Raw genomic sequence first — 72,089 nt, 5'->3', positions numbered from 1 at the left:
TCTGATGTTGCAGCCCTTTTGAAAGACAATAGGGGAAATTCAAATGAGATGTCAGAAGTGGTTAAGAAATTCCAGTGTTTTTTATGCTTTTTGTTTTGGGAAAAAAGTGGTCACACACGTGATTCTTGACACGGGTGTTCTATGTTTGGGCCGTAGAAGACTATCGCTGAGTGAATACCATGCCTGTTTGAGTGAGCGTTCTATCAAGCCCCTTGGGTATCCCCTATCTTGAAGATTCTTAGAGAGTACTTCAGATTCTCTAAAGAAATCCTACTTGAATTTACAGTTAAGTTGAATGCGTAAAAATTAGCCATAGGGGAGGCCATCTCTTAAGGCTCTAGGACGGGAGCTAGAGTATTGAAGTAAAGTGCTTCACTCTGTGGGTTTTCAGAACAGTGTTGTGTATAGCTTACCATCCATAGTTTTGACCGTAACGTACAGATAGTCAATTTGAGAATTACTGAAATGGTGCGTAAACTTCAAGTGCAGTCGGCAGTTATTAAGCCAGTTGGAAACTGTAGAGAGTTCAATAGTATCTCCTGACCAAATCATGAAGATATCATCAATGTATCTTTCCAGAGACAGATTTTGTCATAAAAAGGGTGTCTGTCATTTAAGATATGTGTGGATTCTATGTCATCGACAAACAATTTGGAAAAATTTGTATCAAAATTGCCCCCATTGAAGTGCCTTTGCATTGTCTGTAGAACATGTCCTCAAATAAGAAGTAGTTCTTAGTAAGTCCTAGGTGTAGAAGTGAAATGATTAAGTCTGTGGGGACTTGGTGGAGGGTGAGTCTTGAGTTGAGGTGTTTCCTTAATACTTCAATCCCTTTTCCTGTTCTTGGCTCAGCCCCTGCCTCTTACTCTATATGTCTGTTGGCCTCTTTCTAAACAATTCTCTGCATGTGTTGATGTACTGATAGATCTACTGGAATTATGTCTGCTCTTAGGTATTCTGTCAGCACACGTGCATGTAGTTCTGTGTAAACATGTTTCTTTTTTAGCTTGTCAACATGGCAATTTTATCTTATGGGGAATTGCTAGGGATCCCAACAGGGGTAGGTGTATGGAACAGGGATGAGCCGCTAATGATTTATTCAGTGTAGGTTGGGATGTCAGTGTTGGACATATTATAAGAATTAAATACACAGGACAATATACAGAACACAATAAATTAAAGAAATAAACAATATTTAGTGGTAACCCTAGCAGTTCAGCAACTGCTCATGATATGTTTTACATGACAAGGGGAACTCCAATTTTGTGAACCTGGGGTAGTAAGTAGTTAAAAAAAAACAATGGTTCACTGAGTTCAGTAGACCTCAAACGCTCACACACCTGTCCAGATGATGATCTCAAGTACATGAGAACGAAATGCCATCGACCATAGAACAAGCCAACTCCTTATTTTATTATGTAAATTGCCCAAAAGGAGTCAGTTCTTGTTGTTTAAATCAATGCATGTTTTAATGTCTTCCTACTCACCACAGAACGTTTTTACAGTTGTCTGTGAGCACTAGATCAGAAACTTTTTAATAAAATGAAATAATACTTTGCAATGAATAAATCAATTGCTTGACAATGTCAAAATGTGTCCTGCCCTATACTTGCCTATGATACACTGTATAATGTATAATGCTGGGTCCTAAAATATATAGGACTTACTGTGATTTTCTAAAAAAACGTATTTGAGATCTATTGGCCCCAGTGAACTATTGTTTTTTTAAAGAACTTATAATAAGGTCCTTAGACTCTGAAAAGGAAGTAAAAAATCCTCAACGGGGCAAAGCAGCAGATTGTGGCTGAGATGGGCTTGACGAGGGAGGACAGCTATTGGATGAGGTCCCAGTGAAGCTATTGACTTTTGGCAGGAAGGTCCAAGTGGGAGAAATTCAAAATTCCCACCTATGGGAGATCCCTCACCAGCCAGATACTTTTGGCCCTATCACGGGTGCAGATTTCTATGTTTGGACATTTTTGGTAGCTTGTATTCCTCCTGGAGGGTAACACTGCACTCTGTCGCTAAACTGGGCTTCAAGAGGCCAGAAACTCTCTCTCTGTGACATCCTGCTAAAATGGACGTGCTGCCGATAAAAGTTCAGAGAGTGAGCAACCTGAATCTTTGGCCCAATAGGAATGCACCTTCGTCGAAATGACTTGGAAGGTTAGACCCATTTCTCTGGAGGTCTTGGGTGCCAAAGCGTTTTTAGGTTCAAGATTTTTCATTATATGAGGAGGAGGAGTGAACTTTGACACAACTACATGTCCCAGGAATCCAAGAACAGTACTTGTGGGTCAAGACCTACTCCAGCAGGAACCACAAGCAGGATTTCATGCATTTTCAATTGGAACTGGTCAGCCAGGTTTTTCAATAAAAAAGTTTTTTTGTATCTTTGTAGCCTAACAGAGGGTCAGCCAACTGACCCTTGGAGTCCTCCACTTTGTCCTGGGTAGAAGTGGAAGCAGGTCCTGTCTTTTAGGTCTCCTTGCAGATCTAAACAGTAGGTGGAATGCTTCTTCTGCCTTCCACAAGACCAGTAGTGTCCTGCAGAGTATGTCCAGGGGTGTCACATGCTTGTTTGACACTAGCGTTTGGGTGGGGTTAAAACTTGGCCCCTCCCTACAACTGGGAAAAAGGTTTTCAGAGGTTACCCTATACACATTTGCAGCAGCTCCTGTGTGCCGTACTGCATACAATCTCACTGTGCCCTTTCAAATTCAAGATGTTGAAGCTGTTCTCTCCTTGTGCAGAGAGTATGCCCAACTCAGAGGTGTGGCCAGGGAAGTGAGGAACCCCACCTCTGTGTTCACCTCAAGCACGTTCTTCCACTGGGGTCGGTGCCTGCCTGACTAGGTGGACAAAAGAGGCCCATGCCCAGATGTAATCTAACATTTACGTGTGACAAGTTAGGCCTCTTTGAAGTTAATCACGTTCTTAGGCACAGTCCAGATGGTTTTCCTGCCAAGCAACAGAACACTTCCTCACATCCAAAGCCTTTGTTTCAAATCTGAGAGCAAAGTCAAACATCATCAGGGGGTTGTTTCGCTGCCAGTGACAGTTGAAGCAGATGCAAATCGTTAGGCCTGGGCGGTAAATTCCGTTCCGCTCGCGGAATTTGCGGAATTTGGGTAATTTCCCAAATTACCCAAAATTCTGCATTCCGCGACTTCGTGAATTTTTTTGCTTGTTTGCGTTCTCAAAATGCGTGTTCGCGAGATATTTCTCCCCGAGCACGCAAACAGCAATTGTGAACAGGAAAAAGCATCGCGAACAAGCAATTCCGCTTGCTCGCGAAATTTCTGCGTGTTCGCGGAGATTTTTTACCGTTTCGTGGAGATTTGCGTAACGCGATTATGCAAATTCCGCCCACCCCTACAAATCGTCTTTTAGAGGCTTTAGGCAGAGAAAAGGTAACTTTCTAAATGTACCTCTTCCAAAATATGTATAACAAATGTGACTTCACCAGTGAATTGGGTTTGTAATAAATATTCAAAAAAGTCCAAGAATAACATTTGTAGATGTTTCATAGCTGGAGATAACAAAACTAAATGTCATATTTTATCCCAATTATTTTTTATGGAACAGCTAACCCTTTTACAGTGGAACTAGCTTTTGGGGCCTTTCCACTGGAATTACATATTTAGCGATAAGCTTTTACATGTCCTACTTTTTAATCACAAGCACCTGCCTTAAAAGGAGTAAGGCCTACCTAGATGTGACTTATTCATTATCAAAAAGATTGTTTATGCCTTTTAAAAAGGGGCAATTTTGACAGGTCGAATTTGCAGTTTTAAAACTGCAAAAGCAGGCTACAGTGGTAAGCTACTATATTGGGTGGCACAATGGGTACTGCAGTCCACTAGTGACATATAACCTATAGGCCTTAAGTACACTTTGTACGATATCCTAAAATGACAATTAGGATTATTGAGAATTTATTTACAAGTTTTAGGGATTAGGGCACATGCACTAGCCCTAGTTAGTGGAGCCCCAGTGTATAGAGTCAAATAATTAACAGCATCAGGCACTAAAGTTGAGTTGATCATGCAAAAAGAGGCATTTTCCTGCAGTTAATATGCATTACATGTATTTAAAAGCTGTATTTAGTTAAGTTAAGTTATATTTACATTTTCAATAAAAGTTTAAAAATCCAATTTATTTTTTAAACATCAACTATGATTTTTAAACTAACATTATAATTATTAATGTTGCATAGATTCTAAGATTTAAAATCCAAAGACATTATTTTAACAGTACTTCCTATTGGATGTTATGTTGATTCCTTGACTATAGATGATATGTAAATACAATTTGAAACACATGAACTGTTGTAATGGAACACGTGAAGGACAAATGTAAGAGGGAATTGAGCTTTGATCTGGTGAAGTTGATTGTTTACTGAAAATGAGTAGTAGCATGTTTATACGTAACCATGGAATTATTATGTACCAATTGAAGCATGCCTTTTGTTATTGCATGTAAAATCAGACATCAAATAAATGTAAATCAAAGAATAAAAAAAAATTCAATCCCTGACAGTGTTGCAGCACTAGTGAGTGGCCTTGTGTACATTCACTATAGTTTCATCACTGTAAGGGCAGTAGTAACCTGACAAGTATTAATTATAAATAACAATGTTCTTTCTTTTTTGTGGGTGGATGTTTGTTTTAGAATACCCCTCTTTAAATGCCTTCTTGCCCCTCTCAATGTTTAATTTTTTTAAAATGTTTATAAATGTTTTATTTACAGATTGTGTAATTATTTTGTCTTAGCATAAACACCTTAAGCAGACAAAACATTCTGAAAATTGAAAGCAGTGAAAAAAACACAATGTTTTGCTGTAAGAGGATAACTGCTAAAAGTATCATAAATGCTTCCAGCCAGCAACTACTATCCTGAAAATGGATCATGGCTTACAATGAGTTTTAGAGAATGTATTACAACTTATTTGATGATGCTGAAGTCCAGATTAACTAATTCTTGGCACAACATAGTGCAGCCTCCAAATTATCTATGTTGTGTTGCATACGCGCAAAACACTTCACAGTTCCATATCTTCACAGACTGGCCTGCAGCTGCTGTCATTCCCTGTGCTGATGCACAAACAGGAGGCCTTAGGCTATGTACAGATCTCACCATGATACAAATAAGAGTGTACACCATCAAGCATAGTGTTAGACCTAGCACCTTTGGCATGGTTTTCTCCCTAACTTTTTGCCTTCAGCACTCCTGTTTTGCTGACTTTGTTTCTGCTGGCTTTAGGACCCTCTGCACTTTACTACTGCTAACCAGTGTGAAAGTGTTTGTGATCTCCCCTTAAAACATGATTAGATTGGCTTATACACAACTGGCACATTAATTTACTTATAAGGTGGCACTACCTCTGTCAATGCCTGTAAATTAAATGCTACTACTGGGCCTCAGCACTAATTGTGTCACACTCTTAAGTAGCACTTTAAACATGTCTCAGGCATGCCAGTGCAGCCTGTGTGTCTGCAATTTTAAACTACCATTTTGACCAGGCAAAATTAACCTTTTGCCAGGCCCAAACCTTCCTTATTAATACATATACATTGACTCCTGTGGTAGGCTTTGGACAGCCCAGAGGGAAGTGTGCAATGTATTTAAAAAGTAGGACATGCACTTTTAAGGTTTACATGCTCTGGTAGTAAAAATCTCTGACAGTGATGTTTTACTACTGCAAGGCCCACCTCTCCCATGGGATAGCATTGGAGTAATCCTATTGCATTTAAGAAGCTAAAATACCGAAAGGGGAGCAGGTAACCAGATCATGTTTGATGTCTTTGGACTTGTAATGAAAACTTATGGAGAAGTTAGATTTTAAATTATAAGTTTGAAAATGCCACTTTTTAGAAAGTTGGCATTTTCTTGCCTTAGCCATTTGGTGCATACAGCCTGTCTCTGGGTCACATGGCTGGGTGTAGATGACAGTTGAGCCTTTGTATGCCTCCTAGACAGCTTCACACAATTGGGAGCTGAGGCATGCCTGTATGGCTATCACTGGAAGGATGGGAGGGAGTTGCTGGACCCAGCCCCACTTACCTATGAATAAGCTGTGTCCTGCCTCCACACAATGGGCTGCATAACCCTGTAGTTAGTCTGGAGTCAAGGGCAGGAATCCAGGGCACCTGTGCACTTCCAAGGCCTGCCATAGAAGCGTCTCCCCACTTCAAAGTCACAACTGGGCATAAGTACTGGACCTCGGACACCTTCTTTTCAGTAAACCTCTGGAGCAGTAGAAGCTTTGTAAGTAGGAATAATTACTGTGTTGTTAAAAGGACTACCACTCTGCTGAATTACTGCTCTGAAGGACTGCTGACCTGTTGTGCTGACCTGCTGTCAATGGCGGCTCCTTCGCTAAGGCGGAGAAATGTTGCCCCACTGCTTTCAGCAGTAAAATTAAAGAAAAAAGAAAACTCATTGTTGTTACCATTTATTTATTGCTGCTGCGTCTTTGTGGGGCAGGGTGGGCAGTCTGTAAATGCACATGACTGTATCGCCAGCCCTCTTGGGCCAGCCAAACAGTCATGCGCACTTTACATGTTCTCCAACCAGGCTCCATTACAGCCTGGTTGGAGAACATGCCCAGGCTCCCAGTTCCTGGCTGAGTTCCAAACCATGGTGCTCAGACCAAGCACAACACTGCATTACAGCTTTGTGATTGGTCAGGGGAGCCTAGGGGCTTCCTGTTCTGGTTGAGCGGAGGGACGACACGGAGAGACGACGGAGGAGAGATGCAGCGAGGAGGAAAGTTTTATTTTTTTCTTTACCCTCCCTGCCCTCCACCCCCAATCCGTGCCAGCCACCACTGCCTGCTGCCCTTTTGCCTGGGTGAGAAGGATTGGACCTGCATCTGATCTGTTGAACCCAGGACCCCAGAGTGACTCCAAGGGCTAGTTGGCTGACCTCCTGATTTGAGCCTCAGTGACAGAAGGTTCCAACAACCTTGCCTCCAGCATCTAGCCTCTGCCATCTGTGAATCTACCCTGCCAAGCAATGCCACCCCAGTCCCGGATCCTTGGAAGTGGGCTTAAGGTGTTCTGCCTTCCTCTTTGGATTCGGTGGAACTGACACATCTCTTCTGCTGCATGGTGCAACCCTGAGTAGGACTGATACATCACTGCTGTTGCATGGATTGGACCCATCGCAAAAGCCCCACATCGCCTCTGCAGCATCTTCTGAACCACTGCTGCATTACTCATCCTCAGCGCAGGCCCTTGCATTCCTCACTGATAGCAGCCTCAATGATGATGCTGGAATCCGCATCACAGCTCCGCAGAACCGATGCATTGCCTTGATTGCATGACGCATCTTTGAAGCCGGACTTCTCTTTGCAAACCTATAATGTATAATCCCTTGCCGATCGGATCCTGGACGATGCTGCAGGACCGCGCATCGCAGCTTTGCCGCACCTCAGAATGATGCATCACTCCAGCTGCGCAATGTATCTTTGATGTGGATCCTCGCAACACTCTGCCAACCAGGATTTAAGGTACTTTGTTCAGCAGACCTAACTGAGACCTTGTAGCTGCCCTGCGCTCCATCAATAGTCGGCCTGAATTTGTGACTTTGTCCTGGTCCGATGCTACTACACAATCACAGATGGTGCTTACTGCTTTTTGGCGCTATTTTCATCAAAATATTTAGAAAATGCATATCTTTGGTTCTACTAATTGGATTTTTGGCATTTTGGCCTTAATTTATATATTAAAGAAAGCTCTATTTTTCTAAGCTTTGGTGGGATCCATTTTACATGGTGTTTTCACTTTAATACTGTTTGACGTGTCGCACAAATGCTTTACACTTTGCCTCGGAATTAAGCCTGACTGCTCTATGCTAAACTACTAGGGGCTTGAGCAAAGGTTCATTTAGATTTGGGTTCTGCCTCACCCTTACAAGTATTATGGTTGCTGCTTGACCAGTGCTCACACCCCAGTTAACCAACAACCCAATTTCTTACACATGGAATTGGAACTGGCGGCATAGCTTTCGAGTAAAAAATCCTATGAATAGGTAAACTATGACACACATGCAATGAGCCATGTATTAAAAAAACACAGGTCCCATCTTTGCACCTGATAGGGATTGGTTTTTGGTGCAAAACCTGGATTATCTATCTCAGTTTATTAGTCTTTATATCACAACCTATAGACTGATTAGCCACAAGTAATGCCGCCTTGATTCAAAGCATTTTTACGCTGTGAAAAATTCACCTTTCCAGATCAATATACCTTTGTGCTGGATAGTAAATGCCATGTGCAGCTTTACATTGTTTTGTGTTACTCTACCTCCGGTGCAAAGCCTTAATAAATCTCTGGATGAGTGCCTAATTAACAGTAAAGAAATATGCAGCTTGCTCTAGAAAGAAGCAACTCATAGATTAATTGAGAAAAAGATCTGCATGGGCACGAAGGAGGGAAATAGACTCAATTTATCCATACTTATGTTTTTGAGGAAAATAAAATGCAACACATTAGCTTGGATTTAAAGGAGATTTGCTTAGAAACTGCAGTAAAGTCATGTTACAGGCATACAAAAGACAGAATATCTCAAGAATGGATTCTCAAAAGAATTTCCTAGTTCCAAAAATTACTTGTAAAATGGAATTTGTCATCCATATCATGAAATGTTCATGTGTAATCAAGACTCTGGCAGCACCAAATGCTAATTTGAGAAGCTAATTCTTGAAACTTTTAAAGAAGTGAAGAACAATAGTCAAAAGGTTAACACTTGGCAAGACATTTTTAGGATGATGAATAAGGCAATACTGAAATCTTAAGCTACTTTGGGATTGATTGTGTCATACCATAGTTAAGGGGAATCATGGGAAACCTCTAAGTCGCTGTAGGATAACATAATAAAGATGTAAAATGATTATACTGTAACAACTGTACTATCATTTTATTGCATGCCTGTCAAGAAATGTAACTTTTGTTATTTTTTCTTTTGTTATCTCAAATGGCCACTTTGAGCTTACTCATTACAGGTAGGATAATTGTTAATATGAGATTCTTAAATATATGTATTAAACACAAACGTAGATATGGTCATACATACTTAATACCTCTCATAATTATTTTGTCAGTGCTCTCTGACTATATGCTAAATTGTATTGACTGCAATTTAAATAATCAAAAGACTCACATCAATGTTGAAAAAGTGGGGTTGGGATTTAGAGGGAGTAACTTTATCATGTCACAACATGGTGTTGTGTTTGCAAAGCTCGCAGGACTTCCTGATGAGCACTCTCTAGTTCTCAACAGCCACATTGCATGAGTAACCATTGGATATTCTTAGCAACCATCTTTACAAAGCACATCGACCTACTAAAATCTAGTCAATTGCAGTTATTTGCCAACTATGTTGACTCTCCTCATTCTCCTCACAGACCTAAACATTCATTTTGGATATTAAAATACCAATCTTAAGTAAGCCTTACTTCCCATCGATCATGCAGGATTTGTATGGTGCTGCTTATCACCCGTGAGGGTATCTAGGTGCTGTTGTGGATGCTGGGGGCCATTCGTTGAATGACCACGTTTTTAGGCCTTTCCTGAAATCCTGTAGAGTGGGGGCTGTTTAATGGTGGAGGCATTTCCAGGATTTTGCGGACATGCAGGAGAAGGCTCGACCGTCACTTCTGCTTCGATGGATGCTAGGAGTGTAGGATAGGAAGGCAGGGTGCTTGGTATTTGAAAGTAGAACATGTAAAAACGTAATGTTAAACATGACCTTACAGTGGAAAATCTCCAAAGCTAGTTTCATTGTAGAAGGGTTAGTTGTTCCATTGAAAAGCCCTGGGATACAACATTAAATTAAATGTTATCTCTGGCTAGGACAAATCTACAATTGTAACTCGTGGACTTTTTGAAATATTTATTACAAGCCCAAATCACTGGTAGAGTTGCATCTGTAATACATATTTGGGAAAAGATACATCTAGAAAGTTGTCTTTTCCCTGCCTAAACCCTGCATGTGCTTCAACTGCCCCCTGATAGCTGAATAGCCCCCTTGATGAGGTGTGGCCTTGCTCCCAGAGCTGAGGAAAAGGTGATGGGTGTGAAGAGATTTTTTGTTCCTATAGCAAAGTGACCATTTGGCCTGTGCCCAGGGAACTTGAGTACCTTCAACGAGGCCTACACCGTTTCTTGCAAATGTTAGCTGTCGCATGGGCAAGGTTCTCTTTTTTCACCCACTCAGGTACACTTCATACCAGTAAGAAAGTAGCTGCTCACCGAACTGGTTTGAGGGGAGGAGGGGTTTCTCATTTCCCTGGCCACACCTCTAGTATGGGCACCCACGTCCTGTTCAAGGGGAGAAGGCTTCACCATCTTAGAATTGGGCAGAAAGGAGCTGTATGGGACTATTTGCGGTAGGGCACACAATAATTCCTTAAGAAAAGGGTTGGGTGACCCCTGGGAATTTTTCCCTATTTGGTAGCAGGGGACAAGGAGTCACCTTCACCCAATTGCTAGTGCCAGGCATAAATGTGGCACCCCTGCACACCCTTTTCAGAGCTCTGCTGGTCCTGTGGAAGACAGAAAAAAGACGTCACCTCCTTTTGAGAACTGTGAAGAGACCTGAAATGCTGGATGTGATTCCACTTGTACACAGGACAAAGTAGTGGATTCCAAGGGTCAGTGGGCTGTCCTCCTGTTAAGCTACAGAGACATAACTAGCTGCTAGAAGCCCTTTTTTCCTGAAGACTCCAGTTGACCAGTTCCAACTAGTCCTGCTCTGAGCCTGTTGGTGGCTTCTGCTGGTGTTAGTGCTCTTCCTGGGGGTATCTTACGTGCGGTTAAAAAGGATGTCTTTGGTAACAGTTTGCCATTCATCTAAAGTATTGTGGCCTAGGCTGATAGCTGGGCATCTCATAATCCATCTTGATTCACATCTATTGAGTATGTACTCTATATCTCCTCCCTATGGAGGGTATTTGCATTATCGATGACTTGCCATTTGAGCTCTGTTTCTGAATGAGACAATCTCATGTAGATCCCTAACAAAGGTGCATTTCCAATTAGTCTTCGGATGTGACTTTTATGTTAGATTATGTGGTCTTTTAAGTTATGCATGGTTGTCCCTGTACTGTTTATGTGACACAGGCACTAGATCACACATACAACATTGGTTGCATTGCAGTTGATGAATTCTGTTTGTGTATGTTGAATATTTAAATTTTGACAGATTTTGATATCCATTGTTTGTGAGCAAGCCGAACAGTTCTGGCATTTGAAATGCACTATGATGGGTGGGAAGTCTAATAATGATGGTCCAGTGTTTTTGGCAATCTTTGTCACTTTGTTAAAGACAGAGCTGAAAGTGGTCACACATACAATGCAGTTAGAATCAGCTTGTGATTTAGGGTTGAGAAGGGTCTTCCTGGTCAGTACCAATCCCTTCATAGGACTTGGGTAACCAATTGTTTGGGGGTTTCCTCTGTCTTATAATTTCATGGAGAGGGTGGCTACTAATCTGAAATAGTATGCTTTACATTTACAGTTTTTGTAGATCTGCAGAAACTGGCCAATAGGGAAGAGTGTCTGAAAGCCCACTTGGATGATGGCTTGTATAAGACAGGAGAGTTTTGCACACTGCAGGCTTCCTGTAGATGTCACTACCAAATGTACCTTCATGAACTTTAATCCTGAGACCAAGAAAGGTTAATGATGAGTCATTGTAGTTATCCGTGAATTTCAAATGGCCATAATTTCAAATGGTCATGGCTATTAGTTTACTAATAAATGCAGTCTGTGAGCACAGAGATATTGCCTCTCCCCATCATATAGACATCATCCATGTAGCGTTTCCATAGACAAATCTTCCTAAACAAAACAGGCTTATGTCAAGAAGTACAATCCATTGGAAATTGCCAACATAGAGAAGTCCGAAATCAGGAGCAAAACATGTTCTCACTGAGACTTCCTTACGTTGCGTATAGAAAATATCTTGAAATTAAAAAAAAAAAATTAGGAAGCTATTTTGAGTACGGTCAAGAAAAAAGACGTAGGTACTTGATGTGGAGTCTACAAGGAAGTTAAAAGAGAATGATAATGTATTGTTAGGAAAAGGAAATTCATTGTGGCTGATAAAACCGGACAGATTTAGTAAGTTTTAAAGTACTTTTGAAACACTTTGCAGGACCTTTCCTCATTGGTACATAAGGATGAGTATTGACCAGTAGGCACAAAATCTCATTCTGATAGTCACAATGATCCATAAAAACAATCCCAATACCTCTGTTTTTCCAGTTTGATAATTATATTAGCATTAGACTTTATAATGTTGAGGGCTATTTATTCTGCCTTGGAAATGTTGTAAGGAATGTATTGAAATGTGGTTTTGAATTTTGAAGTCTCGCGCAAGACAAGACTTTAGAATGCAAGTACTTCACTAGGCATAGGTGTACAGGGTGGAGTAAAACCAAACATTAGGCTTAGTCCTGTTGCATCTTTGTAGAATTACATTTGTCGCTGTATCGAACAAGTACAGGGGAGAAGATGGCGGCTGACTGAGGAGCTCGGTCGGGAGCTCCCTGCCCTGAAAACCTCATCAAATGAATTGTGATATGGCCATCGACATAGAAATGTAAAGTGGGTCTAAAAGATCGAAATTATATGGATATGGATTGGGAGTAGATCTGAAAAAAAAATGGAGAGGAAGAAAAACGTACTGGCGAAAACAACGAAAACATCGAGACCGGTTGTGACCTGCCGGCGTCCGCATCGGTGTCAGCGTCTTGCCCTCACCACAGCGTCAATCTCAGCAGTAGCGTACTGTTGCCGCCTGTCACCATGAGGGCCACCGGTAGAGTCTCCTTCCAGGGGAGATCTGTCATAGCGACTGAGGCAGTACACGGGAGGAGAAGAACGCAGTGCTGCTCCACCAAGGTAAACTACAGTAGCACGGGCAGCCCACTCTCTGGGAGAATAATCTGCACAACCAACACTGACCAGAAATTCAAAAGACAGCGCATATATGAGCCGGTAAGTGTGCTAGGCTCTGGCTCTGGCTCTGAATTAAAATTTGATAAAGTGCCAGTAGAAACGGGGGCAGGGCAGGGAGGGATCTCCTTAAGGGTGTTTCTGGATTCCTCCCCAGAGTTAGCTGGAGAACAAGGGGTAGCAGTGGATGGGATCCTGGAGGGCACCGCACCCCCCCCCAATTACCAATAGAGGTTTTAAGAGTGGGTATATCGAAGGAGAGGGTTATTGCCTCAGGAGCAGGCAATTGCCTGCTAAAGGGAGTATGGACCTCAAGACCCCCCCAGCTGTTAAAGGTACCGGAGTCAGTGAAGTTAGCAAAGAGAACATTTTAACACTGGTTAACGCACCACCCAAAGCGGCAAGAAGTCTGAACAAAAAGTATATCTCAGGGCAGCCACAAGCCCCACTTTCCAGAGCAAGTCACGCTAATTTGAAAGCACCGGGCTTGGGCAAAACACAGAAAATCACCCCCTCCCTGAGATCCTACTTCAGGGTTCAATTCTAGGAAGGAGAGGACCAAAGACACCGGTGAAAGTCACAAGTAATAACACCACAGAATTATCTTGTCTGCTTGTCTGCTTTGTTCTCCCTCGGAAGTAGCTACTGAACCAAAAGCTATAAAAATGGCAGAGAAAATTAAGGTTGGAAATACAGAAACAGGGTTGAGCAATAGATTCCAAATCCTCTCTAATCAGGAACTAGAAACCGGTGGAGAGGCAACAGAAGGTGTTGCAAAAGGAGTCACAGCCAAGGAGGGGTCAGGAACCACCCCAGACATAAGTCAAAACTCAGTAGCCTCTGTGAGTCATCACTCAGACAACATCTTAGAGGAAATGATGAAGGAAATGAGAATTAACTTTGCGATTTCAGAGAGAAATCAAACAAAAATACAAGAAGCTTGTGAAGTACTTGACCAAAAAATAAATACACTCATTGATAGAGTATCGCAGGTGGAGGTAGAAGTAGAGCTACTGAACAAAAAAAGAGAGACCAATCGTGAAGAGATAACCAGATTGAAAACTAAAGAAATGGAGATCAGCGAGAGGATGGAATCTCTGGAAAACCACGCTAGAAGGAACAACCTTAAAATTTTAAATGTACCTGAAGATATTGAAGGGGAAGATATAAAAGGGTTCATGATTCAACTACTAGAAGAGAAGATTCCCTGGACCAAATCAGTTAATCTTGCAGAAGATATCCAAAGGATACACCGAGATCCTTTTAGGAAAGGGAAGGCGAGGAAAAATCCCAGAAAATTTTTAATCAATTTCAAGACATACTCCCTGAAAGAGAGGATCCTGAGTGAGGGTCTTAAAGTTGGCTCGTTTCCCAAAGATGACTGGTCATATAGAATCAGGTCCGACCTATCTAGAACAACTCAAGATAGGCAATGGGAACTAGGTCAACATATGCCACAACTAAGATCACTTGGTGCTGCTGTCCAAATGCACTTCCCGGCCTCCCTGAGAATTATGTGGGATAACAAAATGCATAACATGAGAGACCCGAAGGAGGTTGAAGGACTCATAGAACAAATAACAGCACAAAGGAAAGATCACCCTTAATCCATAAGACATGGGCTATAATTAGATCTTTAATACTAACAAGATGGGAAACACAGTAAAAATTGGTGAAGGGCAGGGAGCTCAAAAGGGCAGTAAATCTGCCCAGGAAAAAGAAGAGAAGGGAGGCTTCTCCAGGGAAGGGGGGGGGGGGCTCCCGGAAAAATCTATATAAAAAGAAAATAATCATAATACGAGGTGTGGAGCAAAATGGGGAAAAAAGAAAAAAAATGTTCTAAAAGCAAATGCAGAAGGAGAAGGGGTTCCTTTAAGTAAACTACAAAGGATTAAAGACAAAGATGTCGGTCACAGGTAACAAGGCTAAAGAAAAGAGGCTCAACGTTCTATCTTGGAATATAAATGGGCTGAGGATAAAAAAATGGAGATTGAAGATCCTGGAATATATAAAAAATATAGACTGTGAAATAATCATACTTCAGGAAACCCATTTGGTAAAAGAAGAATGGGCACTGATCTGCAAAAATCAAAGATGGGTGGATCACTGTGTATGCACAAACCAAGATTGTAACATAAAGGGTGTAGCAATAATATTCAAAAAATCTTTGAAAGCGATCATTGAAAAAACGGAAATAGACAAAAAAGGCAGATGGATAATTGTTAAAGCAAAAATACACAATAATTCTTACACTATAGCAGGATATTACGGTCCAAACATGGCCGATCCTGAGCCGCTGCAAAAAATATATTCACCTTTAATAACAACACAGACCCCGGTAATAATGGGTGGGGATTTTAACATAATTTTAAATCCCAAGGAAGATCGATACCCAGTAAAAATTCTTCCTAATCTACCAAAAATGAGAGAATGGATTGGGATGTGCATTCGAGATTTTGGGCTTGTAGACATCTGGAAGGAAAAGGGAAATACAAATCATAGATTCACCCTTCAGAATAAAAGGCTAGGGCATGCATCTAGAATCGACTTTTTTCTGATCAATAGGAGTTTGGTGGACTGCACAAACAAGGTTGAACACATTCCAGAACACATCTCAGACCATTCAGCGGCGCAACTCAGTCTTAACTTAAAAACCTCCCCGTGTAATCAAAGATGGACAGTGAATAGAGCTATATTTGCGGACACATCCTGCATTGATAAGCTGGCTGAAGACACAAATCTCTTTTTCCAAATAAATAAGGCACAACAAAACAGATAGCCAGGGACGCATATAAATCCTATATTAGGGGGAGGATCTTATGCATCAAAGGTTATAGAAACAAGGAGAATAAGTCCTTTATAAAACAAATTGAAAGCGATCTGGAAACATTGGATAAAGAACACACGAAAGCAAAACTGCACAAGAAAAGGAAGTAATAGAGGAAAAAAAGAAAAAGAAGAGAGTAGAACTAGCAGATTTTCTTGATTTAAAGGTTAGAGATAGATGGGAGGCCAGTAAATTATCACAATATGAATATGGTGAAGGGTGTGGGAGAATTCTGGCATGGTAAGCCAAAACAAAAGCAATACGTAACAGGGTTACGAAAATTCAGAAGGAAGCTCCACCTGGCTGCTATTCGGAAGATACAGAAATTAGACGAGAATTTAAGGATTTCTTTGATAAACTATATATGGAAGAGATATCTAGAACTAAAGAACAAATACAAAGCTTCCTAGATGGAATAACAACTCCAGAAACAACCTCTGAGCAGAGAACAGCCCTGAATCAGGAGATCACCAGAGAAGAAGTCTTGGATGCAATAAAAGGCCTAAAAAAAGGAAAAGCTGCAGGCCCGGATGCGCTACCAAACAAACTATACTCAACTCTAAAGGAAGTCTTAATATCCCCCCTAACATATCTTTTAAATAATATCTTCTCTGGGAAAAAAGACATTCCAGTTTCATGGAATGATGCCATAGTAAGTATTTTACTAAAACCAGGAAAGGACCCCGCCAAATGTGAATCCTATCGTCCTATCTCACTCTTAAACTCAGACTACAAGATCTATACACAGATACTAGCTAAGAGATTAGGGGATGTGGCAGGGTCCCTGATACACCCAAATCAAAAAGGGTTCATTAAAGGCAGACAAATTTACGAATTATCACATGAGCTAGTCAGTGCAATCGATTTTGCAACTCAAATTTCCATACCATTGGCAGTGATAACATTCGACGCTGCAAAAGCGTTCGATAGGGTCAGTTGGCCCTTCCTGAACGCTACCCTATCCAAATTTAATCTCGGGGATAATTTTGAGAGTGCAATCATAAATATATATAAAAATCCAACAGCTAAAGTACTGGTTAATGACGCCCTCACAGATAATATAAAGATAAAAAGAGGCACAAGACAAGGGTGCCCCCTCTCCCCGCTACTATTCGATCTTTATATAGAGCCTTTAGCCTGCCTTCTGAGAAGAGAAGAGGGGATAGCACCCTTTAAACATCGAGGCTAGGAAAAGAAAGTAGCATTATATGCCGACGACCTAATGATATTTACTGGCGACTTAAATAGCTCACTTCCAAAGATAGTAAAAGATATAGATCTGTTTGGGGCAGTTTCAGGATACTTTGTTAATCAACTAACCACGGAAATCTTAGAATGGAACACAGTCTCAGGTAACCTATTAGTAAAGGAAAAAATAAAATACTTAGGAATAGAATACATAAAAGATCTTGACGGGATACCTAGTATGAATTTTACTAGAATTCATAAAGATACAAGCAAACTTCTTAAAGCCTGGTTGGGTCTACAATTGTCCTTCCTGGGTAAATCCAACCTGATTAAAATGAATATACTATCCAAATTTACATACTTATTCAATTCTATCCCTTTAAATTTTAAGACAGAACAGATAAAAAAGTTGCAAGGGGAGATATCCAGCTTTATTTGGGCGGCTAAGGGGGTTAGGATTGGATGGAAAAAATTGAGATGAAATAAGGTACAAGGAGGAATCGCGAGCCCAGATATACTTGAGTATTCTAGAGCTTTCCAATTCAAGAACATAAGGAAACTCCTGGGTAAGCGGGAAACATGGCCTACTTACATGGAACACCTCGTCGAATCTGACGGAGACCATTTCCTTTATAAATTTGGTCACCCAAAATTTTTCAAAAAGATCAAACTAAAGACCTTGAATTCAGCCGTAAGAACTTGGTACAGAATAAGAACAATTCTGAAAATTCCCTACTACAGCATAGATGCTCCCATTTGGGATTCACCAGGCAACCCTGAGTGCCTAAAAGACAGTCTAGTGACCCCTATGAGAAAAGGAAACATAAATTATTGGGGACCGTTAATAGAAAACAACAAAATTATAGAATGGGAGACCCTGCAAAAAAAGACTGCAGGTTCACTAGCAAGATTTAAATATTACCAACTTAGTAGTTGGGTAAAAGACATTAAGGAAAACCTACAAGGGGACTACGACATTGAACAAAAGTTGTTAAACACAAACCCTTTCAAAAAGGAGATATCATTTTGGTACTGGGCCCTTATAAGACCAGGTGAAACAGAATATAAAGTACCGAACGAAATTTGGGGAAAAGCTTTTCCAAGTTTGGACACTCCTCATTACTGGCAAACTTCGATGGCAATTCTTGGGCGCGTTGTAAAATCAGCCCCACTGAAGAAGAATCACTTGTTCACGATACACAGATCATACTGGACACCTAAAAGGCTGTCCAAAATCAACAGCAACATGATAAAGAAGTGTCCTAAATGTGGGGAAGAAAGAGTGGATGATCTCGACATGTTCCGGTACTGTGCTGAGTTGGAAGAATTCTGGAAACAAATTGGTAAGACCTTTTCTGAGGTGCTGGAGCAGCCCATAGAGGTAAGCATGGAAACAGTTATTTTTGGGATTAATCAACAAAACACAGACTATCCCTCATTGAATAGGGATCAGGAAAACATCCTTTTCCTATTCACTCTGCTTGCCAGAAGGGAGATTTGTATTAACTGGGTAAAAACTACACCTCCAACTCACAGAGAGTGGCTGGTGTCTATACTAAGGGTGTACAAATTAGATAAACAAGGGAAAAAAAGTAAGAACAAAAATGTTTGGAAAATTTGGGAATATTATAGTCAAGAAAACAACAGGGTGTCCAATGATTAAGGCAATGGTAACAAAGATTTTAAGCAGGGTCTTGAATCGATTGGTCATCGTGACTAGCTCCCCCCAACTCCAATAATCTTGTGCCAGGAGATAAAAAGGGGCCCCAATGGTTAAGACCAGACCTATCCCCCTACGTTACACTCTAAGGTATGGGCGCATCGGAACTAGAGTGTTCAAGGGGGCCCCCGACTCCTCCAAAAACTTTGCTTATGAGGACAATAAAAAAAAAAAAGAATCACATTTGTCTGAAACAAAGGCATGTAGTTTGATCCACCTAAATAATCTCAATAAAACTTCTTGTAGTTCGAAGAAGTCACTTCTCTTTGTTGGGGCAAAGTCGATCCTTTGCTCAAAAGATTAAGGGCCACATGCATCAAACTTTGGAATTACGATTCCTAATTTGCGATTTTTAAGAAATTGCAATTTAGGAATCGCAATTTCTCATGCATGTAGAAATCGAATAAGAAATTGCGATTCCTACACATTCCTTATTGGCGACTGGCAAATTGCGAATTTCAAATAAGGAATTGCTTCCCATTCATTCCTATGGGCCAAGAGGGCCATCGGAATCAATGGGAATTGCATGGCATGCGCAATTTGCGAGTAGCAAATAGGTACTCGCAAATTGCGCATGCAATTTCAAGGGTGCCAAAAGGACACCCTGATGCACCCGTGAAAGTGCAATTAAAAAACATGTTGCACACACACATGCCTCAAGTGCATGTTTGTGTGCAGCAAGGAACTCAAAGTTTTCGCAAATTACCATCAACTTTAATTTGATGGTAATTTGCGTTTCTTAAAAGTGAAATCGCAATTTTTTTTTTATTGCATTGCATTTAGATAATCGCAATTTGTGATTCCCTAAATGCAATTGCAATTTTAGTAATCGCAAATTTTGCAATTACTTAAATAGCGATTTTTGCATTTGGGATGATGCATCCCAAATGCAAAAATTACGCCCGCAAAGAGACAGATTCTGCTAATCTGCCTCTTTGCGACCACAAAAAACAATGATGCATGTGCCCCTAAGTTCTTCAGATGACAGGCTATGTTTAGAGAGAATTAAGATAGGAATCGTCATAATTGTTGGGTCTGAGGTGGTATTGGATGCAATTACAATGGATTGAATCGACACAGTGTTTTCTGTTGATTGCCTCATTTATAACATTTGCATATTGTTCATGGTTTGCCCAGATAATCATGATATTGACTGTCCCTACCTCTATCCCTTCTTCTGTGTATTGTATGTTATAAAAAAGCAGTTTATTATGTGAGCAAGGGTTGGAAGTAGACCTGGTTCCTTCTAGTGTATCCTCTGTGGTGCTTCCAGAATCTGACTTATTTCTGATTTTTAAATCTTTCCAAGGGCATTGCTGCATGGTAGAGGTTTGTTCAATAGTAAAATTCATCAGAACAATAAGGCGACACCTTTTTTTGAGTAACCCTAATGTCTTTTTGTTCTATAGCTTTATTCAATATAAAAATATCATAAAAGAATGTACATTGAGAAGCATCCTAAAATCCATTGATATACAACAAACATTTAAAAGGTTAAAAAGGATTATAAGCATGCAATAAAACATAAAAACAATTCGAAATATAGCTGGGACGAATGCTCATATATCTCCAGTAGCTGGGCACTTGTAAGATTTTAACAGTTTGGAACGGGTCAAACAGGCACACCCCAGAAATTTGGCTACCCCGCAAACCACTACCATAGAAGAGGCATCAGTTGAGAGGTAGCGGAGTGCCACCCTGTAGTTCTCGAAACCCAAGTTCCTACAAATGGGACTGAGCCACTTCCTCCTGGCCGCCCTGTACATTGGGCATGCAAAGAGGAAATGGGGAATAGATTCGCTAGGGGCAGAGCACCCAGGGCAGTCAGCAGATGTTGGAGACTGACAATTCCACCCTGCAACCCAAGAATTAAGTGGGAGGGTCCCAAACCTAAACTTCATGTAGAGCGTTCTATCGCGGGGGCATTGAATATAATCAAGATATTGCTCAGATTTTGCCACCAGCTTGTGCTCAAGGAACAGGTTGGTGAGAGAACCTCTCTTAGGGTTTCTAGCTTCCTCTCCCTTGACCCAGACCCAATATGCTTTTTTGATGACTTGCTTTGGCGGTGGGCCTGGTTGAGCCATGCCTCACCATGGCCAATGTCAGTCACCAATTGCTTGAGGTTGGAGTTCCATTTGATCTTAGTACCTGCATTTAACTTAATGATCTCGTCCAGGCGTCGGCATAGCTAGCCAATTCGGGGGTGCGTCTCAAGCGAACCCAAAAAAGCATTGGGCGTAGTCTTGCAATGTCTCTAATGGGATGTTTGCCCAGATCCATACGGAGCGGTAGCAGGGGGGTAGAGGGAGAGAGAGAAACCAAACCTCTCAAGAAGTGGTTCTCTGATTTCTCCAGATCGCATAGGTTCTCAAACCCCCATAGCTCCGCTCCGTATAGAGCTGAAGGCAAAGCCTTCCCGTCATAGATCTCGAGTGCCGGGACGACTGGTCTGCTAAAGGAGAGGCGTTGTTTTCTTAGAATGGCACCCGCCACCCTCTTATGGTTGAGGAACATTTTGGCTATATGATCATTCCATTTCATCGACTTATTGATCCTGATTCCCAGATAGTCAAAGGAATCTACGATGTCTAGTGGAGTGCCATTAAGTGAGATGTTATTCTTAAATCGTTTGGATGGAGATAGTGTCATAAGTTTAGTTTTAGAGGTGTTAATTACTAAGCCTCGTACATCACAAAACTGGCAAAACCTATCAAGCAGCTTTTGTAGGCCGCTTGGGCTTTTTGACATCAAGAGGGTGTCGTTGGCAAAGAGGAGGGTGGGGGTTTTCTCCCCTGTCAAAGTTGGAGCATCAGAAGGAATCTCTCTCAGATAGTCAACCACCCCATTTATATAGAGAGAGAACAGGGAAGGGGACAGCACACAGCCCTGGCGGACTCCCCTGTCTACCGCCACCCTATCTCTCAGCTGGCCCTGGTTACCCCACCTGATCCTAGCATAATTCCCCTCGTGGAGGCGCATGATGATATCCAGAATCAAGGGAGGGAAGCCCAGATCAGACAACACTGACCAGAGTTTGGAGCGAGGGACCAGGTCGAATGCGGTCTTTAAGCCAATGAAGGCCAGATATAAGCTGCCTTTCCCAATGACAACCGCTTTCCAGTAGATCGTAAAAAACCGGAAGACCTGGTCCATCGTGCCCACCCTGTGGCTGAAGCCCGTCTGGAGATGGGAAAGCACATTTGCTTCGTCCAGCCAGGACCTGGCCCTCAGAAGGAGAACCCTGCCAACCACCTTCTGGATGACGTCTATTAGGCTTATCGGCCTATAGTTGGCAGGCTCCTCCCTATTCCCCTTCTTGAATATTGCTACAACTTCGGCGACCTTCCAAGAGTCCGGGACAGGGTGACCTCTAGCAATTAGATTCAGTATAACAAAAATGAAATCTGACCAGATTTTTGGGGCGTAAAGAAGGAGATCGCCCAGAATTCCTTCCGGACCAGCCGCCTTCCCGGATGACAACCCTGAGATGGCGATAGAGACCTCATTGAGCTTAAAAGGATCCGAATCCATAACAGAGACGGGAATCGCAGCTAGCGGAAGGACCTCGGAGGGTGCGGGGAGCATGTTAGATGTCAATTGAGACTGGCAATTGGCCACACTATACAGCCTAGTAAAATGCGTGTGCCACTGGTGGGAAGAGATGTGATTGGGGATTGGAGCCTTGCCCATGCGGCTACCCTTGTCGATAAGTTCCCAAAACAACGTAGCATCCCGCAAAAGAGCCGCGGAACGAAGATCCTGCCAATGCGCTTCCTCCCATGTACGCTTGGCTAACACAATTGTCTTGGCGTATTCTTTCCTCGCATGCCTAACCATAGTGATGTTATTACTTTGGAGGGCAGCTGTTAGCTTACATCTCATCACCCTGCATTCCCTAGAGTACCAAAGGTTGGAGGACCCGCTAATAAGTTTGTAAGTGCAGGAATCTGGGATACTAAGAAGAAGACCCATTTTATCAATAAAATCTTGGTAATGATACATAAAATGTCTTTTTGCATTTTAATAATTAGTTTGTTCTGTTCAAATACATTGAGCTAATTGAAAGTTTTATCAAATACCCATTGTGCTTTGACTACAGCATGTCTCAATGATGTTTTTCTAATTCAGCTATTTTTTCTAGTATTTTTTTGTGATCTTAAGTTGTATATATATCCTAATCATCCAGTGAGAGGAGGAAATGGTTGCTAGATGGCTAAAACAGAACACAATTTATGGTCATCAATAAAGATTACAGGGCAATTGCGAATTTGTACACTAAGTGTTGTGTATATTATCTTCTTGTTTATATTTTCTAATTGGCCTAAAGAAGCCTGAGAGGCATTCACATCTGTGATAGGAGTAATGGACATAGAACTTAAAACTGAGAGTCCAGTCATAATTTTATTAATATACTCATGAATAATTTTGAATTTCACTGTAGCTCTTATTTCTTCAAAGATATTTGAAAATATGAACCTGTATCAATAGAGTTGAGGTTTACGAAAGTCAGCTCTCACAGTCCCGTGACTGCACCAAACATGTAAGATAACCACAGGAGCAACCTGTAGACCTAGAAGGGACGGGGTTATATTATTTGAAAAACAACTAAATCTAACCAGGTATCATTAACATCCTGAGGTTAGAAAAAACGAAAGATAGTAGTAACAGCTATCTTTTGCACAGAATATTCATACTAGGGACATAACTTCAAGAAACAATATATTCATTACATTATTTTATAGACATATATTCAAAAGAGACATTGGGTACAATAATATGGTATATATAAAAGAAGTCTACAGAAAGGATAGTGCTTTGTGAAGTGGGTGGTCATATGGTGCAAGTAAGGTAAACAAAAACTAAAAAAAGCAAGATAACATGCAAAAAGTCTACTTATACGTTTATTACAAAGGATCATTTATGGGTTGAAAGAAGTTAGATTTCAGTGGTCCTTGGTAGCCATTATAATTCCTAAAAGTCTTTTTGCCATGAAATGTCAACAGAGTTTCGACCCTTCAGGTTTTCCTGGGTCACCATTAGGATGTGGAGAAATTCCAGATCAAAATGTAGATATACATTTACAATTCAAAATAATTGCTACAGTATAATAAGTATTTTGTTACCCAATATTCAACTATGAATGTGCATTCGCAGCGGATGGATCCCAAGTTGTTTCCGCTTCCAGGGCACGGATGCTGGAGTAGTGAGGATGTGTTCACCGTGAGGTCATCAACACAAGACATTGTGGTAAAGCCAATCGGTGGCAGAGACAGACTCTGCTTGCCTGATGCCCAGTCATTTGGATAAGGTTTGTGGAAGTCTTTTCGATCTGGGACACAATGAAGTGTTCCCTGCTTCTGGTTTTGCTATCCAGGCTATTGACAAATCCTCAGTAAGTAGTGAGGCTATTCTGGGCTAACTGCCAGGTTTCTCACTGGGGGTATGTGTTTAACGTGCATCTTTTGGACGATTATGAACTACCCGGTTAAGGTCACTGGGCAGGTTTTTTTTATAGGAGCATCAAGTAAAAATCTATTAAGTATATGCAGTGGTGCTCTGGTCTTCTGGTTCTGGGCTGCTTTTACATCCTGTGCATGTCTCCAGTGTGTTAAAAAATATGAAAAAGCATTTGAAGTCAGAAAATAGTTCCGGAAACTTGGATTCTGCTTCAACCTTGAGGGCTAAAAAACATGCTGGACAAAAAAACAGCCACTTCACAGGTGAATTTGAGTTTCCAGCTTTGAAAGGACATAGAGATGGCAGCAAGGTCAGTGATCTCAATGGATTATTTGACCAGCTTACAGAAGTAGATGGGGCAGCGAGTGAGATTATAGAGCAGGCTGAAGTAACCCCAGTTGACATAATGCATTCTTCTACAAGGACTGAATCTCCTGACGTAATGCATCCTTCTATAAGGCCTGAATCTCCTGTGCTCAATAATGAGGATACAGGGATGAGGTTGGGGACTAATGCTGAGTCTGAATCAAATCGGGTCAGAGCAAAGAACTACTCCTTGTTTGTTAAGGGGAGAACAGTGCCATCCAGGCTGTCAGCGATACCTCAGACCATGGCCACATGTTGTTCATCAGCAACTCAGGTCCCCATATCCAGACCACGTCTAGAACCTTCTCAGATGGAGGCTTCTGATGCCCAGGTACTACTCTCTCCCAGCTCAGATCTTATCCATGGACCAAACGATCTGCTGCAGCTTGAACCAGTGGTGGCCCTCTGGAGGCAGCAGAATGATCAGCAGCAGGATCATTGCAGCAAAGGGATCCCTGCTCAATGAGATGTAAAAACTATGCTAAATATTATTCAGGAGAGATATGGGATCTGAAGGCCTCACAGCTGATTGAAATATCAGCCTTACACCATGGATTGTCCAAAATCAAAGAAACTATGGCTCAACTTCGATAGAGGCTAAAGGAGGCTGAGTCCAGAATCTTGGAACTTGAAGATCAGGATTCCACTATGCAAAAAGAAGTTAGTCAATTTCAAAAGCAAATATTTCTGCTGGAGTACAAGATTTTGGCGATCGAAAATCATTCTTGGTGCTTTAATTTACGTATTGTAGGAATCCAGAAGGGTGTGTGGGCCCACAGGTTCCTTAATGGGCTCATCAGGTTCCGGCCCAAAGTGTTCCTAGCTTACAATTTCCACGTACTATCTTGGTTAATGTTTCGGACTATAGATTAAAGAAATGTAACTATGCCATTGGAATGGAGAAAAAAAAGTTTATAACACCGGAGACACCACATTATCGTATTGTCCTAGCCTGTCGGCTTCAGCAGTTTACCATTGAAAAAACTTCGCAAATATTTTGTATTTGTTTGAAGCACAGGGTGCTCAGGCAGCTATTGCACAACAGTCTCAAGTTGTTGGTAAAGTGGCAGTTTCACTTTTTCACTAGTCCCGATGAGGCACGGGACCAAGCTTGAGTGTTGTCATGTGTCCTGGTGGGGCAAGATGTCTAATTGATTTCAAATTATATATTGTGCCTTAACTACTCTACTTAATTTCAAGTGCTTTTGTATTTATGTCATAGTGCTATGGTGTGTACTGGTGGGGCAGCATATCTTATTGATTGTAAATTACATTTTGCCCCAAAATCACAATGATGTTCATGATGTTTGTTAGTAGTGGTGGGTGTGTGGGAGGGCCATGAGTGCACTAGGGTGCAATTCCATGGCACCCCGTGGGACTAGCAAAGTTGCGAGAGGGGTTTTGTGGGTGACTACCCTCTCACTGGGTTTAGTGATTTTTTGGGTCACTTGCGGTTGAAGGAATGGGCACCAGGAGTGGTTTGGAGAACTCTTATTGAAAAAGAGCAGAATCATAATAGAATGTGAATTCTCAGTGACATGTCTATATGTTAATGGTTTGTCTAACAAGCAGAAATATGGGGGACTGATCAGATCACTGACCTCTTTTTCTCCATAAGTTTTATTCTTCAAGGAAACCCTTCTTGGGGGCGTGGCTTCGGAGCCTAAGGAGATGGCCGCTGACCTGGAGAGCTCTGTGGTGGTGTTGAGCGACAGACGTCCTCCAGGCTGCTGTTCTTGTGCTTTGACCCCCAACCGAGCTGCATCGTACACAACCTTTGCAGGCAACCGGTGTGAGAGCAGGAGATGTTTTTCTGTTTTACCGGCGGCGGCTTAATGCGTAGTCGCAGCAGCCATTTTAAATTTCTGCCGCTCCCCTCGTTTGCCACCTGACAGCCTAAAACACCTTTTTCCTCATATTAAAATGCTCATTTGGCATTTTCCCTTCATTTTTCAGCACGCTCTTCTCCTATCAACAATTACTCTGTGCATTATAAGCTCCTGGGCATAAACTATTTCTTCTTTTCACCTCAAAAACTCATGTAATGTGCCTTCAGACATCATTTTAGGAGTTTAACTTATACTGTCAAAACAGTTTTTTCAACAGTATCATTCAGGAGGTCTCTCTACCACTATCTTTCATGGCAAAGCCCCGCTCTAATCACAGTGGTGCTCAACCTATTAACTATACGTCTTTAGAGGAGTATAATCCTTTTAATGTCCTGTAAGAGAATATGGAGGATGTAGTCTCTGGACCTTCTGTTACAAGGGGCTCGGCTCCTAACACACCTCGTTCCAACTCCAAGCCAGGTTCCAAAGTACCCTCCGCGTCAAGCTCTACATCAGGCAAACAAGTTAAGAAGGACCCACCTTCTCCTACTAATTTTTCCTGTTCAATTTCTATTTAGGTACTTCTCAAAGAAATTCGTGCCCTTAAGCCCTACATGGAGGAAACCAATATTAGTCTCCAGAGTCTTGAAGATAATTGGTCTCATACAGAGCAAAAAGTTGAAGACCTAGAGAGACGTGTTGAATATGTTCAAGCAGTCACCAACCAGATTCCTTCTATGCACAGAGAGATAGTGCATGTTAAACAGCAGGTGGACAATTTGGAGAATCGCAACAGGCATAATAACTTACGCATATATGGTCTTGTTGAAGGTCTCGAAGGCTCTAATCCTCTCTCCTTTTTCCAATCCGTTCTGCCAACTCTTCTTGGTTTTCCTGAGTCCACACCATTGAATATTCAACGAGCACACCACTAGGGGCAGGGCCCTCATTCTTCATCTTCTTAAACAAAGCCTAGAGAAGTTATTTTGTATTTTTTGGAATACACCGATCTGCTTAGAGTCCTCCATGCTGCCAAGCAGAAAGGAAACGTTTATTGGAATGGTTCAAATCTTCTTTTCACCCAGGACTATGCCAAAGTGACAGCGGAAGTCAGAAAAAGTTCTTGGATAGGAGACCTCTCCTTTGCAATTTGAATGCTAGATACGAGTTGTTCCACCATTGCCTTTTCAAGGTGACTTACAATAACAAAACCACAAATTATGAGGATCCTGCACTTCTTCAGCATTTCTTGGATCCCTGCAGAGATGAGTCCATGGACATTCCTCTGTCATAAATGACTTGATTGTTCCATTGATGTTTGTTATTACTTGTATTTCTCCTCCTTCCTGATGTATTTTTTGTTGTATTGTTATGTCTTTTGTTAATAATTTATTTTTCTTCTTTACCAGGTGCGGTTTTGGGGTCCCTCGATATATGTCCCCCTCAATCTGCCTGGATGATGTCCCCCTTGCTGTTTTCATCCTGAAGTCTTCCATTCGGCGTGCTGTCTCCCCTATGTGGCTCCACCATCTCCGCTTTTATTGTCTGTTTGTGGTATGTCTTTTTGTTACCTTTCTTTATTATCAGATGTTTGACTTGTATTGTCTCTCTGTTCTTTGTTATGTTCTTCCCTTTTCCTCGCATTTTTCCTTCATAACTTTCTTCTTTTTCATACTTTATGATATCTATCCTATCACCCCTTCTTCCCTTTTCTCCGTCCTGAAACATTATTTCTATTTTCACTCTTTTATCTGTTTTCTTTCTCTCAATAGTGAATTTGATGGTTTCGATGTTTGCATAGTAATTGTTCATGTTAAAATGTATTGGTCATACTTTCAGTTACTACATGGAATTTTAAGGGAGTAAGTAATCCTATAAAAAGACAACGAGTAGTAACCCACTTAGCTAAATTAAAAACGGACATTGCACTAATTCAAGAGACCCATTTATCTGAAACCGAGGCATCTAAACTAAAATGATGTTGGGTAGGCAATGTATTTTCTTTCCCAGCTCTAGGTAAGAAAAATGGAGTTTCAATTGTTTGCCACAAGAAATTTCAGATTTCAGTTACTCATCAAGAATCGGACTCAGAGGGTCGTTGGGTAATTGTTAAACTTCTTATTAATCAGATACCTTTAGTTATTTTTAATGTTTATGCTCCAGTTAATGTTGACAACGTTTTTGGGGCTCAAATCTCTGATAAACTTTCTTTTATTTGATGATAATTATATTGTTTTTGGTGGAGATTGTAATCAAATACTTGATCCCGTATTAGACAGGCATTCCTCAGTTAAGTTTGTTAACACTAAGATGCACTCACAATTCACTTCCACAATACGCCACAAATCTCTAGTTGACATTTGGAGGCACTGTAATTCAGATCTCCGAGAATACAGTTTTTATTCCCCTCTGCACCAATCACAATCCCGAATTGATTACCTCTTTTTAAGTAAATCCTTACCTCAACAGGTTCTTCACTCAGAAATAGGTTCTATTTTAATATCAGATCATATCCCAGTTTATGTTGACTTTGACTTGGTACCTTTTACCCCTCATGCTGGTAGATGGTGCTTTAATAATACATTATTAACCAATCCTAATTTCTCTAACCAATTCAGCTCTTTTATTTCTGAATTCTTTTCTCTCAATTCAACTCCAGACTCTTCCCCTGTAATGGTTTGATACTCTTTTAAAGCCGCAGACTGAAGCTTTATAATGAATTTTGTTTCACAAAAAAAAGAAATCCTTTGAAGCTCAAACTGCCCAATTACTTACTAAGATCAAGCATCTAAAATATACTTATCCTGCGTTTTAGCTAAATTCACAGTGTACATATTAGCCTCTTCCACTGCTGCAATATGTTACTGTAAGTCAATGACCTCAGAGAAAAGCTGAGTGACCTTGAAAGTGACATCAGACAGTGCTTGTTTAATCTCTCTGCTGTCAGTCTTAGACAGCAGGTAATATTATTGGACTTCTGCTCTCTGAATAGCTAATACCTGCAGAATTGTGGACAGTGATGGTTTATCGTAGTCAACCGGTTGTAGGCCCTTTGCAGAGATTCCCAGTTCTAATCCAGCCAGGGATGAGGATACAGAACTGCAGGCCAGGTCCGAAGATGTTGAAGGAACAACAGGCACAGTTGTTACTGCTAGTGCTGCAGACCCGGCTGAGGATAAAGTAGGGGAGTTGTAAGATCAGCTGTTTAGTCCGCCTGGTGACACGTCATGGCCGTCAGGACCATCGTGGTGAGTTGGTAAAGAACCAGGAATGGATACAAATGGTGGTTGCTGGGCTTCAGCTCCAGCTCCCGTTCCAGCCGCTGTTATTACTACTTCCATATTGCCGGGGTTAGATAGCCTTGAGATAATGGCCTTGACATCCCCCTTAGAAGCCACCCATTTGTGCAAAGGGCTTCCCCCCCGGGCCGGTCTTTGCGCTGTTTGCCACTGACTCCTTAAGCCGTCCCAGTGCATCAGTAACTTGGAGTTTCACTCCACCACCACGGCCCTTACGTCCTTTGCCAACTCTAGTAATTTTAGGGCCTTTCCCTTTTGTGGCTCCCACCCCCACTGGGGTGTTATTTTTTTGGGTTGTTAAGCTCCCCTGCCTTGCCAGTACAACTGGTCGGAGTACCTCGCTGATTTACATATCCTACCTGATGGCTGCTCTGAGTACTTTCCACATCTCAAGCAGGGTTAGGCTGCACCAAGTCTACAGACTGTTTGATATTTGAGGTATCACAAGTCCCAATATCCATTAGATTGCGCGTCAATTGTTCCAGTAATTCAGCTATGTCATTACTTGGACAATTCCATTCCTGTACCGGTGCTCACCGAGTCATTTAGCAGCTGGATCAAGATTTCAGCAGATCCTTCAGAGACCAATGCGCTAGATACTGGAATATCAGAGAGGCTTACTGAATCATTATGTTTCTTCTTGCTCACAGAGGTATCTTTCTTCATGCTATTCAGTCTATTAGCACCAATAGCCTGATCTTTAATAGCCTGTTCAGCTACTTTGCAGGATTCTTGACAATCAGGGACAGGGGGCGATATAAACAAGGCTGTATAATTTACCGGTCTTTCCTTGCCTTCCCAGCCCTCCTGGACTGCCACATTGAGCACCTCTGCCATTTCAAGACCAAGGATGGAAGTCTCTGACCCACAGGACTGGAGCAGCTCAGTCGCTCTTCCGGAGCACAGAAACCGAAGAATTGGTTTCCCCAGCTGGGAGCCAGTGCCAGGGCATTGGCTTGGCACAACATCAAGAGCTGGCAGCATATCCACAGGTCATTAAACACTAACTATACAGACCGTGTGGTCATGTATATTGGAAGGGTCAAGAGGTACAAGGAGAAGTACTCCCTCTTGGTTATGAATCAAATACAATTTATAGTACTTCACTGATTCTTTATATCATGACGCTAGAGGTATTAGATGGAAGATTACAATGTGAAGCTCTTACTAGTGGAAGATCAAGTGGGAAAAACCTTTGTTTTTATTTATTTTCCCTCACACACCCTAGTGGTGTCATGCTTCATCATCGGGACACCGCGACCCCTACAAGTCGCGGTGGGCTCGACCAATATTCCAGGGAGCTCTTAGATCATATCATAGGCCAGGGGATAAAGATTAAAAGTTCACAGTTAAACCCCAGTTTCCCTTTATTCTTGGGTTTAACAGGAATATTAAAATTCAAAGACAGTAGGGTCCAATGGAATGTTATGGTCCTAAGACCCTTGGGCCAACATGTTTCGGTCCTCGTACGCCCACTGTTGTGGTGCTGGGACTTTCTTCAGGGCTATGTCGTCCCCTGGTGTATTTAGGAAATGGGGATTACCCTATCCTAATTGTGATAAAGGGCAGATAGCTGCTCCTTTTCAATCATTCTTTTATTAAAAAATGACGTTATTCCATCTGTAAATAAAAAAGGAAAAAGGGGGGAGGGGGAAAGAAAACGACACAAGGGCATATGTTAATGTACCGAACTCATAGGGCACCAACTATAGCCATTATGTAGATAAACATCCCCAATTCGTCTCCAGCATGCTGTTATGTTTAGTGAATCTGTACCAAACGAAGTGGTTTAGACACCACGTGTAGTTGTTTTATGTGGCTGTCGTCCCAATTTTTGGTGTTCAGACACCCAAACCGTTTACACCGTGCATTTGAAAAGGATTTCTTCGCTCTTAGTTTAAGTCTTCAGGTCAATATAGACCTGAAAGATTGTGTGGCACTCTTTTGGTATTTAGCCAGAGCTCTGGTCTTGGCAAGTGGGGACAGGTGTTTATATTGATAAACCAAACACAAGGAGATGAATCTTTTCAGACACTCACTCCCAGTCACAGATCTGGGTTGAATCCATCATCATTCTTTTACGCACTTTGCCACCCCAGTTCAGACCCAGCTATATGTAAATCGGTCTTGACCCTGTGCCTCATTGGAACAGTCCAACCCGAACTGCAAAGCCAGGTCTTCCCTTGACCGGTAACAAGCATTCCAGGACCGGTTTCGGGGTAACACCCCTCATCAGCCAGGCTGGCTTGAATCCAGTTGCAAAGTGAGTAAGGGACCCACATCTGGGCATACCCTGCCAACTGAAGGCAAACAAAGCAAACACAAGGAGATGATGGACGGAGTGCTGAAACTTTTCACACACTCACCCCCAGTCACAGATCTGGGTTGAATCAATCATCTTTCTTTAGCTCAGTTCGCCACCCCACTTCAGAGCCACCCAAACGCAAATCAGTCTTGACCCTGTTCCTCATGTGTTCAGTCCAGCTAGAACTGCCAAGCCAGGCCTTTCCCTCATCACCCCTCATCAGCCAGGCTAGTTTGAATTCAGTGGCAAAGTGAGTAATGCCACTGGATTCAAGCCAGCCCTCATGAGGGGTGTTACCCCGAAACTGGTCCCAGGATGCTTGTTTCCAGTCAAGGAAAGACCTGGCTTGGCAGTTCAGGCTGGACTATTCTCATGAGGAACAGGGTCAAGGCTGATTTGCATATGGCTTGGTCTGAAGCCATGTGAGCTAAAGAACAATGATGGATTCAACCCACATCTGTGTCTGAAAAGTTTCAACGCTCCGACCATCATCTCCTCGTGCTTGGTTTATGTTGATAGCTTCTTTAGTTGCTTACTCTCTGATTTTACAGAACTGGAAAACATCTTGGGTTCCAACATACCAATATTGGTTCAATAAAATGCTTAGGACTATATAGTTTGAGGAGTGGTACGCAAAACAGGTGGGTAGCCTTAAACATTGCAGTTTGTGGAGTTAATAGAAAATGATGGCTCTGACTCTGTAGCAGTGCAATTGGTCTTTGCATGAGGGCAATTCTGTAGGTACTGTCGATCTGCAAATCTTCAAGCAAGGAGAGCCAGGCATGCCACGCATAAATTTGAATATCCTGATTTATTGTACTGTGATTTCTCTATCTACTGAGTCAGAGCCACGGGCCATAGGGCTGTTCTCGCTCTTAAGAGCGGTATTATGATCAAACTGGCTTAAGAAATTTGCTTTTTGTGTTCATTGCTGCTATTATATTTGTACTGTATATTTTTTCTAAGCACTGCATGAATGAAGTAAGTCTACAAATGGTGATTTAACGCAGCACAATGGCACTTTATGGATTGCTGCTTTTATATTTGTACTGTATATTTTACTAACCGCTGAATGAAAGAAGCAATATATAAGTGGGGATTCAATGCAGCACAATGGAACTTTGCCGATTTTAGTTATATCCAGAATTTGCCACTGGATATATTGAATAAAACTAAAAAACAATTAAAGCCTCAAAATAAAAAAATTTCGTTGATGCACTGAAGCAAGACTTTCAATTAATCGATCCATGGCGCAGTGATCATTTTGGGATGTCACAATACACTTTCATTCAGCCTCCCGTATTGATTTTTTACATTTTTCCATCACTTATGGCAGTGAATCAATGAGAGGGAGAGGCAAGGTTACCTTGGACAATACGGTCTCCAACACCATGAGTATAATATTCAATCTCCAGCAGTTCACGTCGCCAGCCCAAATTAGGCTAGAGTTCGGGCTCCAAAAGCAGCAAATAGCACGGAAGGGCGCCTATGCTAAATGCTGGTACAAAAGGGAGCCGAGCCAGGTACACTGAACTCACCCTTGTGGAAGGAAATGACAAGGAAAAAAGACAGCCCGGACATGGGTTTCCTTCAATCAGCAATAAGGCTGCTCTCTTTACAGGACCTATAGGAAACTAACATAACCCCAAAAAGTTTCAATGACCTGGTAAATAAATCAGTAAAGATTGTATCTCACGCAGAAGACACAGCAGCACTTAGAAGGAGGGCCCACGGCTGGTATGTAATTCAGAGCCATGCGAGGGCCAAGCCACAACCATTCCTAGGAACAGGCTTCGTGGGAATCACAAAAGAAAGATTCTTGCTGGGGGCGTGGCCGAGCCGAGCTGCAAGATGGCCGCCGTGTAACGGGGCTCTGCCGGCCGGACAACCAATCCGTTAGCCCATCCGGCCTCTGCCTAAATTTCCGTGCAGGGAAGCTACGGCGGGAGGTGCCCTGATGCCGAGGATTCCGGCGGTGCTCCTGCGGCAGAAATCGGCTGCGGAAATCCGGAGATACAGGCCCTCGTGGCTCCGGCGGCTGGGGTGTGCCGCGCTGGGCGGCGACATCTGCTACGCGAGGCCCTGGTTGAGGGCCGTTGACCGGTGGGCGCACAGAGACCGACGTGGACGCCTGCAGAGCGTTGGATGCCCGGCGATTGGAACCCGAGGTGAAGCGGCGGGCCCCTGCTGGGCTGTGTGCGGCCTTCGTGGCGGCTCTGGAGCACGTTGTGTGCTGGCCTGATAAACTGACTGCCTGGGCCTTGCCGGCGTGGCCGCGATCTGCGCTGCTGACTGGGCCGGTACTCCTGCTGGCGTGAGGCGGCGGAAAAAGGACGCTGCGAGGCCCGTTCCGTACCTGCGATGAGGGGACTCCGGCTGTCTGGCCTGTGTTAATCCGTGCCCAGGCCTCTGAATGTCTACGGCGCTACGAGGTGGTGGCAAACAGCGCGTGAGAGGCCGGGTGACTTTCCGGGCTGCTGCCTGACCGCGGTGAGTCCGCGATTGGTGCGTGGCTGCTGCCGACTCGCTGCCCAGGAGGGCCGAGAGCTGGCTGGGCCGGGCCTACCTGGAGAGGTCCCCCGAGGTGCGTGAGGGCCGCTTGGAGGGACGAATACCTGACCTCTGCGACCTGGCGCTGGTTGGGGCCCGTGGCCTGCGGAGTGCCAACTGCCCCTCTTCATTGGTGCCGGTGTGTGAAGGCCCCTAGTAGGCGACATGGGAAAATCCGACACCAAGCAGCGGAAGCTCCACTTTGAGAAGCAGGCTTCCCGCGGCGCTGTGGCGGTTCCGCCATCGCCGAATGTGGTCCCTGAAACGCAGCTAGACCCAACAACGGAGGACGATGTCAGAAGCATGTTCCGCGACCTTAAAGGCTGCCTCAAGGAAATCGATGGCAAGCTCGACTCCATGGCCCAGCGGCTTGATGGCATATCTCATAAGGTAGACCAGCACGAGGAGCAGATTGCTGCGGCAGAGGCGCGGATTACCGACTGCGAGGAGAGCCAAGGAGACACCCAGGAGAGGCTACTTCGCATGGACAAGGTCCTGGAGGTGATCAGAGGGCGCAATGAGGACTTGGAAGCCCGTTCCCGAAGAAATAATGTGCGTATTATTGGAATTGCGGAATCCGCAAACATTGGCAACATGGAACAATTTATTGAAGGAATGTTCCGCGAACTGTTTGGGGCGGACCTGTCGGCCATGTTCCTGGTCGAGCGGGCGCACCGCACGCTGCGGCCGCGACCCGTGCCTGGAGCTCCGCCGCGGCCGATCCTGGCACGGGTTCTGAACTACCGTGACAGGGATACCATCCTGAGGTTGGCGCGTGAAAAAGGTGAGCTCCGATTTCAAAATATGGCCATCTCCTTGTTTCCGGATTTTACGCAAGCGGTACAGGCTGCGAGGCGAGAATTTATACCGGCTAAAAAAATATTCCAGAAGGTGGGGACTAAATATGCCATGTTATACCCGGCCAAGCTGCGGATACACCACAAAGGGAACCCAATGATCTTTACAGCCGCGGCAGATGCGCTCAAATTTGCGAGGCAGGCAGAGCGCTCGCAACGTGAGCGAGGAGATGAGCAAGGCACTCCTCCGCTGGGCCAGTTGAGCGACACTGAATGACACAGCGCGCTATCACTTTGAGATGTGCAGAGACGCTGGACACCGCGACTGTCAGGTACGCGGCCTGTAGCCGCAGCTGGAGGTCCGTGGGGCCTGCAGGGGCCGAGGGATCTGTCCCGGACCTGTGAGAACTGGTTCGACTTGCCACGGCCCACATCGCTGATACCTTACGGAGCGTTGCGGGGGGAGGAATGTTGGGCCTCCTTTCGCTGTGGATTGTTGTACTGCGTTGACAAAAGGCAGCAATGTTCGGCCACCCTGTTGCTTTTCGACGGGGGTGTGAGCCGGTGACCCCACGCCCTGTGGGATGATTCCCGAGATATTGTTACATGACAGTTATTGTTGGGTGGGGAAGAGGGGGGGGACTGTATCTCAACCTGATTGGGGGGTTGGAGTGGGTGGTGGGGGGTTCTGGTTATTGTTGGTTGTTGCTATCTCACTGCGGTTTCTTAATGCACCACGACATGACGACGCGACCTTGCCACAGGCTGACTGTATATGGTTGCCGATCCCGGGGAATGGGCAGCGGGGGGACCCCCGGTGGCCCCTGGTACGTGGGACATTGATATCCTTGCCACTGTATTGGACACACACATATAAGCCTCCCTGACCGAGTTGCGCTGCCTTACATGGAATATCCGCGGTCTTAACGATCACCGCAAGATACGCTTGACTCATGCACATTTGTCACGACACCACATTGACATATGTTTCCTACAGGAAACTCATTTGCCTTGAAACGCCGGGGACAAGCTGCGAGGTGCTAGATGGGGCGAGATACACACCTCCGGCTGCTCCAGCTATTCCCGGGGAGTGGCTATTCTTATCCGTAAAGGCCTTCCTTGGCAAACGTTTAAGGTAAATGCTGACACTGAGGGGCGCTACATCATACTGAGCAGGAAACTATTTCACATGCCGCTGACGTTAGTTAATACATATGGCCCCAACTCGGATGACCCTGGGTTTTTCCGTCACGTCTGGCACCTGGCACAATCACTGGGTGGAGGGGATTGCGTGTGGGGAGGAGATTTCAATGCCGTGCTGTCGCTGGACCTGGATAGGGAGGGGGCTGCTCACGCACATCACCCACAAGCTGCAAGTCTCATACGCGGCCTAATGGCTGATTATAATCTACTGGACTGGTGGCGGGTATTGCATCCCGCGGTTAGGGAAGGCACCTGCTTCACCCCGCACAGAGGAGCCTGGTCCCGCTTGGACTTCTGGCTCTTGACCCCGCAGGTCCATGCTTGGGTGTCTGCAGTCGCTCATAAGGCGCGTACCCTCTCAGACCACTCCCCTGTTGAGCTAACTCTGCGTGTCCCCAAGCCATACATCACGCCCTTCACGTGGCGACTGCCGCCACAGGCCCTGTCAGATCCGGTGTTTCGGGAGGATATCCATCAACACATACTTGACTACTTTGAGCACAATGAGGGTTCCGTGACGTCGTTGGGCACCTTGTGGGACGCGTTTAAGGTGGTGATAAGGGGCCACTGCATTGCGGGACAGGCCAAAGTCCTAAAGACTATAAGGGGTGCGCTCGGTAAATTAGAAGATCGCCTGCACTCACTGGAGGTGCAGTACTGCTCGGACCCCTCGACTGCCACGTTGGCGGACACTCGCGCCACGCTCACTGAATACCAAACAGAGGCCGACAGGGAGCTCAAATTCCTGACTAAACATGCGGTGGCCCGCCGATATGGGGAAGGGGATCGCCCGGGCAAAACTCTCGCACTCCTGCTGCGCTCACAGCGGCCCTCTACTTTTGTCTCCTCAGTGATGACTGTGGGTGGTGATACCGTGTATACCCCTCCGGAAATACTAGAGACCTTCCGGACTTTTTACAGGGATTTGTATAGGTCTCGGGCAGCCCACCCACAGGCGGAGCTGTCTGAATATTTTGATACTATACAGCTTATATGGTTTAATGCGCACCAGAAAGGGTACTTCGATCGACCATTTGAGGCAGACGATGTACGGGAGGCCATTGGGTCATTAGCAGCCGGTAAGGCGCCGGGGCCGGACGGCCTCCCGGCACAGTTCTACAAGGAATATGCAGATCTCCTGGCCCCCCGCCTGTTGGCAATATATGCGGAGGCGGTCGAGTCGGGTATACTCCCAGACTCCATGAGGGAGGCTGTCATCATAACCCTCCTGAAACCAGATAAGGATGTCCAGCAATGCGACTCCTACAGGCCATTATCATTAATCAACACTGACGCTAAGATCTTTGCGAAAATGCTTGCAACTCGTCTACAGCCGGTGTTACCCCTGATGATCCGCCCGGATCAGTCGGGCTTTATACCGGGCCGATCGACGTCCCATAACCTCCGCACCCTCTTCGGTGTACTGCACTATTTGGCCCCACATGTTAAGGCTGCGGCGGTGCTGTTGGACGCCACCAAAGCGTTCGACTCCCTGGAATGGGGGTTCCTGTTTCCTCTGCTGCAGCGCATGGGGGTGAGTGAGGCCTTTATCAGATACATTAGACTGCTTTATACCGGCATTACTGCTAGGGTAAGGGTCAACGGGTTGATCTCTGAGCCATTTGCCATTCGGCGAGGCACGAGACAGGGTTGCCCCCTGTCGCCTCTGCTTTTTGCCATCGCCACAGAACGTTTGGCTGCCCGCATTAGACAAAATCATGCGGCCAGAGGCATTGGCTTCTCGTCAAGGGCGCTGACCATATCGCTATATGCAGATGATGTTACGCTATATGTCTCTGATCCTCAGGTTAACCTCTCCCCTCTGACACGAGAACTGCTGGAATACGGACGGTTGTCGGGTGTCAATATAAATTGGGAGAAGTCAGTCATTCTACCCCTGACTACCGGGACTCCCCGCTTTACCCCGGACTGCCCACTGAAATGGGCGAATGGGCCGGTGCGATACCTGGGGATTTGGGTGAGCACAGATATGCAGCAGATATGGACTGAAAATTATGGGCGTGTGACGGGTTGGGTAGAGGAGAGGGTTGGTCGCTGGAAGCATTTGCCCCTTTCGCTGGCTGGCAGGATTGCTGTGGCTAAAATGGTGATCCTGCCTAAACTCCTCTACTTATTCGTGAATATCCCGCTGCCCCTGACCACACATTTTCTGCGACGGCTGCGCTCCTTGATGGTGGAGCTGGCCTGGGGGGTAAACAGCCGAGGGTGTCCTGGGAGACCCTCACTCTCCCACAGAGACAGGGCGGCCTGGCTGCGCCAGACTTCTCATTATATGCCTACTGTGCACAGGCACAGTTCCTGCACTACTGGGCGCACCCCACACCGTTTCAACCGCACGTGGCGATCGAGACCGACAGGGCGGCTCCACTGCCGCTGACTGTTGCACTCTACGCGCCACACGTCCGGAGGTGCACGGAAATCGACCCGGTGCACACACTCAGGTGGGCCTGGAATGGTTTGCGAAGTAGGGCTGGCTTAGATATGCTTTATACCCGCTCTGTGCCCCTGCGCGGGAACCCGATGTGGCCGCCGCTGCGGACTATGCGGACCGGGGAGCGGGCCGCGGAGCTAGGCCTCCACACTGGGGGCGATCTGTTTCCGGATGACACCTTCCTCACGCTGGAGCAGATGTGTGGATCGGAGGCACCGACGCTACTGGACACGCTTCTTTATTACCAGCTCCGCCACTCAAGCAGGAGGCTGTTCCCCACTTTCCCGGCGCCACCGCCGGATCTGCTTGCTTTGGAGAATGTGTTGTCTGTGGACTCTGGCCGCAAGCTGGTCTCCCGATTGTATGTGCGAATGCAGACTAACCACCCCGTGATGCTTCCGGCGGCGCGGGGCCTGTGGGCGGCGGAACTGGGAGCGGAAATTTCTGGTATACACTGGGATCTGTGCTGTAAGCTACTTGAGATTCTGTCCCCCAAATACAGGCTGCGCCTGATCCACTTCAAGTACATACACATGACTTATCGCACACCAAGCCGGTTGCACCGCATGGGTTTAAGGGACACCGATGAATGCTGGCGCTGTCACGCCTCGGGGGCCACCTTTATACATATGGCGTGGGGCTGTCCTGCAATAGCGTTGTTCTGGACAAGGGTAGTGGAGATAATATGCGCTATCACGGGCATACCGATCCCATGCACACCCCAGGTTGCATTGCTGGGGATTTTGCACATGGTTGAGCCCAAACACCGTAAACTGCCAGCAATGCTATTATTATTGGCCAAACGACAAGTTGCTATGCATTGGGGAGTTGTTATGTCACCTAGCATTAAGGTATGGGTTAAAAGCGTTGTCTATTGCCAGACCCAGTTGACCCTGTACTGGGAGCTCATGCCGATGCGATCCAGGCCTAGGGATGTATGGGGGCCCTTCATACACTGGCTGGAGCTAACTCCGCTACAAACGCTGTAGCTCGATGTTATCCCCTAGGACGGGAGGGTGAGGTCAATACTTGCTGCTGCACGGGTGGCGTGTTGGCGGCTGTTGGGGTGGGGAGACACGGGTGGGCAGATGTGGCGGATTGACGGTTGGGTAAAGCGAAGATTGACATGTAACACTGAATTGATGTCCTTGCCATTCCGTAATTTGTGCCTTGTTGGAGGGGAGACGTGTCGTCATTGCCTGAAATATGTACGCAGCAGTGTGAAGCATTGTTTTAAGTTTGTTATTGAAAATGCCAATAAAAAGAATCTAAAAAAAAAAAAAAAAGAAAGATTCTTGCTTCTGAGGTTGGGAATTTTACCCGCAAAGTGTCACCTTCCACCATGGAAACGCACAGAGACAACAAACCATTGCAGATTATGCGAAGACATGAACGAGGATGTTCTACATCTAGTATGCATTTGCAAGGGCTTGGGAGCGGAACGAAGACAGCTATTAAAGCCGCACCTGATCGAAACCCAGGTACGAACGTGGAGGCGGTAAAGGCTTGCTTCGATGGAAGCAATGTTCGGTTGGCCAGAAGCCTTGTTTGGTTTATGAGTGCAGTAAAAGCAAAGCTGTCTCTGGCAGTACTCTAACAAATTGGTCACCAATTTAGGCCCACCGTCCTCTAAGTAATTCATGACAACTCTGCTTAAAAGAGATCGTCCTTGGTAATTGTGCCTATAACTTTGGTCCCTTCGCGTCTTGACACAGCCACTCTTGGGATGTGGGCCAACAACGTCAACATAAAATTGCTGAATCTATCGTGTCACCCCAGGCTCAGCAACATGGGCCAAGGAACCAGCCAATCACTGACACGGGAATCACATGGCAAGGGGTGTAAAGAACTGGGCGAGCAAAGGACACGTCGAACTGCAGACTGCAACTGTCAACAAAGAAAATTTTGGAATGTCACAATACACTTTCTTTCAGCCTCCCGTATTGATTTTTTAAATTTTTCCATTTGCTTAAATGGGAGAGCTGTGGTATTTGGGCTAAAAATGCATTTCATTACATTTGTTTAAATAAGCCAAAAGTTTTAAATGTTATGATCTTGTTTGCACTTGTTTGGCATCTTTATGTTTACTTCCTTGCTATATTAATAGGTGTTTCATGTCACTTGTGCTGTATTATTTCTACACATATCTGATCTGCGATTCTGTTGAATAAAAAACATATGTAAAAAATCATCAACGAATGTGTCTGTAAGGTAATTGATATCAAGCAAGGTGAGGGCATGGAGTAGCGAAATTGATACTAACTTAATGCGTGGAAAGTGAGCTCTCCCATGCCCGAAGCGGGACTTACGAGGCAATAGTACACACACACTATGCTTGTAGATCCATTGTGACTGAGGTTTGCAATGTGAGATCCATTCTTATTTAAGAAATATATTTTTCTCTAGCGAACGTAAAGGAAGTGTGTAGGACTGTGCACAGGATTCTCGATAGACAAATGTGCAAAGGATTGTGAGTCTGCAGATGTTCTACCAAGGCTTTGCCTGTACAGTGTTCTCCATTGAAGATCATGACTCGCGCTATTTCTTAATGTTGCTGCGCTGAAAATTGTTTCCGTTGGAAACTGGGCAGAGCGTTTCTGTTACTGAAAACCTGACACTGACGGGTACTTTGTCTTCTGTAAAACAGGAATAGTGTAGGAGTAGGCACACTAGCACGGTGTAACACACCGCAGACCTCTAAAGTAAAAGAACATACATGCTTTTACTGCAATATTACAATTTACTTTCTAGTTTAATTTGATGTTTCAAGTCGGGGAAGTGTCACTAGATGACACTTCCACATAGTCCCTGATTAGGAGTCAGGTGGAATGAAATTACTGCATGGATTTGTGGGATCCTGAGGATTAGCCAAGTATGGTTTTAAGTTTAAACACCCAATTTATAGACTTTCTCCTTGGAAAATCCTGATGGCTCTTGAAAGGTCAATGGTCCTTTGCCACCCTTTGTGAACTGGAGCTTGAACAAAAACATAAAACTATGCATATATCATGGACAGTTAAAATTAAAATTGTCCAGTTTCGAGGATGAGAGGTTGGTGAACTTTTCAACACCTTTGTTTATCTTAAAGGATTAGTATTGTTTTGTCATCTTTATTCAGATTAATTAGTCTGTTTACAGAAATATCAGTAAAAGATTGATTAGTGTTGCAAAGTTGTCCTGGGCCCTGCCCCCCCCTCCCCCGTTTTGCTGACAGTTGCCAGTGCTGTGATGAAAACACAAACACACATTAGGGTACACGATGTGTTAGGGTATCCCTATGATTGGCATGACCTACCCTATAAGCCCCTAGTACATTATAGGGCAGGGATTAAAACTATCTTTAAGTCGCTAGAATATAATAGGGCATGACAGTTTAGAGGCCAGCAGCATTTTCTGCACTTGCATGTGTGCACTGCTGAGAGCCTGAGTTCAGTTTAAAACAGCCCTGTGTTGCAGCACTGCTTTTAAACAGAAATTGTGCGCAAACACGTCTTTAGTGGTGGGGTACCTAAAAATTGATAAACTACAATATTTTGGCATAGTAGGTACCCCAGGGTCTCCCGTAGATGTGGTAGGTATAAGGAGGTTCCTTATGTAAGATTTTTTATATGCCCTGGGGATTGGGAAATTGCACATTCACTTCTCACATTGAAGTAAAGTGCTTCCCAATATCGACTTTTCGGCTAAGAGCACTGTGGAGTGAGGAGCTCCATTATTTTTGCATATTCAGGACCCCTTAAAGATTTTCCTAGGTGTCCCACGGGTGGGGTATCATGTAGCTATAAGCAGGGTCCTTATAAAAGATGTTTTAGAGGCCTAGGTGTTGGAGAAATTGGACATTTCATTTTCCTCATTGTAGATCTCCAGCCACATAGGTTAGCATTGCAATAGTTTATTAACTCATAACTATCGCTAGGGGTTAGTAAAAATAACATTCAAGGACTTAGTTGTTGAATTCATCCTAAAACATACAGAAAAGAAGCTATAAAACTAAAATTCAGCCTTCCTTCCCTCTTCCCTGATAGGTCAGAGTTAACAGGATTAGCCAGGCTGCTTTGGTGAAGTGATAAGTGGCACCCGGGGAGAGAGACTATCTGGTAGAAGAGGGCTCTGCTACACAGGTATGCCAGAGCAGGAGGGAGAGGTCGTAAAGCTTCAGCTTCAAAGACAGAAGGTGACAGGTAGAGAAAGTCAGGTCCAATTACTCCCTCCCCCTCTCAACCCAGTCAGATGGCAGGCTTAAGGAAGGAAATTGCAGATGTCAGTGGAGGAGAGCTAAGGAAATGAGCCATACTGGAGGTTGGTTTAGCTAATTCTTGCTCATCTGCTGATATTTCAGCCATATTGAACTTTGGAGGAATAGTGTTTTCAAGGAAAAAACGTTATGCCACACTTTGAAGGAAGTGGTCATGCTCTGGGGTGTTGCCCTGTACCTCATTGGACAGGAATGCCCTCCTGCTTGAACCCAGAAAACACTGAATAACTATCTAAGAGGGGCAGGGACTCTCACATCTGCTGCTTGAAACTAAGAGAAGGAGAAGGGTCCATGCTGGAAGTTTGATTTACACCAACCAGGCCCTGCACTCTGACTTACTGCGCCTGATGCACAATCTGGAACTACATCCCTGTGGACCTAACTTGCTTCAAGAAGAATCAAGAGTGGACTCCATGCAAGCTACAGGTTAACAGAGCTCACCTGGACCATCACCACCAAGAATCCCCAGCCTGTAGTGCATCCAGTGGATTTGTAAGTGTTTTCTCCAAGTAGATTTTGGGAACTGAAGTCCCAAACTATCAAGAACAATTTTGGAGATTCCACACCCTTGGATTGCGTTTTGCTCATGTCTACTGAGTTGGGTGCAAGGGGCAACAGGCGCTCATATAGGAATTGCAACAACAAATATCAATCAGTCCTAAACAGAAAATGTCCTAGCGGTGAGTTCAGAAAGGGGAGATGCACTCTACTTAACCAGCCATCAATCTGAGTTTGAGAATGACAATTTACACTGTTCGAAGAACGCATTTCAAGTCAAATTATAATGTAGTACAATAAAGTTGTGGCAAAACAATGATATAGACTCTATATTGTCCTTGATGTTTTTATTCCATCCACTGCTTTTAGCCAACGTGTTTTGTCGCTTAGGGGTATCACCCCTACGACTTCCTCAGGGCTAAAAGTAATACAAATTCCAGTTTTGAAATACACGTAACAGTTGAATATTCAAAAAACCAAAGCATGCTAGCAGTTTTGCCTGTGCAAGAAAACAAAAACAAACCATTTTATAATGTGCCCCTCGTGTGCACAATGAAGTATCAAACACCAACATATTCACAATAATCCAATGCAAGTGTTCAGTGCATTTACCGCTCTGTAGCCTAATAAGCATGCCTAGGTTTTGAAAAAACAATTGGTGACATATCCTTTGAAATTTAGAAAATAGAAAGATCACTTCAACAGTAGTTGGCATGCCCCTATCGTGTTGTGATATTTAATTCTAGCCATAGCTTTTGATAGTTTATAATCAGTGATCGCACTTGAGAAATACACACTCCCAAGGTATTAAAATAAACCCGGGAGGTAGGCTGTACCTTAGAGTATCGATTTACGGTCAAAATCTCGTTCTGCGAGACCCAAGAGAAAAATATAATAAGGCATAAGGCATTATGTACCATAAAAAGTATCCTGGATAAAAAATTGCAATATCTCAAGGATTAATGTCAATATTTGGGGCTTACCTCCTATAGTGTGAAAGCTTTTCAAGAAGTCTTGTATCCAAATAGTGTCCTTAAAATCCAAAAGCCAACTTATAATCAAATCAAATGTTGCCAGTACGTGCCAAGTTCTACAAAAATAGTCATCAAGAGTATAAATAAACTAGTTCCCCAAGCATTGCTGTATAAATCCCTCAAAGAGACCAAGAGGGTGCTTACCGCAATGTAAGTCAGTCAGTCTCAATTTCCCTCCCGTTCTCTACATTGGAGTTTTTTCATTTTGATGTCATTTTAAAGATAAAAGTATTTCCTTTATTTTTATAAATTTTGTATTGGATTTGTATTATGTGTTGTGTCTTAGTTAATTACTGAATTGATGTTGTAAGTGCTTTACATACCTGTCTCTGAATTTAAACCTGCCTGCTCGCAGCCAAGCTACCAACGGTCGAACATAGGAATAATTTTTCTGAGACCGATTCTGAGCTCTAGACTGTGTTAATGGCCTTATTGCCGGTGGTAGATATATATTTAATACTACTAATAATCCACTTTCCAACGTTTGGTTTTCAGCGGTGTGGATGAGAACTTGTGTTTGAAAAGTACACCTTTCAGTAAAGTGAATTAAGATTTTAAAAATCCTCTAGATTTTTTTAGAACAAAACCTTTGAGTTTGAATGTTGTAGTTTGGACTAAACAGTTTTTAATCCATTGTTTTGATTTTGCCAAGATGTCTGAGCTTAGTGTACAGTGTAGGCTTAAGGGGCTGCCCGCATCCAACAAGAATAGGAAGGCAGGGTTGATTAAGACCCTGAAGGCTTGTGCTGGGGTAGCTGAAGAGATTCAAGGGGCTAGGTGGAGACTGACCCCCTCTAATGTCAACCACAAAGAGGGTGAGGATCATGTCTCCTCCATAGTTTCCAGTGTTGGCTATGTGATTCCAGATGGTGGGAGGGTCTCTGGAACCATCACTGTCCCTTTCAGAGAGGCAGCTTGAGGCCCATTTAGCTTTGATAGCTTTGGGACAGAGGAAACTGGTACTACCTAAGGAACAGTGAGAGGAAAATAAAACAAAAAGGAATGGCGGCAGTGATAATGATGAAGAGATTGACATGTCTAGGGTTGGTGGCTTCGAAATGTGGGGTCCGCCTCAAGCATTGGTGTTCACTCTTGCGGGAACTGATTCCAGTAGCTGTAAGGGATTGGCTCCTGACCTTGCAGGGGGAGGAGGCAGTGTTTATTTGAGAAATTCGGTTTAACCCCAGAGCAGTATTGGGTGAGGGTCAGAGACACCCAGAAAGTGAGCACAAAGTCATGAGTAGAATTTTTAGACACCTAACAGAAGAAGGCACTAGAAGGATGGATTGTTGGTAACAAAGAAGACACAGTGGTGGGCGCCCTCCCTGCGCCGGAGTCGTGCCAGAGTCCTGCCCGTCTGTGCTCGTCCACGCCTCGGCAGGACTCGGCAGGCTGCGCGGGGGGATGACCATGCTTACGGCAAATAATCTGCGCAGCTACAGAAACAGGGTGAAGGATTGTATGCACGGACCACTGGACCCCCTTTCGGGCCCTTGGCAATGCCCAGGGTGCAGGTTTGAACTTCCTTTGCCCATGCCCGTTAGGGCATTAGAGCCCCCATCTAATGTTAGTAACACTGTTACTCGTCCTCTGGTCCCCCGTTGTTCATCCACTTTCAAAATACTTCACCTAAACGTGAGATCTCTAGTGTGCCATCATCTAGATGTATTTACCGTGCTCACGGATGAAAAGCCGGACATAATGTTTTTAACAGAGACCTGGCTGCACGATAATGCCACGGCGGCAATTAACCTTGCCTTGCCTATAGATTACACTATGCACACCTTACACCGCAACTCGAGAGGTGGTGGGATCGCAGCGGTAGTAAGGACGTGCTATCCTTGTCTATGGAACGCTGTGAGCATAGTGGGCTGTGAAAGTGCCCACTTCGCCATCTCGTTGACCCCCCAGTTTACTTTTTCGGGCTTGGGTATTTACAGACCCCCTGATCCCGACGACGCCTTTCGGTCAGCCCTCCCAGAGGTAGTCTCTGCCTTAGCCCTTAGATCAGCTAATTTCAGTGTAATTGGGGATCTTAATATTCATATGGATGCTCCTCTATCCCCGGTGGTGTGTAGTTTCCTCACAGATCTTGAGGCACTTAGACTACATCAGCTAATCTGTGGGCCCACTCATGTAGGGGGTCATACCTTGGACCCCTTCCTGACGAATTTGGATTGTGTGAAAGCACTGCCACCGAAACCTATTATCTGGACAGATCATTATCTTATTGACATTCGGATCACTTTGGCTGTTTCTCCTCCTAGAAATACTACACCTGTCATTTTTAAACGTCCTTGGAGGAAGCTGAACCTGGAGGTTTTTCAGCTGCTACTGTCACAACACATACCAGAACCTCCCATTGATGTCACCTCTGGATATGACCATTTTTGTAATTGGTTGATCCGGGCTCTTGACACCTTAATACCAGCGGGTTGGAGTAAGACTAGACCTGGCCATTCTAGCCCATGGTATGACGAATCTCTCAGGCTCCTTAAGGTTGCCTGTAAAAGGGCAGAAAGAGCCTGGCGTAAGGCATATGACGTTACTCTTAAGCAGGTTTATCGAGCCAGTATTAAGGTATACCATCGAGCCATCTGCAAAGCACGTGCTTCCTTCTATTCCTTAGAATTCAGGAATAGCGCAAATCCAACTAAGTTAATCTTTAAGGTTCTTAAAGATTTAACCAGCAGGAAAGCCGTTGCGTTGGGGAATGGCTCTCAGGCTCATTGTGATGAACTAGCGTCATTTTTTGTTGAAAAAGTGGATGCGATCTATAGATCTTTCCCCCCCCTGCTACATCTATTAACCTTGTAACGTCTATGAATGACTTCTCTAGTCCATTACTGGTGCTTCCTGCGCCTTCTCAGAAAGAATTTGACTCCCTGGTGGTGAGGGTCAAATCTGGCTCTCCAATGGACCCTCTGAGACCCGCACAATTCAGGGACCTGTCAGAGCTGTGTCTTCCATTTCTTCTCAGTCTCATTAAGCTATCTCTCAGTACTGGGTGGGTACCTATAAAATGGAAGCAAGCTATGGTTATGCCGTTACTGAAAAAGGCTACATTAGATCCAGCGAAGCCAGAGCACTACCGGCCCATCTCTTTGCTTCCATGGGTCTCCAAGATTGCTGAGGCTCATGTTAATAACATCCTATCTGGCCACTTTTTAAATACAGGTATCCTTCATTCCTCCCAGAATGGCTTTAGAGCAGGCCATAGTACTGAGACAGCCCTGGTGGCTATGGTTGAGCATGTTCGTAGTTTGTTAGACTCTGGACAGACGGCGGCACTGATCCTGTTGGATCTCAGTGCCGCCTTTGACACTGTTTCCCACCCGATCCTGCTCCAGAGACTGAGAGAAGTGGGAGTTGACGGCACTGCCTTGGGTTGGTTTCGCTCTTTTCTGGCCGAGCGTACCTTTAAAGTTTGTACTCCCCCTTACGAGTCTTCTCCCCGCCCTATTTCCCAAGGAGTTCCGCAGGGTTCGGCACTTAGTCCGACCCTGTTCAATTTGTACGTGAGACCGTTGACGGAAGTTGCCAATAAATGGGGTCTCACTATGGTATCTTACGCCGATGATACCCAATTAGCTGTGGCTCTCAATGGGTATACTACGCTGAATTCCTTTAATTTTCAACAAGCTCTTAGAGAGGTGGCAAGCTGGATGACCGACAATCGTCTCCAACTTAATGCCACAAAAACAGAAGTCTTAGTGCTGGGCAAGGAAATCCATCTTTGGGGAGACGACTGGTGGCCTTTAGAGCTTGGCCCAACTCCTATACCAGTCACTCAGGTGAAGAATCTTGGGATTCTGCTTGACGCCAATCTATCATTTACTCCCCACACAAAGAAAGTAGCGGGCACCTGTTTTGGCGTTCTTCAGAGTCTCAGGCCTATTCTTAAATTCTTCGATGCCTCTACTAGGCAACTTATAGTGCAGGCCATGATTCTTTCTAGATTGGATTATGCCAGTGCACTCTTATTGGGCACCAATCAAGCAGAGCTCACACGCCTTCAGCGCGTACAAAACGCAGCTGCTCGTATGCTGATAGGTCTGCCTAAATTTTGCTCGGTCAGGAGCGCCATTTCTGATCTTCACTGGTTGCCCGTTAGGCAGAGGATAAAATTTAAAGTACTGTGCCTGGTTTTTAAAATTCTGAAGCTTGCTTCCCCTCCTATTTTGTCTCAGACTATCTCCTACTACACACCTGCTAGAACACTTCGTTCAACGGGCCAATTTTTGGCCATAGTCCCCCGCTTTAAAAAAGCCAGAATGGGCGGACGCTCATTTAGTGTCTTGGCAGCCAGCCTTTGGAACACATTGCCGTTCAGTATTCGATCCATTCCGGACTTGCTTCCTTTTAGGAAAGCGGTGAAAACATTCTTGTTTCCTTTGGTCTAGCGGTCCTGGCTAGTATGTTACATCTGTTGGTTATGTTGCTTGTCCTCTGCAGCGCCGGGACGCCGCTTGGCTGTGGCATCTGTGCGCCTTATAAATGTAAAATAACATAACATAACATAACATATGAGGGATTGAATAATTTGTTTTTGAGAGAGCACATTTTGACTCTTTGTGCTAAAGAAATGTTACACCACTACCTAGTGGTCTCAAAGCTGTCTAGTTCTAGAGACCTAGTGAAGGCAGCTGATGAGGGGGTGAGAACCCGGGTTTCCACTCAGCGCCAGGGGTGTGACGAGAAGAAAGGGTCCCTCCCCAGGAGAAAGCCTGGCTACAAGTGAATGGGACTGAGGTTGAGGCTATCAGAGACACAGAGACTAGTGTGACTATGGTCCTAGATACCCCGGTGCCTCAAGAGAGATTAGTACCATGTGAGTTTTACCAGGTGACCTATGCAGAGAGCAGTACCAAACTCCATTCTATGGATATGGTGGATTTCTTATTGGGGAGGTGTGACAGACCCTATGAAAGTAGCTGTGTCTCCTCTACTTCCAGTCCAGTGTTTACTAGGCAATGATTTCAACACATCTGCATGGTCAGAGGTGGAGAGAGGGCTTCGTATGAAAATATTGGAGCTCCCTGATTGAGTATATGCTGTGACTAGGTCACAGTCTATCTAGAAGGAAAAAGCTGGGTGTGTTGATCATAGAACAAGGGGCTAAGCCTCCCAGGACAAGGGTACTGTTTCTGGTGATCCAGCCCAGGGAACTCCAGAGGGGCAGGAGAATCTCATATCTGAGGAAGAGATTCCATCCCTGCCAGATCTGTCAGAATTCGCAGAACTAACAGAAGCAGGTGGACCCTCCTGTGAGGAGTTCTGTCAGGGGCAGAGAGACTGTCTCACCCTTGAAAGCTTGAGGCATATTGCCTGTAAGCAAGAGGAGGGGGATGACAGTGGATTCCACAGAATCTACTGGGAAGATGGACTGCTTTATTCTGAGGTCAGAAACCTCATGGAAGAAGCCACCAGGAGGTTGGCGGTGCCCCAAAAGTACAGAGAGCTCATCCTTACATTGGGTCATGATATCCCCTTAGCAGGACATTTGGGACAGACTAAGTCTTGGAGCCAGTTGGTGAACCATTCCTACTTGCCCCATATGTCTGAAAAGGTTAAGGAGTTTTGCAGCTCCTGTGTCACCTGTCAGGGCTGTGGCAAGGCAGGAGGTAAGTCGAAGGCTCCCTTGATACCGCTGCCAGTAGTTGGGACTCCCTTTGAGAGGGTGGGGATGGACATTGTTGGTCCCCTGGACCCACCTACTATATCAGGGAATAGGTATATCTTGGTGGTAGTGGATCATGTCACAGGTACCCTGAGTCAATGCCTCTCAGGAAAATAGCTGCTCCTGCAGATTCTAGGGCACTGCTTTGTGTGTTCACCAGTGAGGTTTTTCCAAAATAGGTTGTTTCAGATAGGGCAACAAACTTTCTGTGCAGCTACCTGAGAGTGATGGGGGATGAAAGCCGTGTTAACTACAAGTTCACCACCCCACATCACCCCCAGGCCAATGGTCCCCGAAGGGCATGATGAATGGGTTTTCTGACAAACTCAGCAGGAGATGGAATGGTCTTCTCCCATGCCGTTCACTTACAAGGAGGTTCCACAAAAAAGGGGTTGGTTTCAGTCCATTTGAGCGGTTGTTTGGACACCCTGTGAGAGGGCCATTGTGCCTGGTTAGAAAGTCTTTTGAGAAGCCTCTCAAAGAAGCAAAGTACAATGTGCTTGATTATGTGCTAGGCCTGAAATCAAGAATGGCAGCGTACATGTACAAGGCAAGCAGGAAACTAGAGGCTGGCCAGGAGCTCATGAAGCAGTGGTATAATCAGAAGGTTACTATGCATGAGTGTACTCCAGGGCAGTTGTAGTGGGTGTTGGAGCCTTTGGCTCCCACGGCCCTCCATGACAAGTGGAGTGGACCTTATTCAATCATTAAAAAGAAGGGTGAGGTTACCTATCTTGTTGACCTTTGCACCCCCAGGAATCCTTTTAGGGTCCTAAATGTGAATAGATTGAAACCCCACCATGACAGGGCAGACATGGCCATGTTACTGGTCACAGATGAAGGAAGTGGAGGAAGAGACTAAGCCAGTGCCTGACCTCCTCTCCAACAATGTGCAAGATGGGTCAGTGAAGGGAGTGGTACTCTCTCCCACATTGTTATCTTTGACCCCAGGTATCGCTGAGTGGTGTGTGCACCACATTGAAACTGGTGACAGCCCACCTGTCAAAAACAAACTGTACCAGTGTCTGACCATGTAAGAGCCAGCATCAAGGCAGAGGTAGCTAAGATGCTGGAGACGGGGTAATTGAGCCTTCTGACAGTCCATGGGCCAGCCCAGTGGTGCTAGTGGCCAAACCTAATCACAGGGGGGTACCGAAGGAGTTAAGTTACTGTGTGAACTACGGAGGACTTAATGCAGTCACAAAGACTGATGCTCATCCTAAACCTAGAGCTAATGAACTCATTGACTGGTTAAGGGTTGCCAAGTACCTGAGTACATTCGATTTGACTTCAGGTTACTGGCAAATTGCCCTTACAGATGGAGCAAAGGAGAGGTCAGCATTTTCCACACCAGAGGCACTTTATCAGTTCAAGGTAATGCCTTTTGGCTTACAGAATGCACCTGCCACCTTCCAGAGGTTGGTGAAAAGGGTCTTGTCTGGGTTGGAGCAGTTCAGTCCGGCATATCTGGATGATATAGCGTATACAGTTCTACCTGGGGGGATAACTTAAGCCACTTGAGGGATTTGCTTTAGGCCATGCAGCAGGCAAGCCTGACTATTAAGACAAGTAAGTGCCAAATAAGGCAGAGTTATTTGGTATACCTGGGTCACTTTGTAGGTGGAGGCCATGTAAAGCCTCTCCAGGCCAAAATCAAAACCATTTTGGATTGGACTGCTCATGTTACCCAGACTCAGGTCAGGGCATTCCTTGTACTGACTGGGTACTATAGAAGGTTTGTTCAGAATTATGGGACCATTCTGGCTCTCCTGACAGAACTGACTTCTAAAAAGAGGCCAAAGGAAGTGGATTGGACCCCCAGAGTGTCGATATGCTTTTGACACTCTGAAAGCTGCTATGTGTTCAGCACCAATATTGGTTAAAAAAATGATCTGGACAAAATATTTTTTTTAAGTTCAAAAGGTAGCTTTATTGGTAAGAGAAAAGAAGAGAGAAAAAATAAATAAATAAATAAGAATATATAAAGATGTCAATACATTATTCACAATGTTAAGGTTGAATCAGTACATTGTAGTATATTACAATAGCAGAGACCAAATTAATTGGATTAATAATTACAAGCATGGAAAACAGAACAAAATGAATGGAGCATCATAAAGAGAAAGCATGTAATATTAAATAAGCTAGGAACGAATAAGGGAATCAAGGGGGCTTGAGAACTTCTTGCTGAGATGGTTTCAAATGGGAGTGACGCCTGGCACACTCATCTAAATACAATGTAACAGAAGACCACAATTCTAGATGCCAAATGTAAAGGATAAACAAAGGAGGTGTCCAATCTGTGATTATGGCAAACAGCATACCACCATGCTTTGTAAGAAATTTTTGTAAAATCTTTCCAGTTAACCGTAATTTGCTGAAAAGCAACCGCAAGCAATAAATCAATAATTTTGACATTAAGTGTAACTTTCTCCCAGCAGGATGAAAGACTACCTTAAAAAAACATGAATAGTGGAAAAAGGAATGTCAGTTCCAAAAAGTAAGTTAACTTGGGACCATACCTGCTTCCAAAAATCGTGTACAATTGGGCAAAAGAATAACATATGTAATAAATCTGCATTCGGAGAAGAACATGTCCAACAAGCATCCGGTACATTTGTAAATCTTTTGCTTAAGACATTCGGTGTAAATACCAATCTATTATAAACAAAGAATAACGTTTGTACTATGTTAGCTGCTCTAGAGGATTTACGTATCTTAACCCATATACCGTTCCACAGGGATATTGGCCAGGATATTGCTAAATCCCTTTCCCATGCCTCCTCTATTTTAGATTTCTGTCTAGGGGTGCCCGTATTCCGTAGGTAACTATAAATAACGGAGGCCTTAGGGTTAGTTTTCAACAAAGTGTGAAGATGTGAGGAGGGTCCGGAACTGGTGGAAACAGTAGGAGTGGTAGATATCTGGGTATAGTTATCCATCACTACTTTTTTAAGTAAATTATATTTATGAATAAATGTGGGAGGTAAGCTAAATGATTGACTGAGTGAAGAGAAGGGCAGGAAATCTAAGTTGGAGAATAATTGATGAATCCATATTAAACCTTTTTGTCGCCAACTTTTCCAATAAAATGGCTTCTTGTGGATAGTCAGGGTTTTGTTATGCCAAATTGTTGAATTGATAAAGGAATGAACGGTAATAGGTGTAGAAGCAAGTGTAGTATCCAATAGTTTTGAGGTCAACTTAATTATGGGAGTGGATACAATCTGTGGTTTATGTGAAAAAGAAAGGTATTCAGAAAAAGAGAAAGGGGATAAGAAAATACGCTCAATCGTAGTCCATAAAGGACAGTCATCTGTAGGACTAAGTAGCCAAAGTGAAGCTTGCCGTAAAAGAAATGCTTTGTGATACGCCTGGAAGTCGGGAAAGTTGACTCCCCCTTCTGTTTTAGGTATTGTCAATTTAAGTAGCGACATTCGAGACTTCTTTTTATTCCATAAGAAGGAAGAAAGGGTTGAATTAATTTTCGTAAAGAATTTAATGGGAATAGACACCGGGATATTAGAAATAGTATATAATATTATAGACGACAACATCATTTTTATAGTGTCCAGGCGACCCCACCAGGATAAATAAAGGGGATGACATTTATTACTTAGGTCCGAAATCTTTTGTATGCATTTATTCATACATAAAGCTACTGTATCAGAAATCGAGGAAGTAACATGTAGCCCCAAGTATTTATTGTGAGAAGGGCTCCAAGTAAAGTTGGAAGCACTGAAATCCGATTTAAATGTGAACTTATTTAAGGGTAGGTAAAATTTCACATTTTTCTTCGTTCAATTTGTACCCAGAAATAAGTGAGTAAGCTTGTACTTCTGCCAAAAAGGCAGGAATCGAATCATTCGGCTTTGATATAAAAAGCAAAATGTCATCGGCATAAGCCGCAAGTTTAATATGGGAATTGGGAGTTAAAAAGCCTTGTAATTTTGGGTTCTGGCGTAATTTAGAAAGAAAGGGTTCCAATGCCAAGTTAATAAGAAAAGGGGAAAGAGGGAAACCTTGGCGTACACCTCTCTGTAAATCAAAAAATGCGGAGACTAACCCATTAGCGCAGACCGCCGCCCGAGGGTTCGAATAAAGAAGAGAAATCAGGGATATAAATTTAGGGCCAAAGCCAAACCAATGGAGTGTGTGGAACAGATAAGTCCACTCAACTCTATCGAACGCCTTTTCGGCATCTAATGCTATCGCCGCTAGGGAATAATTTAGACGAGAAGATTTAGATAGAACATTAAAAAGGAGCCTTGTGTTATCAGTAATGAATCTGCCTTTAACAAATCCAGATTGCTCTTTCCTTAACAGGTCAGGTAAGTAGGAGTCTAATCGAATGGCCAGCGCTTTAGCAAACATTTTATAGTCAATATTGACCAAGGATATGGGCCTATAGTTCTTACAGTGTTTAGAGTCTCTGCCAGGCTTGGGGATGAGACATATATGTGCTTCTGAAAAGGAGCCTGAGGAACTACCCAACGTGATGAAAGAAGTAAGAAGGGAGTGCAGCCTAGGCAATAGGAGTTTTGAGAAGTGCTGGTAAAATTCTACAGTGAAACCATCAGGTCCTGGGGCTTTGTCTTTTTTTAGATGTTGCAAAGCTGTTAGTAATTCTTGATCGGTTAGATCAAGCTCTAAGGAGGAAAAATCAGGTATATTATGTGGGGATTTCTGGATGGTGGAAAAAAAATGAGAAAGAGAGGTATTAGATGGTTGTGATTCAGAAGTATATAATGATTTGTAAAAAAGGGAAAATTCATTCAAAATTTCAGCATCCTTAAATTGTAAAACTGATTGAGCGTCATAAATAGATTCGATGTTCAACTTATTGTGTTTAACTTTTAAATAGTTGGCTAATATTTTTCCAGCTTTATTTTTACCCCCATAATATTTCACACTGGATTTTAATAAATATAATGAGGTATCTTCCGTGGACTTTTTATTGAATTGTAGTTTGGCATTTATAAGACAATCTTTCAAGGGTGAAGTGTAATAGGTATGTTCCAAACGCTTAATATCCGGAAGAAGATCCTTAGTGAACTTACGGGAGATTCTTCGTTTCGAGGCAACAAAGCCTATTATGAAATCCCTTGCCGAGGCCTTGAATGCATCCCATATTGTGACATGTGGCATAGAAGGGGTTTGATTTAATTCAAAGAACTCATTAGAAAATGTAATAAAGGAGGCAGTAAATTTCGGATCCAAAAGGAGGGCATTGTTAAAACGCCACCTTCTAGGACCAGTGACTGGGGGAAGGATGTCGAGGCCTATTGAAACTGGGGCGTGATCTGACAGTAAAATAGGGCCAATCTCAGCCCTTGTGAGACTTTGCGAGATATTGTGTGAAACACATATATATTCAATTCTTGAATGAGTATGATGGGAAGGGAAATAAAAAGTATACTCTCTGGTAGTCGGATTACAAAGACGCCAGGCATCCAGGAGCTTCTGTTGGGACATAACCTGCACAAAGGACTTGTGTGATTTATTAGGAACAAAGGGGATTTTTGAATTTCTGTCAAGAAATGGATCAAAAATTTGATTACAATCACCAGCTAAATTAAAATTATCTTGTATACATTGCGTAATCTGTTTGGCCAAAGTGGGCCAAAAAGAGGGTGTACCACCTGTAGGGGCATAGATATTGAAAAGAGAGACAGGGGTCCCCTTCAAGGATAATTTGACATTCACCCATCTGCCATCCGCATCCGACTCTTAAGATATAGTGAAAACGGAAGGGATTTACGACATAGTATCATTACTCCATTTCGTCTTCCATCCCCTGTGGAAAAGAAAATCTCTCCCACCCATCCTCTTTTTAACTTTAATGACTCTGGGGCAGAGAGATGAGTTTCCTGTAAAAAAACAATGTCAGCGTTCAGTTTAGCTAAATGAGTCAAGACTCTCTGCCTCTTAATGGGACAGTGTAGACCCTTAACGTTCCATGTAATCAATTTTAACGACATTAGTAATATTGAATAAAATGAACCAAAGTTGTCAAATGTAAATCCAATTAATGAAAATGATTTTAAAAAGTATGAAAAAAGAAGAGGAAATTGAAAAGAATAGATGCGATAGTGGAGTAAGATAAGGTAAAGATATCAAGAGACCTGAGAAAAGAGCAAGAGAAGAAGATATGAAGGAAGAGAGGGAGAGACCTAGTAGGTAAGCAGTAAGAAGATAAGAGAAGTAGCAAGTGTATTGATCACATCATTAACAAGAGTAAAAAGGCAATAAGGGATGAACAAACGGAAGACACCATCAGAAGAGAAAATACGAAACAAAATAGGAAAACAGACAACAAAAAAAACTACAACCAACAAATCTACAATAAGACATGAAGGTAACATACCTACAGAAGAGGACTCAAAAATACACAAGGGGGGGATGAAACCACTTGGAGAGGGCCACAAATCCGTGGGGCAGCCAAACAGAGGATCAAGGAGACAACACGATAAGGGATTATAAAATCTGTGAAGGCGACAAATGAAAGAATTAAAATTAAATAGGAAAGGAGGAGATTTGGACAAGCATTGAATCAAATATTGAACAATAACAGCAACGATGAATAAAAACAAATTTAGACGAGAAACAGAACACTGCCGAAACAACAAATATAACGAAAGAAAAAACTATGTAGGATCCAAACTCAAAGATCAATACATCATGAGAAAAACATTGAAGACTAGGGAACCTGTAAAAAGAAAATTGTTATCATGTGATAGAAGAGGTCGAGGGCTCAGAAAAATCCATGGCATTCGTTTTACAGGAATTGATGAAACTTTGTAGCCTTGCCGGGTCTTCATACGTTGTAGTTCTGTTGTTATACGTAACCTTAAAAAGACAAGGATGGAAAAGGACATAGCGAGCTCCCATGGAACTCAGATCAGCTCTCATGCCAAGGAAGGCCTTGCGTCTACTTGCAGTATTTTTAGCATAGTCTTGCGCAAAGAATAGAGATGAGCCTGACCATGTAAGTCTTGGAGAAGCTTTGACCGCAGAAAGAACCTTCAGCAAATCAGTATACTCCAAGAAATATAAAATGACTCCTCTTGGTCTTTGCGGAGAAGAAGCAGGAGATGGAAGACGTCCCAGCCTGTGAGCTCTTTGGATGTTGAGTAAAGTTCCATCAGGCAAATGAAGAAGCTTAGGAAGAAAAGATTTGAAAAAGGAGATTGGGTCGGATCCTTCAAGACCTTCTCCCAGGCCATAAATGCGTAGGTTGTTCCGTCTATTACGGTTTTCAAGATCCTCGACCTGCTTCTGAAGCGTGCATACCTGGGAATTAAGTTGAGAGACTGTGGTGCAGGTTTCTTTTAAGGAAGCAACAGTGTTCTCAACGGCGGAGACCCTCATATCCATTTGAGACCAATTATCCGTGAGAGTTTGCAGCTTATTGTTAGTTTCTTCCATAAAAGGTCGGAGGGCTCTTATCTCCTCAAGTAAAAGCTCCATAGAGACAGGCGATGCTGACTTAGGTGGTGAAGGAGGGTCTTTTTTAAGGCGTTTAGAGATGGATTTCCCAGGGGTACCAGAGGGGGGATCCATATTTGTCTCAAGGCACTGAGAAGTAAATGCAACTTGGATAATTCTGGAGTTCTTTATGAAGACGTGCTGCTTAGAAGAGGGAGGACGAATCACCCTTTTTCTGCCCATAAAACTTAACCAAGGGAGAAAAATAAATAAATATAAAGAAAAAATAAAGAATTTCCTCCAAAAATCTTCCAAGAGATGAAGGAGGGTACTTCCTGAGGAAAGGTGCCGGAGTTCGCAAAATGGCCGCTTGTTTACAAAAACCACAAACTCTTCATCAACAGTATCAACGACATTAAATTATCCTGAGACGCTCAAAAAAGCCACATTTCTGTGAAACAGCCAGTGCGATGAGTTGGTAACAAAAGGAGCCAATATTCAATCAGCCATATGCAGAATAAAACAATGAAATTACTGATGGATTTGAATGAACATCTCAAAATGGCTGTCAGATCCCAACACCTCACAACATGTAAAAAAAAAGAACGTTGTGCAGCATCAAACTCGGCTCCATAGATAGAAAGTCAGCATATGACAAGGATGTGATAGTCTTTGAGGCATCATGAGACATTTGCTGAAATAAATATGCACAGTTTGAAGAAAAACGCGATCGCGGCAAAATCCAAAATGGCGGCCGCGAGATAGCGCGACCGACGTGAAGCAAATTTATGTAAAATAAAGTTACTTGCTGGGGCAGGTGAAACGCGCTATAGACAGCATCTTGTTCCGCCGGTGTTCATGAGCTCAGGTCCGTCACCATGTCGCCGCGAAACGGGTCTGAAGTGTGACGACTCCGAAATCCACCGGAGAGCCTCACCCGCGGACCGCCGACTCCATTGGGCGTCAAGCTACGCCCCTGGACAAAATATTTTGAGGAGGCATACGCAATTTAGGTGAGTGGGTGTATAACATGGCAGTTCATGGAGTTAATCGAAAATGCTGGCTCTGACTCTGTAGCAGTGCAATTGGTCTGTGCATGAGGGCAATTCTGTAGATACCGGCGATCTGACAGTTTTTAAGCAAGGAGAGCAGGTATGACATGCAGACATTTAAATATACTGTTTAATGGTACTGTCACTTCTTTATCTTCTGGTTGAGAGCCAAGGGCCATTCGACTGTTCACACTCTTAAGAGCGGTATTATGATCAACTTGGCTTAAGCAATTTGCCTTTTGTGTTGATTGCTGCTATTATACTTGTACTGTGTATTTTTTGTAAAGACTGGATGACCAAGGTAATTCTACAAATGGTGATTTAATGTGGTACAATTGCACTTTATGAATTACTGCTTTTATATATGTACTGTATATTTTTTATTTCGCTGAATAGACGAAGCAATGGAATAAGCGGAGATTCAATGCAGCACAATGGCACTTTACTGATTTTAATTACATCCAGGATTTGACGCTGGATACATTGGATAAAAGCAAAAAAGAATTGAAGCCTCAAATTAAAAAGTAGTTCATGCATTGAAGCAAGACTTTCAATTAATCTATCAATGGCACAGTGATCATTTTGGGATGTCACAATACACTTGCTTCTTGCATTCCTTTCATTTAGTCTCTCGTATAGATTGTTTTCAATTTCCCATTTCCTTAAAAGGGGGAGCTCAGATATTTGGGCTAAATATGCATTTCATTACTGTTGTTTTAATTTATCAATTGTCTTACATTTTATCATCGACGGTCTATCTTTTTTTACACTTGCATGGCATCTTTATATTTGCTTCCTTACAGTGTAATTAGTCATGTTATGTCACTTGTACTGTATGTTTTCTTTACATTTCTGAGCTGTAATTCTGCTCAATAAAAAACATATTAAAAAAGAAATCTGCAACCAATGTGTCTTTAAGGAAATTGATATCAAGCAAGGTTAGGGTGTGGAAGGGCGAAAGTGCTACTAAGTTCATGTGCGGAAAGTGAGCTTTCCCATGCCTGAAACGGGACTTACGAGGCAATGGAATGTCAATCCTAGTAATAGGGATTGATCTGTATTAAATGTATTAGTTTAGCTTCTTAATAAATTTCCTCTCTCAGAGTCACAACCACTGTCACAGTAGTACACACACACTATGCTTGTAGATCCATTCTGACTGAGGTTTGCAATGCCTAGCTATTCTTTTTTTCTTTTTCAACTTGAATATATCCTATTTCTCACACCGCTCTCATTATTGCGCTTGTTCACTGACTGTGCCGCCGCACTATTATACATTGTCACCCTGGTTGCTTTGTAAGATTACTGGGTAGCCTTATACTTTTCGTTTCAATTCCGTGTCATGCATGAAACATGTCTCTTTTAGTGCACTATTTCCTAGGTGCACATCAGCCATACTTAAAATGTAATTGTAATCATCGACACAAATCGCTAAAAACTAGTAAGCATTATGAAATGCATTTAATATTTCATTACTCGTGCTGACAAGCAATATTGCGACTCCTTCAGTGTTAGGAGAACATGTATGCACCGTGATCTTGCTCCAAATCAATAAGGCAGAAATACTTAAACAACTTTCTGGGTCTGAAGCTAATACAAAAAAAATAGAAAGCATTCTGTAAAACTGAAACACAAGCCTTGGGAATGTGCAAATATTTTGAGTATGCAGATATAGTTCAGAAAATTAAGGTCCCACAGATGTTCTGCCAAGGCCTTGTCTCCACTGCCTCCCCTATAGAAGAGCCTGTCTTACCTTTCTTCTTGCAATATTTTCAGAAACAGTTCATCCTATGAAGGTTACAAAAAGAAAACGTAGCTATAGCCGACCATCCACTACAACTGTTTTTTTAAATTGATTACCCTTCTTTCAAAATGTGAAATCCATTCCTAGTTAAGAAATATGGGGCATATTTACAAGGCGGCGATAGAAAATTATCGCCGCTTTTGCGGCCGTTTTCGGCCGAAAAACGGCGATAATTTTATCGCCTAATTAGCAAGGTCATGCTAACGCGTAAAACTTTGCATTAGCGCAACTATTCTTAACGCCCAGCTTTGCATCTCTACTGAGATGCAAAGTGGGCGTTCCTCACCTGACATGACAGGAGAAATGTCGCTAAGCGACATTTCTCCTATCATCAAGCCCCGCGCTATGAAGCATAGCGGCAGGAAAAGCAGCGATAACCCCTGTTATTGCTACTTTCCTTACACCTGCTTCAAGACTGACTTAGCCATGATATCCTATGGAAGGTGGATATCATGGCTAAGTTTGTGAGTCCCTATCGACAAGCTAACGCCACATTTCGTGAGATTATCGCTGGGTTTCCAGCGATAATCTCACGTTAGGCAGTTAGCGCTAGGATTTGTATCGCTTTTGAGATAAGCGTTGCTAATAGCACGCTATCTCAGTGATAAAAATCCACGCTAGCCGGCGATAATTATCCTAGCGCTAAGTGTGCTTAGCGATAATTATCGCCGGTTGTTGCTGATATGCCCCTACATATTTTTTTCTAGCGAATGAAAAAGAGGTGTGTAGGACTGCGCACAGGATTCTATGTAAGCACATCTGCAAAGGATTGTGAGTCTGCAGATGCTCTGCCAAGGCTTTTCCTGTACCTTTTTCGCTATTGAAGATCATGACTCCCCCTATTTCTTTCCTTATCTTCGCTAACAGATACTCCTCTGATTGTTCCTGGGCTGCAAAGTATTTCCATAGGCAACTGAATAGAGCGTTTGTTTTCTGACTTCATTGCTTACTCACCTTCTAAACTGATGTTCTCACGTGGCAAAATATTGAATAAATAGATGTACTTTCTAAACAAGCATTGGCATAGCCAATAGGTCTCGCTTTTGGGACCTTATAAGTATTTAGTTATGCAACTGTTGTATGGCTAAACACTTTTAAGGTCCCAAAGGCGAGACCTATTGGCTATGCCAATGCTTGTTCAGTCATATCTATACCTCGATCCACCTGCTAGTGACAGCAAGCCTTGGTTATGCCAGGGCACGCGACCTCATGCAGCAAGGTGTACAATGTCGCAATCACCCAAGAGGATGTGGTCCGTGGGCTTAAACTGCCGACTTTGGTGCTGGAAACCAGAGTTCGAGCCTCGAGGTGGCGTCCACATCCTGTGATTTTGGGCAAATCACTTAATCTCCCCGTGCCTGAATGTGTAATGTAAATACGGTGTTCATGTATAGCGCTCTAAGACTTTCGGGTCGAGTTCGAGCTATATAAAAATATGCAACAACAAAAAAAACAAGCATTTGCAATGCAATAGGTCTCGCATTTGTTGCAGTTGGAGTTACTTGCATTGTAAATGGCAGTGTTTTGTATCAATGGTTTTGTTTGCAGTGGAGTGATTATTTAAAAATTACACACTATACCATACTATAAGCTATTCTAGCAACTGTACAGTAAAGCTATGGCTATTTTAACGTAAAGGAGTGTGAATGGATGAATAAAAATACAAAAAACCGGATCTAAAAATTTACGATGGAATGTATAGCAGGGGACAGGGACTACCGATCACAATAAATGTACTTGAAGTGATTGGGGCATCATATGCAATAAAAAAATCGGTAGTACGGGGTGTCAGCGATGCTTGTGCAAATGTTGTTCAGCTGGTGAAGTGGTCAGCTCTGTTTGCAGATGCAAAGTGGTGAAAGGTGAAGTATTCAGCTATGTTTGCAGGCACAAAGGGATGAATGGTGAAGTGGTCACTCTCTTCAGCGGTGAACATGCTCTTTACTGTTGCTCATGGGCATCAAGAGACTCTGCCAGGTCTAAGGCATTCCAGAGACCTTATATGATGGCTGGGGTTTGTAAATGAACCTACATTAAACACCACTAAGAGATGAAGCGATTTCTGCAACATCACATGATTTTTCTCCAAAATGTGTTTTTTCAATTTTACTTTTTGGATTCCTGGGATGCTCTGGCATAAGATTCCCGGTTCCACCATGATTCCTTTGGTACAGTAAATAAACACAATAACTAAAAATACTCTCAAACTGCAGTTTAACGGAGACGTGGTTTTCTGTGTAACAGACAAACGCCTGACCATGGTCCCAGCAGGGGCACGTGCCACCTAATCTAGAGACACTTCTCTCACAGGAGTTGTGCCAACTCACCTGCAGCCAAAGCTATGGGTCACAGGAAAATGGGATGGAGAGTAAGGGGGGTACAGGGAGAGAGAGAAAGGGGGCACAGGGAGAGAGAAATGGGGGCATGGAGAGAAATGGCGGACCGAGAGAGAACGGGGGAAGAGAGGCTGGAAGGGTGAAAACGAAAGGGAGAGAGGGCTACTAGTGAGGGGGGTAGCGGAAGGGGAAGGAGGTGGACAGGTGATATACATTTTAAAAAGCAGGTCTTTGGCAGTAGGTGATGACTGCTGGCAAGGACCAACACCCGGAAAGGAGGTTTGACATCCGAGCCCCCACTATTATAATGTGAAACTATCATGCAACTACAATATCACAAAAAGGTGCTAGTTTTCCAAAGACACATGACCCGCCTGATGTACACACTACAAGATTCTTATAAGTCCCAAGAACATAAAGACAAATTCATCTGGCACATTGGTAAAAAATTATACTTTTCAAATAGCCCTCCGTATTAAATTTGCTCCATTTCTATGCTCGGTTAACAGATATAACTACTACCCAATCAATGGTATTCAATTGATCCACCTCGGAAGAATGAAGGCTGAGGCAGACTTGCCGGGAGTGTAACCTCTGCCCCTTACAAGTGTACGTCTCACTGAGCCCCTCTGCCGGTATTGTGTTGGACAGCTGGTTACAATTCAATCAGTTGAGCCCCTTATGTGTAGCCTTTAAACAGAAACACAGCTAAGCCCGCTTTTGTATTCGCCAGATAACTAGGAAAACGAGCTATACACGAGGCGCGAGCAGCAACCGGAGTCACAGAGGTAGAGAGACCAGCCTTGACTCCGCCGGTTATGAATAACTTAATATCCACGTACCTACCAAACATGAATGTGTCCTTCTATAATGGATGTGGTATACATGTAAAGTGCTCTAATACCTACGGATTGAGTTTGCGCTAAATAAAAAAAACTAAAAAATAAATACAAACACCTAACAGATCTGTTCCAGGTCAGGCAGCGGAGTCATAGTTCGCCCGACCCTTGTGAAGACAGAGCAGCCATCCCTGAAAATCAGCAGGGCAAGGGCGAGGATGTGGTCCATCGGCTAAACTGCCGACTTTGGTGCTGGAAACCAGAGTTTGAGCCCCGAGGTCGCATCAACATCCTGTGATTCTGGGCAAATCACTTAATCTCCCCGTGCCTGAATGTGTAATGTAAATACGGTGCTTGTGTAAAGCGCTCCAATAAACTTCGGGTCGAGTTCGTGCTATATATATATATGCAAAAAAAACAAGTGCAAAGGCAAGTAACAGTACAAGGACATGTCGCCAGCTAGTCACATGCACTCATAACCACACCTACAGGCGACGCAACAGCACAGTGAACCCATCCGCCCAACACCGGACATTTTGCAACTTGCTTTTATATGGTGTAAGCATAATTATACATTTGCCACACTTGCCTCATACCATCATCTCCTGCATATTTTTCCTTTTCTCGCATAATTTAGCCAACCCTGCCAGTTATACTATAATAAAGTAAACAAACTAAACAGTTCACAGAACTTACCCCAGTAAAACAAGCGTCTTCAAATAGGTCGTGTCTCCAATGAATGTCGCTGATTCGCCTTCTTTGAAAATGTTCAGTGCTGCACGTTTAAATAGAGCATTGAATGCACGAAAGATATCACTAATAGCACTAAGTAAACAAAGTAATTGCTAAAAATGTCCTAAAACATGCCGCCCTAATTATCGCTTGCCATGCAGCTTTTATGACTAATGAAGGCGTGGCGGTGGCGCCAGTAATACGCCTGCTCCCGATCACAACACAGAAAGTGAGAATTATCACAGCATGAGACCCCACAGTAATCATTAGCACAGCATGTCGACAGGTGCCCCAGGCTGCTGGAGCACTCAACTATAACTAATGCGCAGCACGTCTTCCGGAGACGAGCACTCAACTGGAATTAACTCGCACAAGCTGTTCCACTGTGAAGCGCGTTCACAGACCAGAATCGGCTCGTGCCCAGACCGGAATCGGCTCGTGCCCAGGTCTGTCTCCCTTGGGAGTAAACACGGCAATGCCAGTGAGACCTAAAAAGGAGTCTTTTAAAAATCAAAATATGTATTGAATTGTTTATTCTTGGCTTGTGCAAACTTTGATGTGCATAAATGAGAGAAAACAGTATACATCAAATACACAGTAGAAAGTTGTCAAAGAAGATATGAGAGATATAATTGATGATCAATATGGAAGGTTTTGTATAGATTTTGGTATTGTATACGATACAGTAAATAAAATACAATACAAAGGAATTGCAATGCAATGCTCTTTTATCGGCATGACAAGATGTGCAAGTACTGCCGCAAGCCACAAGTAGAATTTGTTGCTGTATACAATACAGTAAATAAAATTCAATATAAGAGAATTGTACTACATCGCTCCTTTATTCGCATGACAAGATGTACGAGTATTGCTGTAAGCTACAAATAAAGTAATACGTAATAAAGCATATTCTCTTTTCCCTTTTTTGCAGTTAATGTGGACATTTAGTACCAGACTGTAATGCTACATCCTTGTGTTGCTCACTCAACACGGACACCTATTAACAGCTTGTGATACTGCTCTTTTTTGCTGTTGACTTAACATGGAGTTCTAGTAATGACCTGTGCTTCTACACCCTTGCACTGCTGACTCAAAATAATTTTCAGTTAATTGGCAGTAGTAGTGCATCACTGACGATGACTCAACAAGGACATCTAAACTGTGAGCTATTGCACTGGTAATAATGTCTCCACCTGAATGGTCAAAAACAGCTGGTGAAGTGTTTCACCAAGATGCAAAATGGGTGAATTCAGTCACTTTTGGAGTATTTCTCTTGTGGCATTCGACAAGACACCCCAAAAGAGTATTTGTGGACGTTCACATTTTCACCATCACAGACCGCATAAACAGAAAGAGAAGTATACAAGTAAATATGTGTGAATTCTCTCATCTCGCGTCTTATCTGTTTAAGAAATTGGTGCTGATTTATTTTAAAGGAGGATGCCTCTTCCATCTTTGGGGAACAGCTGATCCATGGCAGTTTTTCATCATGCTGGGCTGATTCTGAAGTGAAGCACATTCAAGTTTTAAGTCATTGGGCATATCCAATAATCAAATACCAAAGAATGTTACTGAAAACCTGACACTGAGGGGGGTATTTAGTCTACTGTAAAACAGGGATAGTGTAAGAGTAGGTACGGTGTAACACACTGCAGACTTCTAAAGTGAAAGAACATACATGCTTAAACAAGTTGCAACATTACAATTTACTGTTTAGATTAATTTGATATTTCCAATTGAGGAAGGATCACTAGATGAAAAACAGCATGTCACTTCCACATAGTCCCTGATTACTGCATGGTTTTGGGGGAGTCTGAGGATTAGCCAAGTATGGTTTTAAGATTAATATCCCAATTTACAGTCTTCTTCCTTGGGAAATCCTGATGGCTCTTGAAATGTCAATGGACCTGTGCCACAGTTTGTGAACTGGAGCTGGAACAAAAACAGCGAATATGCATCTATCATTGACAAAATTTAAAACAAGCAAGGGGACCTAACCTATTCTATGTAGAATCCATTACAAGTGCTTTTCAGAAAAGGGCAAGAGTGAGACTACAAGAAGAACTTCCCATGAAGAGTCATTCTGGAAACTCAGCTGGGTTCTCTACAGTTGTAGTAGCAACCGTCAATGACAGAATGATCTTTGCAGTAGCATTGATCAGGGAAAGGTTATTAGATTAAAGGATATGTTACCTTTAGCAGTAGCTGTTGGTAACACAGCAAAAGATCAACTCCCAGGAAAAGAGCTGCAAGGAAGGGGAGATGGATCTGGGTCTCTTGGTCTCGCATCAGGAGCTTCTCTAACTAGGAACACTCATTATTATAAAAATCACGCAATCATGTATTGAAACTCTATGAGGTATTAGCTCCTCTAGACAATGGAAACCGCTCATCCAATGGTGTTGTCAACTTTCAAAGTCTCTTCTCCCGATTCCACGGTAAACATTCACATCGCTATTGTGTTAAATATTGTTTCAGGACTTTGTTACATGGAGGAAGGTTCTCATGAGAATGTTCGTACCTAAGCTAAAAGATGCACTATCAGTTACAATGTGAAGACAAAGACTTGTCAGAGATGCAGAGGCAAACTAGCAATATTATTCTGATGAAGCATACATAAAATCTCGAAATCCTTATTTATTATAACAATCACAGCAAGTCTCATTGTATTAAGGTAAATGACCTAACATAGGGTGAGGGAACTGACTGAAACATGAGTTTGAAGTCAGCTCATTTTTAAGCAAATTGCTAGTGCTAGGCAAACCATTCTAATAAATGTCTAACAAGCCATAAGTCAGAGTGGAGAGAAAAGGCTTTTAAACCTAACTAAAGTGGCACATGGGAGAATAAGGGCCTAATGCAAACATGATGTTAAATATATTATTTCATAAACATTTTGTAAGCATGCTTTCCTCTACATATGAATGATTAATATATATCTATATCTTTTCTGCATTAATAAGGATTTTTCTCATATTATATGATAGGCAAAATGTGTCTAGGTGTCATTTTCTATGTGAAAACATTACCGCAGCAGTTTAGATGCATTTCTAAAGTGAAACGCTACATGTTCTGCAAGTCAAATTTTATTTTCGACTAATTTCCTCCAAATCCCTCCCTTTTGATGATTTTTAATCATCACACAATTTGGTTTCACATTCGAATTCATGACTAGAAAGCACATTCGTCTTCAAATGTATCTTATTATTCAATAAGTGATATTTCCACATGTTCTTATACCGTGCAGTAAACTTGAAAGCAAAACAATTGCTTCTGTTAAAAAAAATCACATGTAGTTTTATTGTCATTAAAATTGCATGTGGAAAAGCCCTCCAATGTGAGAAAACAGGGCCAGCTCTAGGGCGATGCGACTTGTGCCACCGCACCAGGTGCTGACTTCGGAGGGGGGGTGCCATGTTTGCAAATTTATTATAATTTTAAAGCACCTGTTGCCATGTTCCTTGCCTCCAGCAATTTCCAGGCAATAATAAAAATGCCAAGATAAATCCTGTGATTAATGTTCTTCCTGGAGAGACATCTGAGTTTGTCTATTTGAGGTTTTGACTTACTGAATAATATGAATGCTGCAAAGGGCGTGTACCATGCAGAACACAAAGTGCATATAATCTAAATAGGTCACTGGGTTACTGCTTTTAAAAAATACATTGTTTTGTTACTTGCAATTTATAAGTTAAAATCACAATACAGAACAGTTAGCTATTAACTTTCATCAAAGAACTGCATGAAAACTGCATAATATAGATTAATATTGCAAAAAGGGTTCATTTGGGTAGAAGTCGATTCTTATTATTAAAGAGAACTCGCAACTTTGGAGTTTCTTATTAAATTCTGAGTTTGTGTTTCTGTAGACAAAGCACTCTTAAATTGTGCTGCTTACCAGTATGGATGACATGCCACTCCAACCCCTTGTAGTCCTCTGGCTTATGTAAAATTTCCTATTCACTGATTTACAAACTTATGATTGATTGTTTCTGCATAATGTATGTGTGACACAAAGTGCTCAGACACCCTACACTGGTATGAGTGGTGCTATATAACTAATTAAATTAATCTTAGAGAGAGTGGTTATGGAGACTTGAGGGGCACTGTTAAAGGGTGGTGGTGAGGGAATCCATGGTGGTGGTGGTCATTGGGGTGCCAACCAACATGTCACACAGGGCGCAACCAGCGCTAAAGCCATCCCTGTGAGGAATTATCACGTAAGTTCACTGCCTGCCCAGAGCAGCTAATAAAATTCTCACAGCTGGTATTCTCATTAAAAATGACCTAAAGAGAAGCTGTAAGATATAACTTATTATTTTGATATTTCTTAACTATTTTTTAATTTAGTAAACATGTTTTAAAAGAAACCATGAGCCAACATCACTAAAGCTGCGTAAACGACCACATTACATACTGATGAGACCTGGGTGCAGAGGTAACCAGGGCTTCAATTTTAAATTACAGGCTGCTATCTCTACACCACAGTTCCCCCGAAAAAGAGACTAACTGCTTGGACCCCCATTTACTTGATGCTTTACTGGGTAGTATTTCAACATTTTTGGGGCAAAAGCACAGACATTTTATGACTGCTCTGAGACAGTGCAAATTGTCTGTGGGAGTGCAATTGGGGTTTGGAAATTAAATAACATTGGCTATCAGGCACATGCATTAAAACATCACTTTACAAGTAAATGCATGATTTTGATATAAGACCCAACATTATCATTAATTAAGTCTGACACAATTTTGTTTTACAATAAAATATGAACTCAATATCTTTAAAAGAAACATATTATTTTTGATTTGTCATTTAAACAAATGTTATATATTCTTATAAGAATTTCTGATATTTAAAAATATTTTTTCTCAAATCTTTATAAGTAGTAGTGAGATGAATGATTATACAAAAGATAATACAAACCAAAAAGTTCATAAAGCAAATATGTCAGTATAAACATTGTCTGCTAAGGTGCACAATTGTTTTGTCAGAAGTAGGGGAAGGGAATGATAGTTGTGCCTTCCGAACAGACCTCCTTCTAGGAGTGCCTGGAGACACCTGTTTGGATGATGTTGAACTAGTAGAAGGGGAGGAGAATTACTGCTGGACGATCTTGTATGTGGGCTCATTTGTGCACCAGTAAATATTCTCTGATGAAATGCAAATGTTTGTGCATCTATGGAATGGGGCAAGGATAACTATCCATCACCAAACAGTTTAGTACATTTTTGAATAGCTTGTGTCAACTGATGTATATATCTATTTGCACATTTTGAGACACATCAGTATGACACTGCCTTTATGTAAAACACAAAGAACTATCTTGGGTCTAAGAGTGAACAATGATCACAAGTGACAGAGGTTAGTTACGGTAAACTCCCACTAAGAAAAATCCCTTTATAGGACTGTTACCCTCACTCACCCTAGGTGACATGCTTCATCATTGAGTTCTTTCTCCCAATGGAAAAACCTAGTTCCACCGAGGGCTACAACCCCCTCACTGTGAGGGAGGAGTCCAGGGATGTTATATGTAAAGATGAGGCTGTATACAAAGGAGATCCTTTTTAGTCCCTTATGCGGTGAGTGGAGTGAGAAAACAGCAGCGCAAACAATAAGCTAATTTAGGAAAATGAGTGTGGTGAAGTTAAAACTGAGTGGTGAGAACCAAAATATTTTTATTTTATAGGTTTCACCATCAGGGTTAAAAAGCAGTGCAAATAGAGCAGTGTAGAGCTTTAAACTGTTCGATGTAAAAGGTCAACATGTTTCAGCCCTATTGATCTGTAGAGAAGTATCCAGGCTTTCTTCAGGACCGTGTGTAAACAATAAGCTGCTGCTATTTGGTGCTTAAACAAACGAACAATACATTTTGATACTACACCAGTAATCAGTTCATATGTCTTTGGTATTACTCGGTATATCCAAATAGTTGGATATCCACCCTCACCTCAACCTGGTAACAACTCAGGGAAGGGGGGCCCCGCTCTCTCAGTCGATACCCCGGACGGTCGTTGAGCTGGAACCGGAGGTGTTTGATTGGGGTATTACTATCTTGCAGCTCTATAAACTTTTCTCCCTTGGACCCTCCCCCATTGTTGTGTTTTCTACTGCCTTTATGTAGCCTTCAGACCATGCTGCATTTGAATGCAATGGCAGGTAGAAGATCTCATGTGTTGTTGAAAAACCCTGTCCAGCTTCCTTATGGATTCCGAGACAGATTGTAGGTGTTAGCTCTGTGTTTGACTAGCACGTATATAGTCTTGTTAATGAAGAGTACCATGACTAAATTTTGTCAACACATCTATTCTTGAATTGTGTTCTAGTGTTTGAATTACAACGCAGGGTGATTGGCAGAGAAGGAATGTCCTCAGCTGGCACTGGATGTCTAAAATCCTTTGATAGGGGACTACACTCTTTGTCACCTCCCTGTTCTGACATTGGCCTTCTCATCTCCTCTTCCTCTACTGCCATTTGCATATTGTTTTGAGAAATTGGTGCTGATAAATATTGCAGTTTCCATAGTATAGGTATGGTAGTAGTTCTTGTGGGCCTAGATAAAACACCAGATACAGACATGGTGGTCTTTAGTTGAGTTGTGCTGTCACTCACAACAGTCATGTAGGTGGATGATGTGGATGGGTTGACTGTGACACAGGCAGGCTGGATAAGGCCTCTCATAGGTTGCAGTGTAGATTCTTATGTTTACTCTTCTATTGATGGAGGTGGCACAACACTTGCAGTACTAACAGCAGTATGAGGTGTGAGTAGGGTTGTTGTTGTTGATCCAAAAAATGCCAGAACCTTGTTTGGAAGAAGATTCTTTAGCATGTCTTGCTGGTAGTGTTGGGGCATAGCTGGTTGAAGGCTGTTCCTCTTCAGCCAGTGCTGATAATGGCTGGATATTGATCATTTTTTTTTATTTACTCCAATTTAGAATTAGCTTACACATTAGGTGTGCCTTTATTTAAAGGAGAAGTTGGCTACCTTTCACTAATAAATTGCTGCACCTTTATGCCATGAGATCAATGGGTAATCCTAACCTATTGTTTATTACACAAAATACAGAAGCATTGTGTATAAAAATATTATACTTACCTGGCTCCTCTGTTCTTCCAGCTACTACTCCATCTTCAATGCCTTCAATACTGGTAAAGTTTATTGAGCGGACTCGTTCCTCCACTGGTGTGAACTTCAGGACTGGAAGTGCTTCTTCTCCGGTCCCCTGGCTCATATATCTGTCTTTCTAGAGCAAGTCCCCAGCAAGAAACTTTGAATATTGAAAACATTTGTGCAGTCTTCTACAGTTGGCAAGGCTAATAGGTATATATATTACATTATCTGCAATAGGGCCGGTGTAGCTTTGATTAAGTCAGGGTTTTGATAGGAAAGTCATTTTTGTTTTCTTAATCACTGGAAGAACCAGCATTAAGCCATTGGAAGAACCAGCATGAAACCATTTGAAGACC

The sequence above is a fragment of the Triturus cristatus genome, chromosome 9 (genome assembly GCF_964204655.1).
Source record: "Triturus cristatus chromosome 9, aTriCri1.1, whole genome shotgun sequence".
Taxonomy (NCBI): domain Eukaryota; kingdom Metazoa; phylum Chordata; class Amphibia; order Caudata; family Salamandridae; genus Triturus; species Triturus cristatus.
The sequence above is the reverse complement of the archived record's forward strand: the minus strand, read 5'-3'. Positions refer to the sequence as shown.